The sequence below is a fragment of the Peromyscus eremicus genome, chromosome 4 (genome assembly GCF_949786415.1).
Source record: "Peromyscus eremicus chromosome 4, PerEre_H2_v1, whole genome shotgun sequence".
NCBI lineage: Eukaryota > Metazoa > Chordata > Mammalia > Rodentia > Cricetidae > Peromyscus > Peromyscus eremicus.
In genome coordinates this window covers 51023649-51095737 of record NC_081419.1, presented here as the reverse complement: position 1 = coordinate 51095737, position 72089 = coordinate 51023649, and the positions used below count along the sequence as shown (strand labels likewise).

At 44.3% G+C, this 72089-nt stretch overlaps 1 non-coding gene across 1 annotated transcript; it reads right to left on the bottom strand.

Annotated features, from left to right (window-relative positions):
* Positions 1-51496: 51496 nt before the first annotated feature.
* On the bottom strand, positions 51497-51687 carry LOC131910203 (U2 spliceosomal RNA). The gene has a single exon (XR_009379057.1). It is a non-coding gene; the product is annotated as a U2 spliceosomal RNA (small nuclear RNA).
* Positions 51688-72089: the final 20402 nt, after the last annotated feature.

Sequence of the window (72089 nt, the reverse complement as noted above, 5' to 3'; positions counted from 1 at the left end):
TTAAATTGGGTTCTTTTTATGAAAAGAGGTAGTAAGCTCTGAGTGTAAACGCTGGAAGTGGTGGGTACCTCACCCAAGTTAAACCAGTCAGTAGGCACACCCAGGCCAGATCAAAGGATCTGGAGGCTGGAGACCTCAGAAGTGAAGGATGTTCATGTGATGGCCATTCCCACCACGAGGATGAAGAAATAGAAGAAAAGAGATGTCGAGGCAATGATATGACTTTGAATCCTTTGCAATATTCCAGCTCTTGGTTCTTGCCCCTGGTAAAGCTTGATTTAAAAAAAAAAACAACCAAAAACTACTCAAATTCCCTAAAATACCCAAGAATTATTAGAATGCATCTTGTTTTTTTGCTTAAACTAGCTCAAATGAAGTTCTGTTTCTCATAACCAAAAAATACCCCAATAAAATGTGATTCTTCCTGGGGTAGTGGGGCTCTGGGGGCAGGGGGGGGGGAGTCAATTCATGATCGACTGTACTAGGTCTGGCATGGAGTTCTGATGTGCATTTTGAGGACGAGGAGAACAAGTTGAAATCCAGGGCTGAGTCTGGACAATGATGACATTTCCCTACTTCGGCCAATATAGCCTGGAGGCCTCCAGCTTGTAGCAAAGAAAGGGGATTTCTGAGAAATTGCAAACCCACCAACTCTTTCTCTGGGCAAACAGGCAAGTTCGTTCTGCATGCCAGATTGCGATCGTGTAGTTTCAAATCTTGAAGTTCCCAAGACTGGAATCCTGAGTGGAAAATTGGACCCCCCAAGGCCCATGGCTGTTGGCCTTGAGTTAAGTACCGCCCTTTGTTCTTACCATGGGAAGTTCAATTTAGAGCAATTTGGAATGATTCCCTCTAGTCTCAGGGCATCATTAGGTAGTTCAAGGCTGGTGGTTAGCTTGGTAAAAACCACTTCCCCATATTAGAAGATCACAGGGACTATTGAAAAGACATCACAGAGTGTATGATTTTAAGCAAGTCATAGTTTTCAGATTACCAGTATTTTCAGACAGTTTAAAAAGTGCTTGTATCTTGTATATAAACACAATCTATATAGTAAAGCTCACCTTGACCTTGGAAGACGTCTCTTCAGTGTAGCATGGAAATGTTGTGGTCTCCTTGGGTAGCTGGCACAGGATATTCACGAACTTTTTGTTTTACTTTGTTTTTCTTCTAGCCCAGATGTAAACCAATGACTGGGAACCTCGATGACAAATATGGACCACAGCTTAGGGCTGATAGCTCCCTTAAACCTCGGCCGGCAGACGCGGGCGTGCGGCAGACATGTTGTTTATTATTGGCAGGCTTCCTGTTGATTGGTTCTCCAGCACGACTCTCGTTTTAATCCCGTCAGATCAGTGTTCTTCAGGCAGATGACAGCAGTGTTGGTGGAGTGTGGGGGTGCTAAGCTCTCAATGTGGTGAATGGTGTACATATCCAGGGGTGTCAGCAGATTTACATAGAGAATAGTCCCCGACCCATGGGCTACATCAGCACCAAAATGCTGACTGGCACCGAGCTACGAAGACATGCACATTCTTCTTACTTTTGGTAGTGCTGGGAATGGAACCCAGGGCGTGACACATGCATGGCAGACTAGCACTTACCAGCTGAACTGCATCTCAAGCCTAATATTTGTTTTACAGACAAATATGTCTTTTAAAAGTGCGTCCATCCAAATGAACTTTTCCTCCCCTCCCCTCTTTTTTTTGTTGTTGTTGTTCTTTGTTGTTTTGTTTTTTTGAGACAGGGTTTCTTTGTGTAGCCTGGCTATCCTAGAACTTGCTCTGTAGACCAGGCTGGCCTTGAACTCACAGAGATCCGCCTGCTTCTGCCTCCTGAGTGCTGGGACTAAAGGCGTGGGTCACCATGCCCAGTATTCCTCCATTTTTCAAGATGTGTTTAGGTAATTAAGGCCACTTTTGAGAAAGCGCTACAGCGAAATCTGCTTAGAGATGCTTTTTCTTAGAGATAAGAATCTCCCGCTAGCTGGTGCTGGCCTGCTGCTGTTCCCCAGGCTAGCTGGGCCAAGAACTTTGGGAAGGTTCTCCAGATTTTGCCTTTCGTCTTGCTGTAGGATTGCTGGGGTTGAAGATGAGCCACCGAATCAGTTTTTTTATGCACACTCCAGAAACTGAACTCAAGTTTTCAGGCTTTTATGGTAAGTGGTTTTGCCAGCAGAGCCGTCACACTGGTGGACTGGGAATCCATCTTCACTGCGCTGTTCCACTACTTGCAGAGTGGTAACCCTTCCAGTGGCCTGCTTCTCTAATCTGTGCTGATGGACATGGCCTGCGTGGCAGGGGGCGGGGAGGTGTCATACTACAATGTAGATTCACCTTCTAGGTCTGAGCCAGAATCTTTGAGTTTCTCCTGAGCTCTGGGCATACTGAAGCTGCTCCTTCACAGTCCACACTTTTGATGCAGGATCTTAAGCCCCAGAAAATATTCTAAGGTCATTTTTATTCTGCTCTGTCTTTTTCTTTCTTTCTTTCTTTTCTTTCTTTCTTTCTTTCTTTCTTTCTTTCTTTCTTTCTTTCTTTCTTTCTTTCTTTCTTCCTTTTTCTTTCTTTCTTTTTTTTTCTTGAGGCAGGGTCTCCCCATGTAACCCAGGCTGGTCTTAAACATGTCATCATTTTGCCTCAAGTTCCTGAGTGGTGGAGTTACAGCCTATGCTCAGTATTAGTCCCCTTTTCAAAGGACATTTTTTTTGGACAAGGACTCACTCAATAGCTCAGGTTGTCCTGGAATTCATTATGTAGCCCAGGCTGGCCTTCAACTTATATTGATCCTCTTGCCTCGGCTTCTTGAGAGCTGGGATTATATGGGCTTGAGCCACACAACATCTGGTTTTCTTGTGAGAAGCATTTTAAAAGATTAAATAATAGTATTTAATTTCCAGAACTCTCTAAGTGACATATTATGTGTGATGGTTAATGAAATCAATGCAATATCATTTTTCCATCTGTGCATGACATTTCTAACCATTTAGAAACTCTTTAATGTTCATTTGACAACACATAGGAGCAGTTACTTCAGACCCATGCAAATGTAAGAAAAGAGTCTGGGTCCTATGGTTTTGAATTGCAATCAAGATCTTATAATTAACAAGTTGTAGAGTTGAAATGCTTAATATATGTCAGTGGCTGAAAAGGCATTCTCTCAAATCTGTGACAATGTTTTTAACTCAGTTTTTGATCTCATTTTGAGATCATAAAGCCAGGTCTGTAAGTGCTGGGTGAACTCACATCTGTGTATATAATTTTGGAGAGCTTTGTATTTAATGACAGACAGGTGAGCTTTCCTCCTCTCACAGTACAAAGTTCAATAAAGCTGATTAAACATTCATAGGTGTAGAAAAAATTTTTGTCTTGTGAACTCAGAAAGTTTTCTATTTCTTTTAGTATCTCACTTTTCTTTTCTTTAGACAATTGCTCATACGGAATCTTGATTACATTCCTAGGGGGATGAAAATGTAGGTTTGTATACGGGAAGAGTACCTTGGACAAGTGTGTTTGGTAGGACAGAAGTGGAATGAAGCCTGTTTTTGACTTCCATTGCTCTTTAGAATATATTCGGTGGTGGAGTTTTTGTTGGATAAAAGCTCTGACAGATGTCAAGAATGTTTAGTCACTTAAAAGAGGAGAAAGTCCCACCATTAACTTAAGCCAAAACACAGAGTCTTGACTTAGAAATAAAATTCCAGTGTAACATATAATTATTATTTCAATATATACTGAAAATCAAGACTCTTTTTTTCTGCCCTGGCCACAGGCTGTTCATCATGGGTCATCTACTACTGAGAAGGGATATAGCATCCTCTTCTTTCTCATTCTCCATTTTCTTTCAGGCTCCTTGAGGGCTAGAGCATCAGGAGGTGGAGAGAAAAGGGGCAGAGAGGACCTGGACCTGGCTCCCTGAGCAGAGACTTCAAGGCTAACCATTTCTTCCTCAGGGTGTTGGCTGGCTCTTTAGAGTTTCCTGTGCAAAGTCTATGGTGTCAAGCCTGGGAAGGGGGCCCCAACACAGTATTCCTCCTACAGATGTACACTTTGCATATCTTGTTTCCTAGAGTTTCCGCTCCACAAGGGATGTAGAGTCTTCCAACTCTCGAAGGTTCTCTGGGAGCAAAATGAAACATGGCAGCAGTAGATCTGTTTCCTGATGGGTGATGGAATCAGGAGTGTGCAGGGCAACAACTTAGGCCAGAAGAATACCTTCCCTAATTCCGTCCTCTGTGCTTTTAACTACTAGATAGCCTCATTGCAGACAGAGGGCTGGCTGCCCAGTTTTGGTAACTGTGAGTCTACCTGGTGGTGGGGTACCTTGGAAATTCTGAATTTGTAGAATCTTTGATGCTTCAATAGTAAGTTCAGCTTTAATATTGTTATCCTATTAACTTAAATTATGATTTGTCTTTGCAAATAGGGCACTTCCTAACCCACAGACCTCTATCAAAATACTCTCTTATGTTTTAGTGTTCTCATTTGGACCCAGTAATTCTTTGCTGTGGGTGGAGGCTCTCCTTGACACTACAGGATGCCTAGCAACATGCCTGACCAATATCAAGTACCACTCCTACCCATATTTCCTAGGCATAACAATAAAAATAGCTCCAGACTTGGACAAATGTCCCTAGGGGTGGAGGTGGGGGGCAAAAATCATTCCTGTCTGAGACCCACCACCATTAATACATGATCCCAGGGCTGAGAACTAACAGGCATCACACACCAGAATGAGGCCCCGAAGCAACCTTAGACCTCTACTTTACAAACCCGGGGACCATTCCGAGAGGTCAAGTGGATGACCTGGTGGCACACAGTCCCTGTCATAGGACTGGAAAGGACCTAGGTTTCCTGACCCACACTCAACTCTCATTGTGAGGATGGGGACACATGATTATTAATTTTCAATAGCACTACTAATTTTAAAGTACCTATGCTTGGAATTTTCTGTGCCAAAATTAGAACATGGAAAAACCTTATCTAATTAGTTAGTGAATAGCATTGAATTAAAATTGGACACTATAATTAATCAATGCTGAATTGTAGTCAAACCCATTACCCTTGAGTAGATTATCTGTGTGACCCACTGTCCCCTCCTGACACCTCGAGCCAGGGGCTGCAGATACTGATTGGAGACCTTGGGGAAGGGGAGGGACCGGGGGCCGAGGGGGCCCTGAGCAGCAGTAAATCATTGTGCTGTCTGGGGTTTGTTTCTGTCTGTGTCCCGGCTCCTGTGCTCGAACAAAGCTAATTGAGAACCGACTGCGGCAGACTTTCGTTAGAGGAGGCTGCAGACAGGAGAACACAGTCAGAACAAACAGAAATTATTCAATTGTCTAGTCTAACGCTGGCCAGCTTCAGGTTCGAGGGATCACATTTCCTGTTTTTTTTTTTTTTTTTTGTAGAAGTACAAAGTGTGTGTTGTGTGCACGTGTGCATTTGTGTAGTGTATATGCTCCGGCCACCGCACATATACATAAAGGTCAGAGGACAACTTGTGGGAGTCAGTTCTCTCCTTCATCAACCATGTGGGTCCTAGGTGGCGAGTACCGTTACCCACCAATCCATCTCTCTGGCCCAAGATTATTATTTTTTAAATCACTGAACAAAACAGATGCTTTTCACAGATTCCTTTCCAACAGTGTCTTATGAGAAAGAGTTTCAAGGCCAAATTTTGTGATTGGTCCTGCAGACCACATTTCATTTCTGAACTCTGCTCCAAAGAGTGGTGTCTTAATTGATTGAGGACCTCCACCTAGACGAATGGCCATCAGCCCACACTTACATGTCTGAGTTGGGTTCACTGTGACCTACCTGTGGTGACCCAGTCTCCTCTGCTAGAAATTGCCAGAAGACCTCTTTTTTAATACTAATTAGATAAACATAAATGATTTTTAAAAGTGCATTTACCAAGTCCATCCTTGGTGTGAGACCCTGCACTAATACATCTGTGTTTTTAATCCTGGCGACAGTCCCTCCTCCCTTTGAAGAAGTCACGTTTCCTTTCTGATCCGCCCAAGATCCTCCAGATGTTAAAAGGTGGTTGGGGGTGCCAAGGTCTCTTGACGGTCTGTGGAGACTCTCAATGAGGGATTGCCTGTGGGAATGTCTGTGAGGGATGGTCTTGGTTTCAATAATCACTGTGGGAAGCTCCAGCCCACAGTGGATGGCCCAGTTCTCTGGACTGTAGAAGAGAGGAGAGAGTGAGCTGGGTAAGTGAGCATTCATGCAGTTATGGCCCTCTGTCCTCGACTGTGGATGCGATGTGACTTCCTGGCGCTTTGGCCTCCCTACTGTGATGGGTTGTGAGCTAAAGTATGTACAGTTCCAGTTATATATTATAGTCATAAATTAACTTTGATGAGGCTAATACATGTATGCACATGGCTAAAAATAAAAGGGGGGGCACATACTAAATATGGGCAATCCTCTGCTTCCTCCTGTTTCTGCTCCATTTCTCCAGAGCCAGCCACATTCAAGTCTCTCTTGTTTCTTCTGTTATTTGTTCTTTTATTTTCCAAATAATATGTCTATACTGTTATTTCATGTTTTTGTCCTACCTATTAACTTTTGTATATATTAGGTAACAGTTAAACTTTCTTTCTCTTCTTCCTTCTCTGTCCACACCCCTTAAACTGATGTTGTCTATTCTAGCTGTTGTAACAACAGAGACATCTTTCTCAGATGGATAGGGTGGCACACGTTCAACCCTAGCACCTGGGAAACAGAGGCAGGAAGAGTAGGTGTTGAAGGTCATCCTCAGCTACGTAGTGAGTTCTAGCCTGGGCTGCATGAGCCCCTGTCTCAAAAAAGAAAAGTATTTCTCACAGTTTGGGAGGCTTGGAGTCTAAGATCAAAGTGCTGGTGTGTTCAGTGTCTGATGAGGTGTCTTCCTCAAAGATGGCAGACACCATGTAGGTATCCTAATCTTGTTAAAGAGGAGAACAAAGGAAAGGCCTAAGGTAGCTTTCTCTAGGGCTCCCGTAAGCCCAATCCATTCATGAAGATGCAGCTTCAAGACTAAGTCATTGCTTAGGGACTAATTTAGTGATCGATGGCAAAATGATTAATACACCTCATAATGGAGATTGGGTTTCAACATGACTTTTGGAGGTTAACACTTCCAAACCATAGAATATACCAGCATTATTATTTTAATTCAATTAATGATTAGTGTTTACATTGTCAGAACTGCATATAAGTTATTGTTTGTCTAATCAAGAAGATGTAACAGGAGCTGAGAGCTGGCTCAGTGGGTTAAGAGCTATCTTAACCTCTTGCTGCGTAAGAATGAGGACCTGAGCTTAAATCCCTAACACTCACCTAAAAAGCTAGGTATGGCTTTGTGTGCCTGCGACCTCTGTCCTGTGGGCGGGAGCAGGAGCCTTGCTGGGGCTTGCTGGCTGTCAGCCTAGCTCCAGGTTCATTGGAAAACCCTATCTCAAGGGAGAATGATAGAGCAGGACTCTTGACGTCTTTTGTGAGTGTGCACAGTACGTGCATACAGTGTGCACAGGTACCCCACACTTGCACACATACACACATGCACATAGACATAGTCACACACCAAACATTTTAAAAATAATATGTAATAGTGTCCCATAACTAATTTTTCTCAGGGAGTTTTTGTCAGTTCGGCACAAGCTAAAGTCACAGAGAAGAGAGGCTGTCTACTGAGGAACTGCCTCCATTAGATTGGCCCACATGCAAGTCTACATGGCACTTTTTTTTATTAATGGTTGGTGTGAGAGGCCCCCACCCACTGGGACCTTGGACAGGTAGTGTGGATAATATAAGAAAGCGTGCTGAGCAAGCCTTCCTCCGGGTTCTCTGTTTCAGTTCCTGCCTTCAGGTTCCTGCCCTGACTTCCTTTCCTGATGGATCACAACGGTAAGCTGAAACAAATCCTTTCGTTGGCTAGTTGCTTTTGGTCGTGGTGTTTATCACAGTCACTGAACGCATAGGACACTTGTCCTACTTGTTATTTTAATTAAATAATCATCCTTATTTTTCACTTGTTTAATTCTAAGGACATACCATCACTATATCTCCGACTCCGCTAACAGAGCTGTCAATCAGTGTCAATAAATAATCTGTCCAGTTCCCAAATGCTCTTTCTGTTTCTTTGCACAGACTCCTGTCACCAGCCTCCATCTTCCATCCAGGATGGACCGGATGCTCTCTGGGTGTGAGAATTCTTCTTTGTGGAATTCACCACCTCTTGAGGTTGGTTACCTTAGTCCATTGAGAACATCTTCCGTAAACAGGCACCTAAGGAAGGCTACATGGGAAACAACTATTTTCAGATGACTTGTACACTTAAAAAATTTGTGTCAACCCATATTTGATTGAATACTGGGTGAAGTATGGAATTCTAAATGCTGGATGACTGTTCTGGTGAACTTTGACTGTATTTGTCCGTGTCTCCTAGCCCCTAGAAGGAATTTTATATTTTGCTTAGTCACACTTGTTGTGTGTACTTTTTTCCCTTTCTAGAATCTCTGTCACAAGGGACACAGCTTAGTTCCACCCTGCCCTTCACTAGGACGTTTCTGCATTGCGGCAGGCCCGGAGCTCTGAGGCCAAGAGACGGAAACCTTTGAAATCATGACCCAAAAGAAGTCTTAAATGACCGTCTCTCAGACTTGTCACAGTGACGACTAGGCTTAGACACAGTGGTGACTTATAGTCATTGGTTTTCCGATGTTCTAAGACTTAAAATCATTATGCCTGTTAAAAATATCCTGAAAATGGCACAAAGTTTCCAGAACTTCTGAGGCATATATATATATACACATACATATACACACATATATTATATATACACATATATATTATATATATTTATATTATATGTATATAATTCTGTGGCTGGAGAGACAGCCCAGCAGTTAAGATCACTTGTTAGTCTTCCAGAGAACCTGAGCTCAGTCCCCAGCAGTAGCTCACAACCATCGATAACTCCAACTCCCTCTTTTGGCCTCTGAAGGCATCTGCACTCATGTGCACATTACCCCCACCCTACCCCCCACAAACTAAAGAAAGAGAGAGAGAGAGAGAGAGAGAGAGAGAGAGAGAGAGAGAGAGAAGAGAAGAGAAGAGAAGAGAAGAGAAGAGAAGAGAAATATTCTTTGGGGGACAGAAGGAAGAATGCTCATGGAAAAAGTATTCAAAAACAACATAAAACTTTTAAATGTGTTAAAAAATCCTCAAGATATTTTGGTTCATTCAGAGCCAAGGGCTGTTTTGCCAGGAAGGAATCTTCTGTCAGGACCTGGAGATGTCTGTGGTTGTCGTGACTGAACAGGGAGGGTGACTCTGGCATCTGGCAGGTAGAGATCAGGAGTCACGTTTGGATATGCCATGTCCCCCAAAAGGCTCATGTGTTAAAGGCTTGGTGGCCAGCTAATGGGGTCTGTGACTTTATTGGTGGATTATTCTGTTGATGGAGTCGTCATGGTTGGGAGGTGATGGGATGGGAGACCGGGCTGGTTGGAGCAGCCCTGGGGCGTCACGGGGAGTGTGCCTTTGAAGGATGCGCCTTTGCCTGTAGTTCCCTTGTTCTCTCTGCTTCCAGGCCACCTTGCAGTGAGCAACTTTGCTCCTCTCACACTCGGCCCTGCTGCCCTGCCCTGCCTCACCACAGGCTTACAGCAGCGGGGTCACATGATCGCGGATGAGAACCTCACAAGCTGTGAGCCCACACAGAGCTTCCTCCACTGCTTTGTGTTCTCAGGTGTTTTGTTGCAGCAGTGAAAGGCTATCCAACTGGGAACGCTGCTAGAAAGCCTCTTGATATATGCTGGGCGTGGTGGCACACACCTAGAACTGGTACACAGGCAGCTGAGGCAGGAGGATTGCTCGGAGTTCGAGGCCAGCCTGGACCACATAGCAAGATCCTGTCTCAAAAAAAAAAAAAAAAAAAATAATCCCGTGATGCATAGGAGACCCTTCTGTAGCCAACAAATATCAGATCTAAAACGTCAACAGAGCGGTGACTAAGATGTCCTGCTTTAAAGATTTCAAATTCCTTTGTTAGTACAAATGCCCCAAATCGTGAGGTCGGTTTCCTTTTACATTCCACTCTCCGTTCTCTTACATGTAGAATGCCTGGATGTTCTAGGTATCATACCCGCTCTCTCAGACATTGAAATCATTGAGCTTGCTTTTTATTTTTGATTCATGTAGAGATTCTACAAAATGTAGTATTTCCCTGTGCAGATTTAGAATTGCGCAAAGTTCTTAGCATTAAAACATGACCTCTGCAAGCTTTGCTACACGTGAGTCTTGATTCTCACACCAGTAGCCCTCGCCAGTGTCCTCGTGGTGTGAGGCAGGATGATGGCAAAGTTTAACAAAAGGACAGGAACCTCAAAGTTAGCTGCATGTGAGATCCTGGGCCCTGTGGAAGGTCTCTGTGTCTCTGTTCCAGAAGCAGATAGAATCCCAGGTGTAGACAGAGGCTCCTAAGCTCCGTGCAGATGAGAGGAACCCATGTATCTAGGAGGCGAAGGACACCGTACTGCGGCTTTCTTGCTTTTGGAGATGCTTGGGCTGAGCTCAGACTCAGCCCCTGGGCTTCACCTCCAGCCCCCAAACGACTCAGCACTGTAGTAAGATCCCCAGGGGAGACTTTACTCACCAACACCTGGGACTCTCTAGCCCGTGCCCTGTGGAGTTGTGAAAATGAGTATGATTATTTGGATTCAGGGGTTCCCTTATATTAGGAATAAAATGAAGCAGCACTGAGTTTAGATCAATTTGGCTTATAGGTTGATCCTTTATTAGCTGTATGACATTGATGTAATTAATAGTCCAGTGTCTTTGAGCCCTGATTTCCCTATTTTAAAACAGCGATAGCAACATCCATTGCATAGGATGTGTGTTGGGATCCATGTGAAATGCGTACACAGTCCGGCACATGGTCACTACCCAATATCACAGCTATAAAGAGACTCAACTCTTATGATCTCAAGAAGAAAAATTTTAATCTAACTTTCATGATTTCTCCAGCAAAAGAGTGTCTGCAGTTCCACACCCTGCTATCTTCTGTCGTTCTTCCTGAGAATAGCAAGTTCAGATTGCTGCTTACATTCCTGGAGCTCTGAAGCCCCAGACTTAATACACACATGCTCATGTATGATGCACATGTAGGCATACACACACACACACACACACACACACACACACACACACACACACACTCTGATTCTCACATTCTCACATTCAAATCCATATCCTCATATCTGTCTGCAACTCCCAAGCAGGTTTTCCCCATAGTGCTTGGCATGGTAGGACACTCTTTGTTCTGGACAAGCTGTGCATTCACACTCTCTCCCCAGATCTACTAAATTCAAGCAGTTAGCCTAGCATTTAGTCCCTTCTGGATGGTGCAGTTTTAACAGTGACAAGTGAGCGGAGTGGACGGCAGAGACGAAATTGTCAGTGTCTTTATTCTGGGTTGGCCAGAGCTGGAACACCCCCTCTTTCCTCACTGTGGCCTGTGGTGCTGGGTTTGGGGGTGAGGTGGGGATGAAGCATCCTCAAGTCTGAAGAAGCATGGAGTGTAATCAGAGCCAGGCACGGAGAGCCCTCCACGGGCTCTTCCAATCACAATGTTGTGATTAGTCACACTTCCTGCTTGGAAAACAGGCAGACATTAGAAAGGGAAATCCTACCGTGAGGTTTGGATGGGATTTCAAATAGGTCTTTTCTGCAAATAAGATTAAAAGCAGAAGGAGAAGGCAAACCAGCCAGAGCTACCTGGTAGACTAGGTCTTGTTGAGCCTTAGAGGAGAGGATGCTGGGAGACCCTAGGGCCCTGGCTCCCTTATTCGATGACCTTGACTAGCACTCTCAAATGGTGACCATTGAGTTGGGGGTAAAGACTTGAAAGGGCTTCGGAGGAAGGAGACTTCAGTTTTGCCACTGTGAATCAGCACCAGCTGCCCTTCCACGGAGAGAGCTAGGGAAATGAGTTGGGTAACCACCTTCGTCAGACTAGTCTTGGTTTCTTCCTGTGTAGATTGGGATGATCACAGGATTTATTTCACAGGATCATTGTAATGTGGGAGCATATGCCTAGAGAGGACCCAGACCAGGGCCTGACCTGTTGCTAGCCTCCAGGAAGCCTAGACTACAATTCTCCCGAGGACTCCATCAGGACTACAGGTCAAATGTTTGTGGTTTGGCTTGCACAAGTTCATGGCTTTCTATTACATTTTTGAGGTTTAAAAGAATGACTTCTTTATAGACTCAAAATTTCCTGGAAATACAAATGGACCTTTAGAAACTCAGTCCTGACAGGTAGCTGAGGTGTCCCGCTGTGACGGTGCTGATGACCCGCGCGTTGAAAGAGACCGCGTTGGCCTTTAATGCTGAGCTCACAAAGAGCCACCTTCACTTGAACTTTAAACTTTACAGAGGAACAATGAAACACGCTGGAGCAAAAGTTCCTCAGCTTTCCTGCCACCAACAGATGGGGTCAAAGGTCTGCTGGTTTCTCTTTGGAAGACATGGACTTTTGGACAACCTTTGTGAGGAGACTCCTCCATATGTTTTTGCCTGAGGGCTTTGGGGAACGAGAATCCAGCCATATGGACATGGTAAACCCAGAATGTGCAAACAGTTCTGGTGTTTTCTTCACCGGCTGCTGGTTGAAAAGTATGTGTGTGTATTTTATATCTATATCTATATGTCTGTGTTGCTATTAAAGAAGCAATGGGAACCATCAGAAGACAATGGAATGGTCAGACTGCAGGAAAGTTATTTGCTCTGATTAAAAGCACCAATAAAACGTGTCGTGGCTGTGTAACTGCTTCATTTAGCACTTGACGTATAATGGACTTTTTTCACAGCATAATATCTCCATTGAAATATAATTATTTTACAGATCGCTCAACTGAATACTCTTACACACATGCTGTTAGGGGACTCACCCCTGGTGATCATCAGGCTATCATGACAATGTGCACAGTTGATGGACACGTGAGGGACGTGGCAGCCACGCTTGGAGCAGAGAGAGGGGTTTGTGGCACAGCAATTACCCTAATGCATTTTTAAAAGCATAAAATAAAGAATCATTTCATTTGCTGAAAATATATTTTAGGTGCTTCAGTAAAGCAGTAACAGAATATTTTGATTGTCAGGTTTTTTTTTCCCCCTCTTTAAAGTTAGATAATTACATTTACTAGTTAAAGAATTGGCATTTAAAAATAATATTTTGTCTAAATGTTTAAAGATGTCTATTAAAAATGTATACTGAACATGACAGCAGTCTTTTTATGCTGTAATTCTAGTCAGTGGTCTGAAAAGAATTAGGATGGAAAAATGTACATTTATTCAGTGCCTGCTGGAGACTCGGGAGTCTGTGGTGTACATTGTGGTTTTCAAGATAGCTCGATTTTTGCTGATTTAGTGGCTCAGAGGAAGGGTCTGTGGTTACCTGTGTGCTGTGTTTAGTTTCTCTAACCATCTTTCTAGTGGAAAAACCCACCACGGTGGCCTGGGGTCCCGGACACTATCGCATACATAAGAATAGAGAGAAAAGTAGGTTAATAATAGGACTGCCGACTGTCCCGTCTGTCTAGGACCCTCTTTGTCTGCTGTACGCACAACCAGGTGGCTATGCAGGGTGTCGGAATTCTGAACTCTTTGCTCCCCTGCTGGCAAAGGTCCTTCCTTTGACACTGTGTAGGGCCCTAAATCTCTCCCTGAGGCCCTCCAGGTGGCTGGCAGGATCCGACAGTCCAAGGTTGTGGCCTTGGCCTGCCTTCCAGGCTGGCTTCCACTTCAGTGGGTGGCTGTCTGGGCCATTGCTTCTCACCCTCTCACCAGTTGAGAGTGATCTAAATTTAGCACAGGAACAACTGGGATATTGAAAATCACTTGCAGAAGTTGGCATGTGTGACCCAGCAGTCCCTGGTCCTCTGGCTCTAAGCCATGAGAGCACACCCAGACCCATATGGCCAAGGGTGACCTTCTAGAGAAGGGAGAAGTGAACCTACAGAGTCACAAAGCCGTGACTGGCTGGGGCGTCGCAATAAGGTTCATTTCTTAATTCTTCCACAAGTAGAGTGGCTTCAGTTGTAGGTCCCAGGGGAAAACGATGCCTCTGAAACAAGCCCAGCAGCCAGTGTTTGGAGAACCTTGGCTCTGCTGAGAGACTGCCTGTTCGCCAAAGGAGCATTTAGAGGCCCACACCTTCTTTCCTTGGTCTCCAGCGCTTCTCAACCTTCCTAATGCTACTGCAACCCTTTAATACAGTCCCTCATGTTGTGGTGACACCCCCCCCAACCATAAAATTATTTTGCTGCTGTTATGGATCGTAACATACATATCTGCATTTTCTGATGGTGTTAGGTGACCAACCCCTGTGAAAGGGTCTTTTGACCCCCTCCCCCAAGGGATCATGACCCACAGCTTGGGAACCACTAGACTCTAACACTTTTTCAACCTCTCATTGTCTGTGAAAACCTAGTAGTCCAGGCTGGGAATGTGAATCAGTGGTGCAGTATTCACCTGGCAGGAGAAGCCCTAGGCTCGATCCCTGTACCCCCAATCAACAGAACCCCCCAAAAAAAGATCTACCAGGTCTCCCTACCTCCCCACTTAACACTTCTCAATAACCAGCCACCGTCCTGCCTGGGACATCTGTCCACCTGTAAGTCCTGCCTGGGACATCTGTCCACCTGTAAATCCTGCCTGGGACGTCTGTCTACCTGTAAGTCCTGCCTGGGACGTCTGTCTACCTGTAAGTCTGTTCATGGCACTCCAGCCCAAGAGCCTTAGTGTCTTTCAGAGTGAGAGTCCTGGAGTGGAAACAGAACCCCAGTTCTGTGCTTACTTATATATTCTGCATTTACATTTACTTGTGTATATGATAAAAAAAGCCAGGTGTATTGACACACACCTGTGGTCCAGCACTGGAGAAGCAGAGGCAGGAGGATTGTTAGTTCTGGGCTAGGGTGGGCTGCACAGGAAGACTCTGTTTTCAAAAAAAAGAAAAGAAAAAAAGCTAAAGTTGATAACAATGGAGACTTGCACGTTTTCTGACTCTCGGTGAGATCAGCAATGCCCCATGTAACGTGCTAGGGATCACCCCAGATCAGGCTAGAAGGCACACTTTGATGAGACTCTGCTCTGACCGCCCCAGGTGGGGCTATGACTTCCGGTCATCACATGTTCTTCATAGTTATGCTCACAAGTGCTTTTCCTGGTCTTTTGAAAATTGAGTTGTATAAATAATCCTTTTTTTTTTTTTTTAAAGCACTTCAAACTTTGTGAGTAAATGCTGCCACGGCTAAGCTAAGTGGTAAATGTTTTCCTGTCACTCTTTAACTTCCCTAAGGACAATCACTTAGAATTTATAACAACCTTAATAAAGAATTAATTGAGTACATCGTTGTGACTAGGGAAATTTATTTCAAATTAGAATTTTTTAAGGAAAGTAATTTTTATTTGTACTCATGACAAAGTAATTAGTGATAGTTGTTTTGTGTAAAAGATGGGTTTGGGGAGCTTTGTAAAAAAGGTATCATTTATTACGGTGGTGCTTGTGAGAGGGACTCTTTGTCCTGGACAATAGTCTTTTAGCCTTGTTAGTGTCTTATTCTACACAAATGCGCCTAATTGTTACAGTTGCTAAACAGAACCCATCCCTGGAGTATGCTCATTTAGCTGTGAGGCGGCATAATGGGAGCTGCGTCTGAAATTTCCAGCAATTTCACATTTTCTTTCTGCAGACATTTCCCCCTTGTTGCCAGCGGCCCCGAGGAAGCGCTGCTATTCCTCCCATTGTCAGGGGCAGCTGTCTTTCTGTGTGGATGCTCTGCGCCCACGAACCAGGCAGATGGTGACTGGTAGCTGAGGCATGTCTTCTGCACACAGGACCCACTTTGTTGGCTTTGGGGAGCACAGCTGCCACGCTGTTAGGAGAGTGACGCCCAGGCGCTGCCTGCATTTCAGATGCGGGAGCCCTTGTAAAGAGCCATGTGTTTGGAAAGGGTGCTTGGGGTCTCTGGAGCATTGAATAGGCACTTGCATATTCAAACCGCCAGAGCTGTGTGGAAATATAGATTGCTATTAATTAGAATTTTGGATAGGAATCGGGCAGGAGGTGTGTTGTAAGGACTAGGGCGACTGTTCTGCCGGAGCGGCATGTTAATGGCGTCTTGGTGCTGGAGGCTAGCACAGTACCCTGCAGTCTGTCTCGGACCAGCTAAGGCCCCTTCCCTTCCACCTTCGCCTGTGTGGAGCCTTCTCTCTAATCAAACCTACTCTGCAGAAGCTTGGGTAAAGCACACAGTTACCTGGACTCGGGCTTATTCTGCTTCGGGTGGGGATCCTGATACTCAATGGCCAAACATTAGTTCCTTATTACCAATGTGAGCTTCCTTCCACGTTGTGGCTTCAGATCTGTTTTCATACCCTTTCATACCTGTTAATGTCCAAGGACCTCAAAAATGAATATTCATACTTAATCCAAATACATATATTATTATATGTATGCAAATCATTTCATAATTCAAATATCATGTAACTCACTGATGTGATGTATGGAAGTCAATGGTTTCCAACATATTTACAGATGTGTTCAGTCATCACAATTGGTTTTAGAGCATTTTTATTACCTCCTGTTCTTTCATTTTTTTCTTAGCTCTAAGTAACCATCAATGTACTCTCTATCTGTATAGACCCAGAGATTGTGTTGCAGGAAGTTTTAGGGTGTAATAGAGGGTCTGAGTGTGGGGGTATGTAAGTAGAGGGTCTGTGTATGTGAGTATGTAGGTAGAGGGTCTCTGTGTGTGTGTGGGTATGTAGGTAGAGGGTCTGTGTATGTGGGCATGTAGGTAGAGGGTCTGTGTGTGGGGGGGTATGTAGGTAGAGGGTCTGTGTATGTGGGCATGTAGGTAGAGGGTCTGTGTGTGTGGGGGTATGTAGGTAGAGGGTCTGTGTATGTGGGCATGTAGGTAGAGGGTCTGTGTATGTGGGTATGTAGGTAGAGGGTCTCTATGTGTGGGTATGTAGGTAGAGGGTCTGTGTATGTGGGCATGTAGGTAGAGGGTCTCTATGTGTGGGCATGTAGGTAGAGGGTCTCTATGTGTGGGTATGTAGGTAGAGGGTCTGTGTGTGAGTATGTAGGTAGATGGTCTCTGTGTCGATATGTAGGTAGAGGGTCTATGTGTGGATATGTAGGTAGGACAGAGGTGAAGAAAAATGGAAGGGGAGTGTTCTAGAACAAATGGGGATGCAGTCCTAGCATGGAAAGTCATTGAGCTCATTTTAAATACTAATAATTTTACAGAGCTAGCACAGCACCTTATCATCCCATCATTAATTCCCTGCCAATCTTAGTAGCTCCCTAAGCAGCCGGAAGTTGACATACATTTGGAAATGTGAGTGTATGTCATACCACGATGCAGTCTGTTTATGAGGTTTACTTATGTAAGAGCCCACTTAGTTTTCAGGACTGACGCTCCACAAGTTGCCCAGTGAGTCAGAAAGTTCACAAAGTGATAAATCGTCTTCAAACACACCAAAGTAAGATTTGATATTCTGAGGGCTTACCTGATAGTCTGCCTATCTTTTGAGAATTTTAATGTCTTGTTTTTATGCTATTTTTTCCTTTTTGAGACAAGCTTTTTCTATGTCTTCCTGGCTAGTTTGAACTCCCTGTAGACCAGGCTGGCCTCAAACTCACCGAACTTTACTTACAGCCCGAGTGCTTGGATTAAAGGTGTGTGCTACCACGCCTGGCTATCTTAGTCATTAGTTTTGACTGTTTGATTTAATAATTTCACTTCCTCCTCATTCACTGCCCAACATAGATTTTTATAAATTACTTATAGGTTCAAAGAATTTGGAATTGGAAAAGATTTTAGGGACAATGTCATCAAAGCTATTTGTGGACTTAGGTGAGAAAAGACTGTGTGGGTAAGCTCATAGCTTTCTCTCGTCTCTGTTCACATGGGTACTACTCTATCATGAGACTCCCATCCTCTGATCCGGTGGTGATCAACTCATGGCTCATGACACCTCTGGGGGAGTCAAACAACACATTCACAGGGGTCACATACCAGATATCCTGCATGCCAGATATTTACAATTCGTAGCTGCAGCAAAATTCAGTTATGAAGTAACATCAAAATAATTTTATGGTTGGGGGTCACCACAACATGAGGAACTGTACTAAAGGGCCACAGCATTAGGAAGGTTGAGAACCACTGTGAACAATCTCTCTGAAGTCCTGTTTCCAAGTGCTATCAAGCTGAGAATCGGAGCTTCCAAGAATGATTTTGTTTTGAGGGAAAGCACAGTTTAGTTCACAAGACAACTCATTAAAAATTTCCTTCTTGTTAACCTGCAATAAAAACCACCTGGTTTAGAGAATCCATTACATTTCTGCAGAGGATTTGGGAGCTGACAGGATATGAAAAAAATACACAACAATTTTGCTGTCTGCTTTGGAGCCTCGTGGTGAGTTTCAGCTGGTGGATATGGTGGAAGGTTCTCAGAAGGCATGCTGCAACATGGCTGTCACACAGAGACAACATAGTGATGGGACTCTGATGGGAAGGCTCTCCTGGTTTGCTTCTTGAAGGTGTGCTGGGATGGTGGAGGCAGGATTTGGCTGAGGATAACCTGAGCATGGCCGAAGGGGAGGAATGGTCTGGGAATGTCATTGTCCTTGGAAAACCCATCTTGCAGCCGAGTGTGAACACCTGGCTGAGCCGCCTCCTCCCACACCGTTTCCACTGCAGGAGGAAGTGGTGTCCTTGGTGTGGGCGTCCCCTGCCAACTGGAACTACAAGCTGGCTACTGTGTAAGTCAGCATTAGCTTGGGGGATGAGCAGGGAGAGAGACTCGGTGACTTGTAGCCTCTTTTAACACAGGTACTAATCCCATGAGAGTCTGCCCCTTATGACCACACCTAAATTTAATTACCTCTCTCCAAAGCCCTACTGCTAATGCCGTTGAATTAAGGGTTAGGACTTCTGCATATGAAGCTGCAAGTTAGTTATTTAGACACGAACAGAGACTGGCATCTCAATGGACTCCTTATCAGAAGGCTATTCATCCTTTCAAGTACAGGAATAATGTCCATAGAGGTTACACAGGTCCAGTCTTGTTGATCATGAAAGTTACCAGACTGGGACATTTGACCTGTGGTTTACTCTCTAAGCAAATCAGTCACAGCCAGAATCTGCAATGAATGTAATCTCAGATCCGATGCTTTGGGATTCAAATTTAGTGTCCTTCCTTCCTTCCTCCCTCTCTCCCTCCCTCCTCCCCCCTCTCTTTCTTTTCTGCTTGGGGATAATTTGATACTCTAAGTTTATATTGATATAAAAATATATTAGGCAAGCCGTGGGTATTCAACAAGGGTTGTGTTTAAAGTACAATGTCAAAATGTCAAGTTCTCATGATATTCTTAATATGAATTAACAAAGACTGGCTTAGCATACAGCCTTTTCAGTCCTGTAGCTAAAATCAGCAAGGTGGGCTTTCTGGGGTGAGCACCAGACAAGCTCTCCCCTGTGCTAACTGGGAGGAGATGGACGGGCATTTTCTTTTTTCTTTCTTTCTTTTATTTGGTTCAAACATGAAAGCACTGACCACTGAAGGCATGGTGTTTCCCTGTTGTTTCTTGGGTTTTTGCCGAGTTACATCTGTGCACACAATATTCCAAGAAACACATCATAAATATTGGGTTTTGGAAGAGTCTGCTTACATGATGCCATGGAACTGTCCCAAAGCGTAGAGCTTGTGGAGACCACATAATGATACTTTATGATCATGGACACAATGCTTAGGAGATATAACTTTGCTAGACGGTCCGAACAGATATTTGTGTAGACCGCAGACGTGTATGGGTAACATCCTTTAACTGTTGGCTTTGGTACTGAGTATGAAGGTTTTTTTACTTGTTAAGATCAGGACTGAACTATGCAGCTAACCGAGCCAGTAATTCAATTTCTGTTCGGCTCAGGAAAAGGCTGCTGCTCTTAAATGGCCACGTGCTTGTTTTGGAAGAGGTTGACTGTTTTCCTTGGACTCGCACTGGCCTAAACCATATGCTTCACACTGTCTTCTAGTTTCCTGTCAGATGAAAGTGTGTGTGTGTGGTGTTGTGAGTGTAACAAGCAGAAAGAAGAGAGACTAAGATGAAATGAATATCTCTCTGAGTGAGAAAGTTGTTTGTAGGAGATTTATGCATCATTTTCTCACTGTTTGCTTAAAAAAAAGTATGTGAGTGTGTGTGTGTGTGTGTGTGTGTGTGTGTGTGTGTGTGTGTGTGTGTGTGTTACAATGTTGGGATCAAACCAGGCACTGCATTATCGGTTTTGGATCAGTAGCACAGTTTTTACAAGCATGGTATATTATTGTTACTTGTTATATTTCTGCATGAGTAGTAAATGGATTTGAGGATGGAGTTTTGAGCTCTAATTGCTGTTGAAGTTTGCATTAGATAATGCACTTTTGTGGGTGGGTCATTGTTCAACAGTCCTGCTTCAGGATGTGAAGATTAATTTAAATAAATCAGTCAGAGTTGGGATTGTCAGTCCTCAACCTGGCACGTTTCAGTTCTTTGGTAGACATAAAGATCAAAGGTTGACAAATCCCAAGCTCAATTGTTATGCAAAACACCGTAAAAGACATACAAATTCATTCGTTTGATTACATTGGGATGAGACTTGGAATTTGTCAGTTCTAAGTTAATCATCGTGGTAAGACCCAAAGTGAAATGTGAACAGGTAATTTTTTTCAAACAGTAATTTATGAAGAGGTAATTCAAATACTCTTTATTGACTTAAAGAGGAAGCCGTGGCATTGCTGACCAACCCTAAAATCAACAGAAGTCTAGGTTAGTTAGCGTCTATTACTGTAACAAATACCTGAGGGAGGGAGTTAATTAATAACAAGAAAAGATTTGTTTGGCTCACAGTTTTGGAGTTTTCATCCTGACCAGTGGCCCCATTGCTTCTGAGGGGGGGGGGGAGGGCACCACACGTAATCTTACAGACCACTGGGTTCTGAAAAACTGCTCCTGTTGTAGTCAGGGGACAAAGACAGAGGATGAGGGGCAGCCTGGGCCCTACTATCTTTTAAAGACTTTCCATGAGTCCTCACCTCTGAGTCCTCACCTCTCCCCAGGATACCAGGTTAGAGGCTAAGCCTCCAACAGAGGGTTGGAGGGAAGGGGAGATTTCAGCTGGACACTACAGAAGAGTTGCCATAGCAATTTGCCTCATGGAGCTGTAAGTGCCCAACCCCCTTTGGCACAGTCCGACCTAATGACACTTCCCTGGGAACTCAGGTTGGCATAGTGTGTGTGGTCATACCCCTGTGGTTTCCTCGGTAACATCATCTGTACCATGTTCTGGAGTTGAGTCACCATATGTACTATCTTTATTGTGTCTCCTGTGACAACCACAGTCCATCAGATGGGTTTGTGGTGGAGGGTAACTTCATCAGGTAGAAGGGCCATTTTTGTTGTTGCCTCAGAGACATTGAGTGGCTGAAGTTCTATGGAATATAATTAGTGCTTATTAGCTACCCTGTGCAGTAAGTGCCTTGCTGGAACAACAGCAAGCAGTTTCAACAACATGGCCACAAGTCAATCAGGGCGAGTGGATTTGGGATTAACGGGGGCTTATCACGGGGTGTGCCCAGAAGACCTTTTGGTCCTGGGCTCACGTTTATGAAGAGTCTTGAAATTTACATTTTGACATTATCCTCAAATGAGGCTACCTGTAGTCACAGGGAGACACTGCCAAGAACATTGAAAAGAATTCTGTTGTTTTTGTAACCCTGCTCCGGCATGTATTTGCCTTTCAATATATTGAGGGCCTCAAAGTATGGAAGTGGTCCAGCAGTCTTACCTCTATTGAGAGGCCCAGGCAAGCTTTCCTGTGCACACGGAGGGCTTCCACTTTATGCTGTGGGGATGAAAGGACTCAAGTCACTGTTTTCACTTTTGAAGTCTTACTAGGGATAGAACAGCAAAGCCGAAGTGGGAATACAGGCGTTTTCTGGTGCTGCTGGTGATAAAACACTCTCCCAGAGGCAGCAGACGGAAGAATTTGTTTCGACTTTCAGGGATAGGGTCCATCAGGGATAGAGTCCATGCCACACCGTGTCAGAGAGAGCATAGAAAGGACCAGGATGCTGGTGGTCACATTTTCATCCCTATGCAGGGGGCAGAGAGGGAACAGGAACAGGCTCCATGACTCCTTGGCGCGCAGAAAGCAGAGAAGCTCCTTCTGGACTTTCGTTAGTGTCTGTAGTTTTGTGTGCTGTGAACGGCTCAGCTGGTTATGTTTTTGTTTTTGTTTTTTTGATTGTTGTTGTTGTTTGCTTGCTTGTCTTTTTGTTTGTTTATTTTTATTTTTGGTTTTGGTTTATTTTAGAGACAGGGTTTCTCTGTGTATCCTTGGCTGTCCTGGAACCCAATCTGTAGATCAGGCTGGCCTCGAACTCAGAGATTCGCCTGCCTCTGCCTCCCAAGTGCTGGGATTAAAGGTGTATGCCACCACCACCCGGCCTCAGCTGATTTTTTTATTTTTTTTTGGATCTGAAAGTGTCAGGGAAGTAGGCAGAGTGCTGAGCTGTTTGCGTGTGTCAACCAGTCGCCCTTCGGAGCATGGATGAATGTCCATTTTATCAGCCATGTGCTATAAGGAGTTTTGGTTATAGTGTATGTGTGTGTGTGTGTGTGTGTGTGTGTGTGTGTGTGTGTGTGTGTTCTGGAAATCTACTGAGAGACACTGAAGCAAAAGTTACAGTAAAATGAAGTCACTGACTTCTTTCCTGTGCTCATTATCTTACCCTTCTGAAAGCCTTCAGACACACGTGTCCGTGTGTTCTGTCTCCATGCAAACATGAGGATTGATGGCGAAGGCATTTCTAATATATAAGACCAGTGATGTAGTTGGTTTCTGTGTTTACTCTTTGCTCTTTGGGGGCCTGCCACCCAGCTCCCAAATAAATACACGGAGACCTGGCCTTAGCTTGGCTTATTTCTAGCCAGCTTTTCTTTCTCTCTCTCTCTCTCTCTCTCTCTCTCTCTCTCTCTCTCTCTCTCTCTCTCTCTCTCTCTCTCATTGTTTTTTTGAGACAGGTTTTCTCTGTGTAAAAGCTCTGGATGTCCTGGGACTCACCCTGTAGACTAACTAGGCTGGTTTCGAACTCACAGAGATCCGCCTGCCTCTGCCTCCCGAGTGCTGGGATTACAGGTGTGTGCCACCACTGCCTGACTCTAGCCAGCTTTTCTTAACTTAAATTATCCCATCTATCTTTTGCTTCTGGGCTTTTACCTTTCTCTATTCTATATTACCTTTCTTTCCTTCTTACTCTGTGGCTGGCTGTGTGGCTGTGTGGCTGTGTGGCTGTGTGGCTGGCCCCTGGTGTCCTCCTCTCCTTCTCCTTTTCTCCCTCCTCCCTCCTCTCTCTTCTTCTATTTTATTCCTTCTGTCTGGCAGCCCCACCTATCCCTCTCCTAATTAGCTATTGGCCTTTTGGCTCTTTATTAGACCAATCAGGTGTTTTAGACAGACAAAGTAACACAGCATCACAGACTTAAGCAAATGCAACATAAAAGAATGCAACACATCTTTGCATCATTAAACAAATATTCCACAGCATAAATGAATGTAGCACATCTTAAACTAATATTCCACAACACAGAGATATGGCTCATTATGTTTCCTCTGATGGGTTCTAGGCTTACCTAAAGATGTCAAGACTGTGTGTGTATGTGTGTGAGCATGCGTGTGTCTCTGTGTGTGCATGTGTATGTGTGTGTGATATAGTTAGATTTAGGTATTAGTTCTTCTAAATAAATGAAAAATACAATATGATCTTTATAAAACATGTACCTTGCTCTAAGAAAAAGTGTTTTGTAGCTTGGTAAAAATGCCAAAATAATAATTATTAAAAACATGTATCAGCCAGGCAGCGGTGGTACATGCCTTTAATCCCAGCACTTGGGAGGCAGAGCCAGGTGGATCTCTGAGATCATGGCCAGCCTGGTCTACAGAGCGAGATCCAGGACAGACACCAAAAACTACACAGAGAAACCCTGTCTCCTAAAAACAAAAACAAAACCAAACACAAACACAAACAAACAAACAAACAAAACATATATCATCAGCCTGGTCTATGGAGCGAGTTCCAGGACAGGCTTCAAAGCTATACAGAAAAACCCTGTCTCAAAAAACAAAACAAAACAAAACAAAAAAGGGAAAGAAACCCCCATATATCATAGGGATAGAGCAATGTCTCAGTGGTCAGGAGCATGGACTTGGGTTTGATGCCCAGCACTCACATGAGAGGTCTCACCGTCTGCAACTCTAGTTCCAAGGCATCTGACGCCCTCTTCTGGTCTCTTTGGGTACTAGGTATTCAAGTGATGCATAGACATACATGCAGGGAAAACATCCATACATACAGATAACAACAACAACAACAACAACAACAACACAAGCAAACAGAACATTGAATCAGCCTTGATGCAAAGCCCAGAGAGCATTACAAATAAAATGATGTTTCTCCTGCATCCTACCATTTCCTAATGGCTGTGAAACCCGCACACTGTTACATAGTTCTCCCTCCTAAGAGAACATGGAGAGTGGAGCCTTTCAAATCCACAGGGAGTCCTAGAAAATAAGCCCTCAGCCAATGGTTCCATTTTTAGGATATTTAAATAGAAATTTTATTCAAACATACAGTATATGCAGAGTTCCTGAAGGCATTTTTTTTGTATTGTTGAAGAGACTGTTCTCTCCTCCTCGTCTCCCATTCTTTCTCTTCCTCTTTTCTTTGAGTCAAAGTCTCACTAAACCCCAAAGTCACCTCTTCCAGTTAGTGCAGCCTGCCCAGGGCATGCTCTGTCTCTGTCTCCCAAGTGCTGGGATTTGCAGGCAGTTACTGTCCTTGTCCAGCTTCTTGTGGGCTGTGGGGATCCAGGCTCTTGTCCTCGCACCGGCATGGCAAGCATTTAACCAAACACCGAGCTGTCCCCTTAGCCCCATGCCCAGTCTCTCCAAGGCTTTTAAATAAAGCGTCCCACACTGACAAAATTATTGCGTCCTGCTCTGAAAGGTCATTCACTTTAAATTAGATTGTCCATCTATTTATCGATTAATTAATTCATTCACAAGTCTTTCTTGGAATGTCCTTCAGGCAAAACCAGAACATATCATTTAGTTGGGTGAAAATAATTTCTCTCAGAGCTAAATCAATGGCCTCAACTCTTTTTTCTTTTGTCTGTCCAATCCCAAGGTACTTGAGTGCCCTCCACAAAAGTGTAGCCTGAGGAGTCCTTTGATGGTCTCCTTTGCTATTGTTAGCCGTTAGATTGAATAGGCCTGGATAGAAAGCCAGACTGATGAAGACTCAGAATGCCAAAGCGCTGTGCTGAATATGAATGAAGAGCGGGACCTTTAGGGTTTGGCAGCTACGAGAATAGTTGGCAGTGAGCAGAGCCCATTTTAGCAGCAGAGTAGGTTGTAGGACACACACCTTTACAAGGAGTGGGCCCCACTGGACCCAGCCAGCAGGTTCTTTAGTAAGCAGCCTTGAGTTGGTTCTATCCCTGACGGCCAGCTGACTCCAGAGTGTCCCCCAACAGTGATTTTCAAACCCAACTCCAAATCAGGGGAGTTTTCTTTCAAATGAAATTGTATATAGCACACTTGTATATGAAATAGCCCCAAAGACTGCTGTTTGGTTGACTAGAGTAGAGAGCCCAGAAGAGGTTTGCAAATTGGAAGTTTCCTGTTTGATCCGCCTTCCACTCTCCATAGGCAAGAGACTGTGGTCCTGTCCTCACGGACGATGGTTCTGCTGTCCGCCTCTACAGCAAGTGCATTTCACCGTTTAGAGTCAGGAAACAGGAACGGAGCTGAATGAGTTATGAAAGTCTGTACGAGAATTTCACTTGTACTGTGCTTAAAGACTGTGGATGGCAGTACAGTGAGCTGACATCAGGCATGGCTTGAATAGATTCTTTCAGCTAAAAAACAAAAACACAAGCAAACAAAATTTAGAAAGAAACTTAAAGACTGTGTAAAATCTGTATTAAACGAACTATAAAGCTCAACCATTGAACAAAAAACTAAATCCCCCCCACCCCCGTGTGTGTGTGTGTGTGTGTGTGTGTGTGTGTGTGTGTGTGTGTGTGTGTATGAAGCTGAATCAATTTTTCTTTCCTGGAAAACAGAATGTACAGAACAGCCAATGTACCTGTCTTCATTTCCTCTCTCTCGCTGTGATAAATATCCTGACCAAAGACAACTCAAAGGAGAATGGGTTTGTTTTGGTTCACAGTTCTAGACCATAGTCCGTTGCTGAGGGGAAGTCAAGGCAGCCGGAACTGAAGCCTACATCCCACCTACAGGCTGAAGCAGAGAGGAACAGATGTGTGATCGCTCGCTTGTGCTCAGCGCAATCTCTATATTCATCAACGGTTCAGGGTCCTCTGCCTAGGGAATGGTGCTGTCCACCTTCAGGGCGAGTCATCCCACATCAGTTGACGCATTTAAGATGAGTCCCCACAGACAGGCCCACAGGGCAGCCTGGTGTAGGTAGCAATCACCTGGGAGGAGTCAGGGAAGGACTGCCAAGTTCAGCTGGCTTAGTCGGTGCTAGTTACCTAACAGACATTGAGACTTCAGTAGGTAAGATCAGTTCTAGCACATTCATAGACCAGTGGAAGAGAACATGGAGTTCTGAAAGTGAAGAAAAGGAGATTTAGCACATGTTTTGGATGGAAGTTAAAGTCAGGAGAGAAAAAACAAAGCTGTCATAATTGTAAACTAAGGACAACAAAGGAAACATACATTTAAAAGCATCCTTCAAATTCGCTGGTATTCAAAACAGTGAGGATCACACTAGGAAAGTGCTATTATCGTCTACTGGCTGTCCTGGAAAACCGCTAATGTCTGGTGGCGGTAAAGAGTGCGGAAATAGGCATGGCCCGCTCTAATTGGTGAAGGTGTGAATTGGTGAGGCCTTGGGGAATATAATTTTGCTCAAGCTGTTTTAATTTATAGCAATTCCACTTACAGGCATTTGTTCCAAAGAAAGATTTGGATAGGTTCCAAAAGTTTTACATACAAGGTTCATTACTGCTGTACTATTATGGTGATGGCAGGGGGGGGGGGGGAGCAGCAGCAGCAGCAGCAGCAGCAAAAGGAAGCAGTAGGGTAGTGAGTAAACAAGCTGTGTGTGATGCTGCAGCCTTGACGGTAGTTTGAATTAGGCAGCAGTCAGAGGAATGGGCTAGCTGAGGCTGCAGCTTGGTGGTACAGCATGTGCTGAGCATGTACAGGAGCCTGGGTTCACCACACACAAATGCTGTACGTACTGCCATTGAAAAACTTCCAGTGGGTCAGCCAGAGGCTCGTCAGGTGAAGGTGTGTGTTACACAAGTCTGATGAGCTGAGGCTGGCCCCTGGAAGCCACGGATGGGTGGGAGGAGGGAACTGACTCCACAGAGTTGTCCTCTGACCTTCACGCATTTGCCTGGACAAACACATGTGCGTGCATAAACACACACACACACACACCCTTCCAAGTTAGATTTGTAAGTGAATGAAACAGGTTAAAGGCCAGTATGTATAGTGGGGTACCATTTGTAGAAAATACATCACGATATAGTTAATATAGTTATATATCTATGGGTACATAAATATCTATTAAATATATTATAAAAGATATGTGGTAGATTGAGTACAAAGTTTGCCCTTAGGGAAGAAAGAAAACTGGAACTTTGGCGATGGTAGGAAGGGATGGGACTAACAGTTAGAGAAGACACCATGATTTTGGCATCATTATGTGTTATTTGGTATAGTAAGTACAGTGTAATTTTCAATAAAAGAAAAATCAGGTAAGTGGGACTGTATCAAATTAAGGACCTTTTTATCAGGAAAGGAAACAATCAATAAAATGAAAAGGTGACATGGAGAAGATGTTTGCAGACTGTTACATCTCATAATGGTTTGTTGATGCAAAAGCCAGAACTATCAACTCAAAGCAAATAAGAGATAGTTTATTTCTAGAGCAAGATATGAGTTACCACCCCCAAAGGACACAGAGGTAGCTACTCCAACTACCATGCTCCAACCTGTTAGCAGTTTCATGAACACTTTTTTTTTTAAATAGGAACAGAATCAAATCATTAAGAACTAAGGTATTTACCAAGCACATTAGTGGAAATATCAGATAGATAGATGCAGCGGCGGCGGAGTAGGGAGAATCTCCGCTATAGGCCTCAGATGCTGCCTGATGACATTCTCAGCCTTTGAGTAGAGGAGCTTTGGGTTGGGTTTATGCTATGTTCAGACTCTCCCACAATCATTAAAGTTTCAGTCAGTCGACCGGCCTTGCCAAGGGTTTAACATGGATATGACTTTTTTTTTTTGGTCTGGGAACTTCAATTCACAGATTAGTAGTCAAATTTAATAAGGAGCCTGAATGTAAGCACCCTCAATGACTCAATAGCAAAGCATAACAAACAACCCACTTGAATGTGGTCATAGGCTAGAGATGCAGTTGGAGAGCACTTGCCAACCGTACAAGAGGCCATCACAATAAATAGATACAAATTCACGGAACCTAGTATATATGCCTCAAAATAAGATACTCAGATAGCCAACAGATAAATGAAAGGTGTTCAGCATCACTGTGCTGGTTGGTTTATGTCAACTTGACACAAGGTACAGTCATCTGGGAAGGGCAACTTCAACTGAGAAAATGCTCCCATCAGACTGGCCAGTAGGCAAGTCTACAGGGGAATTGTCTTCATTAATGGTTGATGTGAGAGGGCCCAGCCCACTGTGAGTGGTGTCAGTCCTGGGCGGGTGATCTGGGATGAGTAAGAAAGGTAGCTGAACAGGAGCCGGGGAACAACCCAAGGAGCGGCAATCACTCCATGGTCTCTGCTTGAGTTCCTGCCTCCAGGTTCCTGCTGGAGCTCCTACCCTGACTTTCCCTTATGACAAACTGAGACATGTAAGTGTAAGCCAAATAAGCCCCTTTCTCTCAAGGTGCTTTTGGTTAGGATGTTTGTTACAGCAATAAACAGCAAAGGAGGGCAATCAGTGATTACCAGGGAAATGCAAATCAAAGCCATAACGGGATGCCACCTCCTACCGTTCAGAATGACTGCTACAGAACCGCAGGCAAGGATGTGGAGAAAAGGGTTCCGCAACACATTGTTGATGAGAATGCAAACTTACACATCATTTAGGAAAGTGGTAAGGAGATTCCACAAAACATTAGTAACAACCTGTCAATGCCACTTCTGGGTGTATATATAGAAAGGAATGAAATCGTTATGTTCAAGATAGAGCTACACCCCTGTGTTCATTGCAACACTGTTAATAGAGAGTAAAGATGTGGCTGTAAGCCCAATCTAAATGTCCATCAGAAGGTCAATGGAGAAAGGAAATACGATGTGGGTGCTTGACGGAATATTAGGTCATCTTAGAAAGAGAAGGGAATCCAGGGGGCTGAAATGATGGCTCAGAGGTGAAGAGTACTTTCTGGTCTTACGGAGGATCTAGTTTTGGTTCCGAGTACCCACACGGTGACTTACAAACATTTGTTAACTCCAGTTCAAGTGGATCTGCTGCCCTCTTCTGCTCTCTGCAGGTACTGCATGCTCCTGGGGCACAAACGTCCATAAGGGCAAAACAGTCATCTAAGTAAACAAAAACTTCTTTTAAAGAAGAGGGAGATCCTGCCTTTGTGATGTCATATGTGAACTAGAGAGCGCTGAATGAACTGAAGTAAGCCAGGCACAAAGAGACAAATCCCGAATGACCTCACTAATGTGGAATAATAAATGGTTGAGCTCACAGAGACACAGAGAAAGAAACAATGGTTGCCAAGGGTTGAGAGTGCTCCAAAGGGAAGACGTTGGTCCAAGTATTAATCTCCAGTTACGCATGCAGTTCTGGAGGTGCAGTGTGTAGTCTGGGATTCATAACCACACAGTGTTGCACATTTGGCAGATCTTAACTGTTCTTACTACATACATAAACAGATGTGTTAGCCATCTTGACTGTGTTCGTCATTTCTAAATTTATATATATTTTTCAACACATCAGGCTGCACATCTTAAAAATATACTGTTTGCATTTGTCAATTATATCCAGATAAAGACGAAAAAAGAATTCATTTTAAAAATCAAGGAAAATATAAACTGATATGATTAATTAGTCTAGAAAGTTACAAAACTGAGAAACAAAGCCAATTTTCTTTTAAAGTCTTAAAAGGCAGGCAGCTACACAGGATCCTGGAGCAGGTTGTGCCGTAGGGGAAGGTGGTTTTCTTTAACTGAGACAAGACAGAGATCCCATGGTTCTCCATTGTATGGATCATCTGTTGGGAACATCAGTGCAGGGCCTGAAAATGGATGTCTTGGCCTTGACCCTCAATGCCAAGACCTCCTGTCTCCTTTGGACTTCCTCCAATGTTTCCAGGACGGTGGGCTGTAGTGAGCTTGGACAAATGCAGACCCGGCCCTTATTAATCATTCTCTATTCACTCATTCTTCTTGACTTTGCTTCTGCATGTCCCACACTTCTACAGGAAGCAAGCACTGGAGAAGTATTCCGTGGAGCTATCCTGCAGTATTTCAGTGTATTCGTCTATGTGCCAGACCGTCATGCTGCACAACTGCAGGGGACCGAGACAACGGCTCATGTTCCTGGTGTGCAAATTGGGGATCTCTCTGTTCTATGATGTTCAACCATGACTCTAAGTGCGTCGGTTGTACATTCTCACACTGCCTGGGGCTCCTCCTCCAGCCCTTGCCTCCTCTTCCCTCTCTTTACAAACGGTTAACAGGGGATATTGCTTAGTCACATTTTCTTCTTTGATACTGACCTTGAGGATGCTGAGAGGGTGACTCCACAGAGGTCCCTGTAGCCTCCAGCATTTTATATGGTGTTCTGGCAGGCTAGAACACAGGGATGTCTGATTTCACTTCCCCATTTCTCAGTGAGGAGTCAGGCAGTGTGAGAAAGCAGGTGTTGGAATCACCTGTCTGCATTTAGAGCTCAGATGAACTAAGTGCCAGCTCTGGAATCGGGACAATTCCTACACTGTGGCTCTACCTGCCCCCCCTCCCCGTCCCCAGTAATTCCCTATCAAGGACTCGGGGATTCAGCTGATTTCCTTCCATTCCCCCGCCCCGTTTTTAAAAATTAAATTTGGTCCTCCCAGGGTTTTGGGTCTGGCCAGAAGATTTTCTTTTTTTTAATCTACTTTTACCCAGCTCATCACCAGAGATGTACTGTTCACTCAGTCCTCAAACTCTGCTGCCAGCTCTGATACTAAAGTCCTGGTGGAAGGTACTGTCTTGGTGGCCCGAGGCAAGTGCCCAGGAGGGAACCAGGTCTCCTGACTCCCTGCCAACACCTCTTCACTATGGCATGTAACTGCCGTGTGTAAATTTCCCGCAACCTAGTGCCTCTCATGGATCTGAACTCCTGGACAATAAATGAGTGTATACATTGTTCTGTCTTTCTGAGGAAATATAAATGTCCTTTGGGAAACTGTACTAGTTGAAGAAGGATTCTTGCTGATTAAATTAGAGAAATTGAAAAGCTGTTTCTTGTGACTTATTCATGGGCTCATTTAGCAGTGAGTACTTGTTTCTGATTTGTTTTCTATAGTCAAAACAATAATATATACTTTTAGGTCAGTAAAATTGCTACTTGAAAAATGGGGATTATATATTATTTTGAGTGATTATAAAAATAATATGCATCTCCATAAGGAAAATTGGAAACACAGGAAAATACAAAGAAGATAGTAAAAATTATCCTTATATGTCACACAGAGATAATCACTATTAATGATTTTTCATTTGCACATATATAACTCAATGTAAATGCTTTAAAAAAATTGGGATCATACTTTAATCGGGATATCACTTTGTGATTAGTTTTCCACAATATAGTATCAAATTTTCATATGTCAGGAATTATTCTCTGCGGCGTGATCTCTAGCAGCTGGATACAATCAAATGCCCTAACAATGATTATGCCATTGTCAATTTCCTTCATTAATTGTTGGCTTTTGCTCCCTTGGTTGTAAAACTAGGTTAGGTACACCATGATGCACTTCTTTTTATCATTATAAAATGTTCTTCTTTAGTTCCAGACTGGATCTGAAAATGGCGTCTATTCAGATCTCTCATACTGAAACCTAAGGCCTGTGTCCACCGGGTTTTCTAATGGAGAATACGCTGAGGCTGGTTTTCACATGGTTGTGATGGTAGGACTTGTCTGAGCCCTTGAGGAGTTGTTCATGACACAGCTCTGCCAGGCAGAGAAGAAAGCAAAACCTTCTTAGAGGTGGAAATGCAGTCAAGGGACCAAGTGTGCTCACTGATCACCAGGGCAGAGGCTGGTTTGGAAGAGTCCGATCTCTAACTCTACCTGGTGGAGATGGAACCCTATGGTGTGTGGGCTAACTGGATCAAAATTAATGGAAAGGGTTGCTCTGAGAAAGGGAAGCATGCTGTTGGATGTGGTCCTGTCCTTGCTTGCTAATTTTCCTTGCTTAATTAATTAATTCAGGAACCGTCTGATTGACTAATTGTATATCCTTAATTTTATAGCTGCCTTTGCTGATGAGATGATGTATGTTGAATTACTGTAAGCACAAAGTTGCTTTGCTCTTGATTCCGATTCATCCTAATGATACAGGCTCATGTTTTACTGGGCTTGAGCTAAATCATTACATTAGCGAAACTGCCATCAGAGATTGCTGTAAACATTTCCGTTACACTAATTGCCATGATTTAGTCCAATTCTGTGAAAAAAACGAAAGAGCAAAAATGACCCTCTTAGAGACATTCGTTTTTTTGTTTTTGTTTTTCTTAGAACACAAAAATGTACCCCTAATTGCCAGATAGACAGTGTTTAATCTACAAAAATGGAATCTTAAAATAAAATAATGACAGTAGTTTGATATGAAGGAGGCATGTTTGATTTTAAGAACCGGATCACTTATGCTCTGGAATCGCTGTGGTTGATTGTGGCTGCTCTTTAACCTATGGGACAGTGTGGAAAGCTTAAGTAAGACCCTCGGGCCAAACTGTATTTGGAAATGTACTAACAGTGTAGAAATACCGCCTCCCCCCCCCCCAGATAGCCAGAACCAGGGCGCCAAGCCCCCAAGAAACATAGCACAATGCTGGTTACTTACCTACTAAGCCTGCCTAGCTTAGCGTAAGTACCAGGAGTGGAGTGAGGTATTTGGAGTTGATTGCTCCTTGATGGGGTTTTTGTAGCCACCAGAGATTATCTATCCTTCGAATAGATGTGGTTGGATATGATGTGCAGAAATGATATTAGCTTCTTTGACTAAACAGAGAAGGACAAGAGGACCTGTTTGTGATCCTCAGAGCCTTTTTGCGCCCCCCCCCCCATCTTTCCTCATCTTCTTTCTTCCTCCCATCCTTTCCTGGGGCATTCTTTCCCTGTAGAGTTTGTTTTTCCCATGTTCCTTTGGTTTCATGCAATGACAAGAAGTCAGTTAGACAGGCTTTCAAGAGCATGGCCCCTGTGGGATTATTTAATCAACTAAACCAGACCTTATTACTGCACCACCATACCACACACATGGCTTTGAGGTTGGGGTGGAGAGCCACAGTACCTTAATTTCTTGGTGGTATCTTTGAGGGCTCCTAAGTCACATTATAGATGTGGTGCTGTTTCTCTGGCAGCTGCCTAAGCTGTTGCTGCCAGGGATTGGTAAAATGGGTCTTACTGAGCTAATGTCCAGAGTCTTTAGTCAGGGCCTCAGTCTCACGAGGTTGGGGCACTGGAGAGACAGCATGCTTCCCTACAATGGAAGCAAGCATCATGGACAGTGTGTGCCCTGTTCCGATAGTGTCACTGGGCTATGAAAATGCAGCGGGTCTACCACATGGTCCTAGATATCATCACTGTACACGTCCTTTTTGATACTCGTGTATTTCTGAGAGTAGGTTTAACATGCACAGAAACTGGACAACAGTAATGTACTTTGAGAAGATGTGGGGCTTTCATTAAATGCCCATAGCTTGGGAGTGGGGTACGGGGGTTGGTATAGTAGGTGTGTAACCTGTGTGCCTCATTCTGAAGAAGTTGTCTTTTCTCTAGGGTATTTTCTCTAGGTATATTGCAAGTCAATTCCAAAGCAGCCTTGACTCAGGGGTAAGAAGGGGCACTCTGGAGGACTTAGCTCATGACCAACAGAAAGGTCCAGAGTGTAGGGAAAGGCAGTTCCTGCTGGTGAACTAAGCTCTGTGGGTTTCACAGTGAGTTAAAGGCAGCTTTGGTGTCTTCGGCCTTTCTCTTCCTAACATCCTCCCTTTGTTGTGTTTTCGCTCTTTTATCCGCTGTTATTTTCTTTCTCTTCCACCATTAAAATTCTTCAGCCATGACATTACCCGATCCACTCCCAGTCTCAGACTGGGAAGTGGGAGAACCATCAAGTCATGTAGATGTTTAATGATTCTTCTGGGTCTAACCTGCGCGGTCTACATCTTTATGGTTGGTGAGGGCCATCCAGTCCAAGTGCATTGCTGCTTGCCTGCCCCCAGAGATACCAGCATTCTGCCAGCTGTCTGTGTAGGACAGTGGCCCTGAGAGTTGTCAGTCTTGCTGGCCGTTGCTAAGGACTTTAAGTTGGTGATGGTCACAGCTGCTTCTGTGAAGTCCACAGCTCTGACTGCAAGGAGAAGGCTTATCTGAGTTTGACTGCATCGGGGTCCCAGCTTGGTGGTGCCAGGACTCGAAGAGTTACAGTTCATCCACAAAGGCTGGAACTGCAAAAAGAATCAATCCACTTAGGGCTATTTTTAAACCAGGGTTAAAATAGGTCACCTAGTGGCTGAGACCCCTGGGGCAACGGAGATTCTCTGTGGTGCTAGGCACTGCTGGTCTTCTCTAGCTTAGGCCACCATGCAGACACTTCTGCTAATGATGAGTTGCTTATAGGGAACTGCTGTTTTCCTGCAGGGTGGCATTTCCACTCTCCAGCCCTGGTCTAGGTTGTCAGTTCTGGCAGTCACCAGAGATGCCACAGTCTCTCAGTTCTGATGTAATTTATTGGAAGCACAGACCTGTAGTGGAGGAAGCCAAAAATGCTGCCTGATTCATCCTTTGAGAAATAGGCAACCTCAATCCGTTCACTGATATTTGCATTTTATATCCGTTATCCAAGCTGCTCCCTTCCTTAGAGAGGGAACTTAAGAACAGATGGGGACCTACTTATGTGGCTAGATCTAAAACCACATTCCAAGGCCACGGAGAAAGTTTTATTAGTGCGCGTCTTTCCTCTAGGCTCCCTTCCTTGTCTTGCAGATTCCAGTGTGCCCGAGCACAGAGAGCAGGGCACATGAGACTTCCTTGTTTCTTCTATTTCAAGCCCAGCTGGGAGAAAAGCATCTCGCATACTCAGCTCACATTCTATTTTCTTGCTGAGATGCTCTCTGGAGGCAGAGCCAAAAGCTTGTAGTAAAAGTCAGTCCATTTATCCTGGCATATGCTTCGTGTAACTGGAGATGTTAAAAGGCCCTGCATAGCTGCCCTGAACTGAATACAATCAGCCAATCCCATGATCATCTAACATGTAATTTAGACAAGTGGATTAGTCAACCTGGGGCTAGGCACCTTCAGGCATGAACATGGGCGCGGGTTGCCAAGACACTCTCAAGAACGTCCTATGTATCTACTGAAGCAGGAATCCAAAATTAGAAAAATGCAAATAGCTGTCGAATATGCACAGCAAAAGGATGGGCCTTTGCCAGTTTAACCAGCTCCCCTCTCAAGCCCAAGTCTGTGTCTTCCATGGAGTAAGGAAGCTGTGGGGGCTGATGTTGGTTACGAGAGATAAAAGGGTTCCACATGTACCAAGATTCTTACCGTAAAACCCTGGAAAGAAACTGGTATACCAAGTGTAGCTTACAAACTGAGGCAAGGCAGTGTGTGGTACACACGAAAGAACAGTCCTAACATCACCCATGCCCTCCCGGGGTCAAGTCATTAGACATGGGGATGTTTCATTGACTTGAACCCTCTCCACATTACGATTTCACTCCTCTCTCTCTTGCAGCTTCCAAATCCACAGGGCCTGGGCACCCACTGGATTTTCAAAGGACATAAAATTCTATACCACTCCACCTATCCACGTGCTCCTGGCTGGAAGGAGAGTAGATTCAGCAAAAGCCACTGCATCTAACCCCAGGGCGGAGCTGTCTTCTGAAGGATGCTTCAGTTTCCTGTAACCCATGGAATGGGTAGATTGGATGGTCCCGGTCACCAACGTTCTGTGCTGTTCATCAGGCAGAAAACTCTGTATCACTGTTATGAGCCCTGATGTTCCAGCTCATTCTCTGTCTTTTCCATTCTACATCCCTGAGCAGGAACTATCTACAGACCATGATGCCATGTGTGGGCAGCTCTGATGGGAAGCTGTCGATACCATTATGCAGGACGCTCTAGTCAGCAAAGCACAGAAACGGAAGAGGGTAAGAAGTGATTCCTGTCAGAAATCTGTGTTCAGAAGATCATCTTTCAGGGGAGGGAGTGGACTTGTGGTCAAACTGTTCTATCGGCTGTCAGAATTTCAGAGTTGTTTGTCTTTCACTCTGCCTAAAAACACACAAGAAACTATAGGAGAAATCCTTCACAATTCTTAATGTCTTCTTTATGCTTATTTTTAATTGTGTGTGTATGTGAGTCTGTGTGCATCTCTCTCTCTCTCTCTTTGGGTGTGTGTGTGTGTGTGTGTGTGTGTGTGTGTGTGTGCATGTGCATGGAGAGACTAAAGACTGACATAAGATGCCTTCCTCAATTACTATTCACCTTATTCATCAATGTAGGATCTCTCAATCAAACCCTAAACTCACTGATTGTCTAGCTGGCCAGCCCGCTCCAGGGAGCTCCTGCTTCTGCATCCTGACCTCTGGAATCACACACAGGTGTGCCACCACTCCCATTTTATGTAGGTTCCGGGGTCCGAAGTCCAGAGCTCACAAGACTGGCTGGCATGGCAGGTGTTTTAGGCACTGAACCATCTCAGGAGCCTCATCACCTCTGAAGCTATTGTAAATGACAAGTTCATTATTAATAAATAAACTACTAATTTTTTCTATGCTGATTTCATATTTTTGCTTTCCTGTAAATTTATTGCAGCACCCTAAGAGAGCATTACTGTCAACATTTGATTATTTGCACGGGAGTGAAGTGGGTGACTGAAACACACTTAGGGCTGCCTGTGCAGGCCCGAGCTCCTCCTGTAAGGATCGCACTCACCCCATGAGGTAGGTCTGGATTCCTTCAACCCAGCACATTCCCTGGTACAGTCAACTAGATGAGGAACAGAGCCACCTGAGCTGGCTCATTCTCATGGTTTTCACTCTTCCTTTGGGAACTCGGAATTAGTCCTGAAAGAGCTACTTGGTTTATGCAATCTCTTCAATTAAAGATGTGCAAATTCAGAAGCTGTGGGAGTGGCCACGCTTGGCTCTGTGTGTAGAAGAATATCAGGCTGGCTGTGGTTGTGTACACCTTTAATTCCAGCACTCTGAAGGCAGATCTCTGAGTTCAAGGCCAGCTTGGTGTCCAGAGGAAGTTCTCTTTCAGGCTGGAGATTCTGTGGCATCAAGACATACAATCTGGCTGGGTACAGTGGCACACACTTTTAATCCCAACATTTAGGAGGCAGAGGCAGGCAGATCTGAGTTCAAGGCCAGCCTGGTCTACACAGTGAGCTCCAGGCTAGCCAAAGCTACACAGTGAGACCCTGGCTTAAAAAATATATATGCTCTTGCTCGCCGAGAAGGTTCTGTTTAGAGGAAAAGGATCCACCTGGGTTCTGGACAGGTGTTTTACTCTTACCCTTGGCCTATCCATTGTGAGGCCTGTCTCCATTTTCTGTCAGAGTGTTATCTAACTTGTTAGATAAACAAGTGGTTTATCTAATGTCTTGTGGTATACCCCCTCTCACCACTGGTTTATTTGAGTGTGTCTCGGTTACTTGTGCCAGAAGAATCATAATCAAACAGAAATTGTTGGGTTTACATTATTTCTGCCTCTGAGAGCCTGGTGTCAAACCTGAGCAGATGGTAGTGAGATTCTGGCCTTATGGTCCTCAGTGGCTACCATTGTGTGGGCGGTGATGGATTTCTACAGCCAGCATCAGTAGCCACTTTGACAAGTCAGTAGCAGAGCAGACTAATTATACTTGGGTTATCAGATACCACACATGGATTGACTTAAGAACTATTTGGTAAAGTGGCCAATTCCCCTATTTCGTAGTCTTATTTTCCTTTTATTTGTATAAAGATTTTCTTGCCAACAGTACAAAAGACACAGTCTATCACCCCCCTCTTCCAGACTTTGTGTTGTTTGTACAGAATATGGATCAGCCATTTTTGTTGTAATTTCAGGGAGCAAACTAGGAAATGATGGGTAATGGACAATTCTTGTTTAAGGCAGGGCCTCATTCTTTATATAACCCAGGCTAGCCTTCAACTCATAACCACCCTGCCTTAGCCTTCTGAGGTATGTGCCACTATATAGCCCTGGCTGGCCTCTAACTTTCATGACTTTGAACTCTTGAGTCTTTTGCCTCTTGAAGGTCAGGATTAGAGGTGTGTACCAGCACACCTAGTTGGATCTAGTTTCTTTTTAATGTGGATATCAAAACAATTCACCTCTGCCTAGGTCCAGAGAGGTCTATTTGCAATTACATACAGTTAAGCCCCACAACGAATGTTCATGGATCTGATGAGGTCAGAGCTGTTGCTCTGATGAATCACAGAGTGAACACATATTTCATAAAGACTTTTGCAACCCTTCCCATGCGTACCCTTTTAAACAGAGTATAAAAATGGAACTGATCAACCAGCTGACCCCTTATTCTTATCTCCAGTTAAAAATTTTTAGGTTACCATGGCCTATTTATAACTTTTAGTCCTTGATATGTGGGAAGCATTAAACACTCAGAGAACCTTATAGCTCATTTTTGGGGGGTGAGAACTGAATCTGATTTTAGATTTTTTTCTAATGGCCCAGTGAATGTGCATTTTTCGGTTTCCTGACGATCAGTTGGTCAGCTAGAGAGGACAGTGATTCTTTACAGAAACTCAGAGACAAAAAAAAAAGTATATACTCCAGGACTATCTATAAATTTTACAATTCCATTTTCGTAGTGTTCATATTACTAACAAACTTCAAAGGGAGAAAAGAGTCTTTGAAAGTGAAGTTTCAGGGTCAGCTCTAGGATGGCTTTCCTGGGATTTTAAAGGTTTTACTCTAATATCACTCAGTCTTCAATGCCAAGAAACCAAAGTGGAATTTAGTCCAATTTAAAAAACTCTTCATTTTAAAAGTTCAAATATTCATCCAAGAAGAGTGAAAAATGGCAAATCCTCACGTATTTATCACGTTGCTGGTTTTTTTTTTCTTCTTATTTTGCTATGTGTAATTTGCTGGTCTTGTCTTTTGCTGAAAGTTGAAAATGAATTTCAAACATTGACTTCACCCTGGAATTCTTCAGGTGGGACTCGACTCTACGAGGCATTTTCTGTGCTAGCCCGAGTGACAAATGCCCAAGTCAACTTCTGGCCCTGTGAGGAGACAGACCACAATGTGGGTGTGCTCACCTCTTAGTAGATGGGGAGGGGGAGGGGGAGGAAGAGGAGGTGGAGGAGATATCAAGAATAAGGCACAGTTCCCAAGAATATGGGAAGACCCCCTTCCTCCAGCCAAGCCCTACCTGTAGTTTCCCACCTGGTGACCAGACCTTCAACACATGAGCCTGTGGGGGACATTTCGTATTCAAACTGTCCCATATCCCAGTAACAATTCCTTAGTATCCTTGAAAATGCCCGGTCCACCTTGAACTTTCCAAATTCTCCTCCCAGTTTTTGTAGTTCTTTTGTTCAAATAGGAATCCCCAATCACCTTTGCTTGTATGCCTGTTAAGTCTCCAAATCCAGAGCCGTTCCAAGGGTGCAGAGAGAGCTGAGTTGGTAAAGGGCTCGCCACACGGGCTTGAGGACCTGAGTTCAGTCCCCAGGACTCATGTAAAAAGGCCAAAGCCAGTGGTAAACGTTTGTCCTCCTGGTGGCAGGGGAGGAGTGGTTACACAGGAGGAGCCGAGGCTCACTGAACATCCAGCTTGTCCTACTTGGAGAGCTCCAGGCCAGTGGGAACCTCTGCCTAAGACAAATAAGGTGGATGGCTCCTGAAAAACAATAGCTGAGGTTAACCTCTGACTTCTACATGAAGGGACACACACACACACACACACACACACACACACACACACACACACACCCCTACAGCTGTTCTCATCCATTTGCTTTTAATTCATGCTGTTCATTTAAAGAGTCTTTTGATCTTCAGATGGCCCAGGTTCTGGTTTTAGCTGGTGTTTAACACTCTATTTTTATGTTTTAATTCTGCAGGCTTTAATGTATCGGGGTGCAACATTTGATTTTTCTTCATGCTATATCACATCAGGAGGCAGGAAACGTAGGGGTCACCCAAGTTCGGTGATGCCGAGGCTTGTCACTGAGTCCAGTCAGAGACAGACGCTCCACTGCAGCACTGTGCCTTCTCTCTCAGTACTTCAAACAGTCTACTGAAAACACCGAATTCTTTATCGTTTCCTATCCTAGCACCCATGGGTGTTTACTGCCTTAGCCAACTGTCACAGTAGGGTTACATCAGGATATTTCTACAGTTTGTTCTTTCTTTTATTTTCATGATCTGGACCTCTACAGAAAAGTTTCCCTCATCAGTTGTCAATCGATTGTTCTGCAATATAGTCATGTAATAAAGACAGAATAAGCACTTCAGTTTTCCTAGCTCATCTATCTGATTTTGAAGCACTGGTCACTAAAGCCGCTTCAACAATCCAGCTAAGATGTCATTGGAAATATGGCGTTCAGCTAGTGAGATGGCTCAGCGGGTAAGACACGTGCTGCCAGGTCTAATGACCTGAGCTCCGTCCTTGGGGATTACAAGGTGGAAGAAGAGGACCCACTCCAGCAAGCTGCCCTCTGACCTCTGTACATTCGCTCTGTCACACATGCACACCTCCTCCCAAATAAGTAAATGTGATTATAAAAATAAAGGCCTCCTCCTCATCCTGTGGCTCAGAATCCAATAGGACAAGACTGGAATTCTCAAGATGGCTGTGTCTGTGCGGTAACAGGACAAAGGGACATTTATAGTACCTGTGCAGTGTGGTTTGTTTACTCTGAAAAGTTTTGAAGGAAAAATTCTATACCATCACCATTATGTTCAAAGTTATTTCTCAGTCATAAAAAAATAATAATTAAACCACATCAACTTGCTGTCCCTGGCATATGCACATAAAGGACAGACATGGAGGCTAAGGTGGAAAGCTGGGCATAAAAATGAAGACCCCTTGAACCTTGTCTGAGCTCCATGGGTTCACAACGTAAAAAAAGAAATTAAACAACAGGCATACAGCACCTGTCCCTGGGTGGTTTTACGTCAGCTTAACACAAGCTAGAGTCATCTGAAAGGAGGGAACCACAATTGAGAAAATGTCTCCATAAGACCTGGCTGTAAGGCATTTTCTTAATTAGTGATCAATGGGGGAGGGCCCAGCCCATTGTGAGTAGTTCCATCCCTGGGCTGGTGGTCTGGGTTCCATAAGACAGCAGGCTGAGCAAGCCATTAGGAGCAAGGCAGCATCCCTCCATGACTTCTATCTGCATCAGCTCCTGACTCCAGGTCTGTACTCTGCTTGAATTCCCGTCCTGACTTCCCTCAGTGATGGACTACAAAGTGGAAGTGGAAGCCAAAGAAACCCTTTCCTCCCCAACTTGCTTTTTGGTCATAGTGTTTCATTGAAGCAACAGAAACCCTAACTAAGAGAGAACCCCATTATTTCATGTTTTATTTTGAAAAACGTTTAAATTAGAACATTTCTTCATCCATTAATCACAGTGTTGTATTTTAAAAATGACGGGAAGGAGTCACACCATACAACAGGCCCACGTGGGAGGTCTATTGAGGGGAGGGGAGAGAAGGGGCAGAGACCAGTCCCGGGGGAGGAAAGCGAAGGAAGAGAAAGAGAAAGAGACAGGAGGTGGGCAAGGGCCGCCTTTTATAAGGAAACACAGCGAATGTGCATGGGGAGTGCTCTTAGTGGCTGCAGCTGAGGACATATACTGTCAGGACTCTAAGGGCGGGCCAGTACAGGTGCCTAAATGCTAACACACAGTGTCCATGTTATGTTTGTCTTAGTTAGGGTTTCTATTGCTGTGAAGAGACACCATGACCACAGCAACTCTTATAAAGGAAAACACTTAATTGGGTGGCTTGCAGTTCAGAGGTTTAGTCCATTGTCATCATGGTGGGACACGGCAGTGTGCAGGCAGACATGATATTGGAGAAGGAGCTGAGAGTCCTACATCTTGATCTGCAGGCAACAGGAAGTACACTGAGACATGGGAGTGGCTTGAGCATATATGAGACTTCAAAGCCCACCCCCACACTGACATGCTTCCTCCGACAAGGCCATACCTACTCCATCAAAGCCACGCCTCCTAATAGTGCCACTCCCTATGAGCTTATGGGAGCCAATTACATTCAAACTCCCACACGTACCCAAACTCTCTTATATAGCTGTTCCCGCATTCATAGCCTTCTCCAGAGCAGCCAGGGCTTGGTATTTCTTCTTACAAAGGCTCACTATGTTTTACCACATAGAAGTAACTTGATAGTGTTGGTGATTCCAGGAATTGACATTTCATGAGGAATTGCTGACAAGGAGTCTTTTGGTTTCTGGGATGTTTGCCAGAGAGTTTATCTGCATCTGTCTTCGTACTCTTTGTTGACAATCGCCTTTTTAGCAGGTGACAGGTGTGACCTTTTGTCCCCACCTTTCATCATATTTATTTAAAAACCCTTATCTTATCCATTACCCTGTAGCAAACTTCAAATGGGTCTGGTTGTGAGGAGTAAGATTTGGCTGGATCACAAAAGCTGGACTTACTGTAGGAGCGGCTGCTGCCTGTGCTCTGATTGCTGGCCCAGAAGCTCTGGGGAAATAGGCCCTGGTCTCCTCCTGAGTACAGGGATGTGAACAGGAAGTAAATCTCTCTCCTTGGGAACTGGAAAGAAGACCCACGTGTTCAGACTGGAAATACACTGCTTTCCCCTCGGCACACTCTTGGCAAGAGTTATGTGCAGTTGGCTGAGTGCCAGCAGGAACATAAACAGGTCCCTCTCTTTTTTTACTCTCTGCAAGTTTGAACCACACTCTCTACTCTGGTGTGAATCCTTTCTTTTTTAAAGGTAGAAGAGAAAGCCATCTTAGAGACCATGGTGACTCAAAGACTATAATCTCCACGTCAACGTGGAGAAAAAGAGTAAGCTGTCGTATAGCACATGTCCTGGTGTAGCATGACTCCCAGATGGAGTCCTCACTACAGCTACAAAGTGGAATCAGGCATGTTCAAATATTCTCAGTGTACCCCATCACCTCCCTGGGCACATGGCCCTCCACAGGCAAAGGCTACTTCCCACAGAGGTGGTGAGTCTGGGACCCAGAGGCAGAAGGCTTGTGTTGGGAAGCTGACTTCATCATTCAAGAACTTTGTAGCTTGGGCAATATTTAACTTTTTTCCATATCAGTTTCTTTACTTCTATTGAAAAGACTGCAATATGGCATGTGGTGGCATATACTAGTCCCAGCACTCGGGAGGCTGAAGGAGGGTTTTGAGTTTGAGGCCAGTCTGTGCTATATCATGAAACCCTGTCTCAACACAAACAACAACAAAACCCCATAAAACCAGATCTTGGGCATTAGCTACTAAGTGCTCAGAACAGAGCCTAATACTCACTGCACACTAAGCTGGTATTTCCTTTCCTTCCCCATGGTTGCTACTGCCTGGTGGGGTGGCGTGGTCAGGAGTGGATACGTACAAGGCTTACTTGACCTCAAAGTCTAGCTCTGTGAGTTCAGACAGGTCTTTGGTCTGTCCATGCCTTCCTTTCCTCCTCTGCCAAGTGGAGTTAAAAATAGAACTGATCTCATAGATTATGTTGGTGATTAATTGAGGAACAATGGGAGACACCCATAGCTGTTGCCCAACGTTACCAAGATTTGGGCGGTGTTAAGTTAGGTCATAGGGGAGGAGACTGGAAAGATGCCATCCCTTGAACCTCAGGGATGGATAGCACAGGCAGAGGACACAGGGATAGTTTTACTTTTGAGGCCAAGTGTCAGAGTATTGCACAAACTAGAGGGTTGGCCCCCGCTCGTTGTTGTAGGAACAAGGAGGAACTTCTGTGTCTTGATCTCACAGAGAAGGCTGGATTGGGGCGTAGGAACCTGCTGCTGATGGGATCCCCAGAGACAGAGAAGAGCATCTGGCATCTGGAAGAAGGGGCCTGAAGATGAGCAATGGACATGGGGACACAGAACGTGTAGAACCCTGCCCCGAGAAGAGCAAGGAAATGAAAATGACTGTCGGCTCACAGGGTGAACTTGGCCAGCATAGACACCGTCTGAAGTCCTCCAGACCTCCCCCTGGCTAGAGGGAGCCTCCAGGGTCTGAGGAAAGCACCTGTGAAATGTAGTCAGCTCTTCACTGTGGCTGTTCACTTGAGAATCTCTCCATTTTTTCACTCACTCAGTCACTCAGATCTTGAGCGAGGCCTGGTCTGTGTGTGTGAGCCATATCACGTATGGGCAAACTCAGAGGAGGAAACCTAAGTGTGGCTGATCTGACAGAGGCCTTCACTCACTCATAGCAAATATTTTTTGCGCACCTGCTGTATGCTAGCTACCATTCTAGGATTCAACTGTATACCTTCCTTTCAGGCACTTGTAGTTGATGAGAAATGGAGATTATAAAAACCAAATAAGATATAATGTGATATCCCTGGATCCCAGGGTATGGATTTGTTCAGCTTTAGCAAATGCTGCTAAGAAATTTTCTGAAGTAGCTATAAGGAGTTACACCCTCTACCAACAGCGTGTGAAGATCCGTGTCCTTGCCAACACTTGGTAGTTTCTTTTTCATTTTAGCCATTGTTTTGTATCATGGTTTAAATGAAGTCGTTTGTGACGTTGAGCACGTTTTCACAGACTTGTTTGTCTTCTCTTTGTATTCCTCTCCCTCCTCCCTTCTCTTCTTTCGCTTCCTTCCCCACCACCTCTCTCTCTCTCTTTCTGATCTGTGATAGGCTCACTCCAGTACACACCTCCTGAAGTGGCTGCCTGATTTACTGAAGACAGTCAGGGAAGAGCAGGAAGCCAGGACGCTGGAGTAGAGGGCAGGGGAACAGAGGTCAGAGGAACGTGGAGGAGCACACGTTCTGGTGAATCACAGTTAGCACAGGAGTGGAGAGTCTGGATCACAGAGTGTGTGAGCACCTACTTAACAGGACCATTCTGCTGGAAGACTCAAGGTTCCCAAAGATGTTTGTGCACTGCTCCCCAGACTCCTCTGACAGAGGGAATGAATGTTGCCTCTTGCTGGTCTTGAGCACCCTGGGCTGTCTTGATGGCTCCCATGTATCCACAAAGGTCCTTATAAGTGGAGGGCAGGCAGGTGACGAAGAGCGTGAGCCAGCTCTTCACATTGCCAGATGTGAACATGAGGAAGGGAAGGAGTCATGAGCTGTGATGGTTAGTGTCATCTGTCAACTTGGCAAGATCCAGACTCGCACGGGATTCTGAGCAAGCCTGTCAGGGATTATCTTGATGATGTTAATAGATGTGGTAAAGACCTATCTTAGTCCTGGGTGGGACCATTCTCTGGGGGAGGGATCCTGGACTATATAAGGAGAGAGAGAGAGAGAGAGAGAGAGAGTTGAACAGCAACATGTACGCATGCACCGCTCTCTTCTAACTGCAAGAGCACAGTGTGAGCTGCTCCAAGTGTCTGCCGCCTTTACACTGCTGCATTGACGGACAGTATCTTGAACTGTGAGTTAAAAGCCTTCCTTCCTTGAGTTGCTTCTTGTCATGATATTTTGTCACAGCAACAAAAGATTCTAGGGCAGAAGTGAAGAAGTGGGAAAGGTTAGGGAATGGGCTCTCAAGTGTGCAGAAGGAACTCACCTCGCCGACACCCCTGATTTTAGACTATTGAGATGCATTTGAGATCTGCAGCTCCAGAGCTCAACGGCATTGTTTTCAGTCACTGTCTCAGTTAAGGTTTCTATTGCTGCAATGGAACACCATGACCAATGTCTTAGTGAGGGTTTCTATTGCTGTGAAGAGACACCATGATCATGGCCACTCTTATCAAGGAAAACATGCAATTGGGGTGACTCACTTACAGTTCAGAGGTTCAGTCCATTGTCGTCCTGTCGGGAAGCAAGGCACCATGCAGGCAGACAGAACAGGGTAATGTTGTAACTGACGCTGACCAAGGAGCTAACCCAGGAATTTCTCTGTCTACAAGAAAATGAGTCCCGGGGCTCTTTCCCTGGGGAAATGTGAAACCATGCTTACTTAATTAAAGCTTATTCCTAGAGGCCCGTTCTTCAGGCTACTTTGGGGCCAAAGGACCAGGCTCCTGGTCCAGGCCATCCAGCTGACTCAGTGGCAGATCTTGCACACAAAGGTATGTATGGATGCTAGAACTGCTCAGCCCAGGAAGTTAGGATCAGGGATAAGTCTCACCTCAGTGTCAGGGAGCACATAGTTGTCCCAGCGGCTGGCTTATAAAGGTTACTTGGTGTTCTAGTTAGGGTTTCTGTTGCTGTGAAGAGATACCATGACCATGGCAACTCTAATAAAGGAAAACGTTTCATTGGGGCTGGTTTACAGTTCAGAGGTTTAGTCCATCGTCATCATGGTGGGAAACATGGTGGCATGGGGCATGGAGGCATAGACATGGTGCTGGAGAGGGAGTTGAAAGGTCTACATCTGGATCTGCAGGCAGCAGGAAGAGAAAATGACACTGGACCTGGCTGGAGCACCTGAAATCTCAAAACCCACCCCCAATGACACACTTCCTCCAATAAGGCCACACCTGTGGTGGCCATTTTTGTTCAAACCACCACATTTGGGGAAGTTGAGCTGGTTGCCCTGCTCTTCCCAGCTTCTGAGTCCACAGGGCAGGGAGAGCCAAAGGCCCTCAGTGGAATTTTCTAGGCCTTTTCTGGGTATACCAGATGTTAAAGCGAGGCCTGAGCCTGCTTCATTCTCTAATTTTTCTAGCATTCTTCCACTGCAGGTGGGTAGATAGCCCTTACAAAGTTTAGAGAATTCTCAGAAATCCTTACTTTCAACTTTGGATATGTTCAGAAAGAGCATTCATCACCATCTCATGAACACTGACTCCCATCGGGTTAGGTTCTTTCTAGAGCATTCTTAACCTTCGTAATGCTGTGGATCCTTTAATACAGTTCCTCATGTTGTGCTGACCCCCAACCATAAAATTAATTCGTTGCTACTTCATAACTGTAATTTTTGCTACTGTTATGAATTGTGATGTAAATATCTGATATGTAGGATGATATCAGATGGTGTTCAACCCCAAAGAGATCCTGACCCACAGGTTGAGAACCACTGCCTAGAGTGTGTTTTATTGGACTCAGTAGACAGTTGCTCACTGGTAGATCTTGGTATTTCCCCATTTCTATGGGTGAGGAAACTCACCTTCAGCTAAAGTGGAGGATCCGCTGAAGATCAGCGGTGGCCTTGGTAACGGAGGTCTCACCGGTCCTTCAAGTCACATCACTGATTCACAACACAAATAGCAAAGCTCTCTTTCTCCAGTAAACTGGTGCTGTTGTTTGACTGTGGAGTCCTATTAGATGGGACAAACACCTTCTCTGCCCCAGAAAAGGTGCACAGAAAGGACAGTTTTCTAGCGTTCTGCAATAGAGAGCTCAAAGTAGAGACAATGGAAAGGCCAGAACTGGGATGAGAAGGAGAGGATTTGTTCCAGAAGACACTGCTGTCTCTTAGGGGGAATGCAGGTGTTCTCAGAGCCATGAGTAGAAGGCCTACCTTGGATCTCACATGGGAGACTTAAACAGATACCAACTCATGAGCACATTATCATTTATACCTCATTTTCTCATTCACCAAATTAAGTCATTATATCCTTGGGTCGGGGGGATAAGCTGCAGCATTGGCTGTACAGTATGCAGTCAATATCCCTACAGGTAGCAGATTGAGTTTAACAAGCCATATGGGTTGTAATTGTCCAAGTATGATTAATTCGTAATGTTTGTTCATTTTATGTCTTATATTATGGTTTGTTATTATTTCACTTAATTACAGTGCAAGTCCCTTTTTTAGGTGTTGTTGGAAACCCGTAGGGATTTTAATATTCCCCAAGTGACAGCAAATGACCTCTCCGTGTCTACACTCTATCCGGGACTCCCTCCTATTGGCAGGAGAGCCACAAAAGAACGATGGGAAGTTGGAGCAGATGGTGCATCCGTCCGTTGCTGAACTCTGCTCGCAGCCCAAAGGAGGACTTGATACTGAAGGTGCTGTAATGGCTTTCTGCTCAGTGTGTTGTAAATCCTAAGTGGGGTGACTGAGGGCTGGATGAGCAGTGTTGTTGGGTGCCTCTGGCCGCAGCATCTGGTGAATGCCTTCACTTGCTGACAACCATTAGTCTTGGCCTTATGGTGTGCTCCCCAGACCTTTGGTTTTAAGTCGGTTGTAGATTAGGCTAGAAGCAAGTATCACTAGTTCATGTATCAATAAGAAGAAAAAAAATACCCCCATAACTTTGTTTTCAGGATTAACAACACATTTGGTAAAAACAGAGCCTTGTGTGTGCTGTTATGAAAGTACTTGAAAGCCAGGTTTTTAGTTTAGGAATTTAAATTGATATTCTGAGCCTTGTGTAGCCTCTCTCAGAGACAAATCCAAAGTGCTAACAGCACCAGGGAAATCTTGAAAAACTGGCCTCCTCTCCTGAATCAGTGAGGCCAACACAGGAGACGGAGGCAGTCTGCTTTCTGGGATATGGGCTCATGGGAGGAAAGTGTGGCCTTTTGCGTTGAAAGCTCCGTTAGCTGATAATTTAAAAGCACCACAATTTAAGAACTAAGAATAATAGAAATAAGATGTCTAGAGTAAGTGTTCCTGTCCCTAAGGTTACAATGAGGTCCTTTCAGACTAGTCTTGGGGTGATTAATACATTTAAAATGAGAATAAATATAAGACTCTGAAAAAAATTATCAAAAGTTAAAAGTTTTAAAAATAGTATTCTTTCTTATCAATTTTTGTAGTCATTAAAACATCTTTTTAAATTTCGTATCTATATTTATTTTCTTTGTCATTTAAAATATTATTACTAGTGGTCAATGGGGAGGACCCAGCCCATCATGGGTGGTGCCATCCCTGGGCTGGTGGTCCCGGGTTCTATAAGAAGGTGGGCTGAGCAAGCTAAGGGGAGCAAGCCAATAAACAGCACCCCTCCATGGCCTCTACATCCCCTCCTGCCTCCAGGTTCCTGCCCTGTTTGAATTCCTGTCCTGACTGACTTCCTTCATGATGGACTGTGATATGGAAGTATAACCCAAATAAAGCCTTTTCTCCCCATCTTTCTTTTGGTGATGGTGTTTGTCATAGCAATAGTAACCCTAACTAAGACAGCTTGTTTGTTTTGATTTCTTTGTGTTTCCTGGTGCTTTTTTTTTTTTTTTTTTTTTAGAGAGAAAGAGAGAGAAAGAACATAAAGTTGGGTGGGTAGGGAGGTGGATAGGATCTGAGAGGAGTTGAGGGAGGGAATAAAAATGATCAAAATATAGTGTATGAAAAAACTCTGTTCATTAAAACAACAAAAAATAAAAGATCATTACTGCTGGTGTGCATGTATGGGGTGTGGGGTGGTTTACATGTGTGTTTGTGTGTGGGGTACCGGCCTGTGACCCCAGCACTCTGGATCACCTGTGGAGGAAAGATGTAGTAGGTTAAGGTCAGCTTGGGCTACATATCAAGTTCAGGGCAATTGTGAGTTATATAAGGAGACCCTGTTGCAAACCAAACCAAACCAAACCAAAACCAAAAACACAAGGGCTGGGGAATGTACTTCTGTGGTAGAGTGCTTGCCTGGCTTTAATCTTCCAGGCAGCAATGTTAAAATAAAACATTGTTATTGGATTTAGGGGCTACTCAGTGTGGGCGCTCCCCCCCCCCCCATAGAAGCAAAAGCTGTTTCAGTGAGAAGTGAAAAGCGGAAGGGTGGGGGCGGGTAGTAGGGAGGACAGGTTTGGGTCTGCAGACTGAAAATCTGTTGCCTCCAGAATTAAGGCTGTTGGCATAGTTCTAGTCTGGGAAGATCCAGCCTGTGACTGCACACATTCTCCACGAAAATAAAGGGAAACATTTGGAAGTAGGGACAAAAACGTCCTGAGATTGTCAAGTGAGCGAGGGCTGCTTAAGGATTTAGCCTACTTGAAGAATAGGAGTACAGATTTTTTTTTCTAACGTCTGGAAATGCTTCCCCCTGGCCAACAGAAAACCCAAAGCTCAGTCCTCTTACTTTCAAAGTTCCTGCCATGTCTGCTACCATATATCACAGTTTTATGCTCTGCTCTGCAAAGATGCCAAGCCTTCCCATCAGTCCAGTACCGTAGCTGAATGCTGAGCTGGTGCTGAGACTCCAGCTGATGTTGCTGCTGAAGATGAGGAGGATGTTTAAGATGCTGCTGCTGCTGCTGCTGCTGAGGTTGAAGAGGTCACTAGTGATGTCAGAGAGGATAGCAAATCTTATCTGATGATGTCTTCTAAAGAGCCCAAGGTCTGAGAGGCCCTTATAAATGTTGATAACCCATGATAGGAACTCTGCCAGTAAACCTGATATTTCAAATCAGCCACCTCCAGAAATCAGCTTTGATAGTGCCCAGAATTTGTATCTAGGGAAAAATGGGTTCAGCTGCGTGTGTGCGCTAAAAACATGTGTGTGTGTGAGAGAGAGAAAGCATGTTTATCCCGTAAGATTAGAAATTCTTCTAAGATGAATACCCTCAGTGGTTCCTCTCACTTGGTCATTGTAACAAGGAAGACTGAGATTTAGAAAGATTAAGTGACTGGCCCCAGGTCCCCCAACTGTAAATGGTGGAAGCGGGGTTGGAAACCGTCCTCCTGATAAACTCATCAGTTCTCAACCATGAAGATTCCTTAGATGTCACTATTTTTCTTGCCTCTTTATTTACCAAACTGAGACTGAAACTTCCAGTCTCAGTCCTGGTCCCAGGCCACCTTTGGTGTCTCACAGGTGGGTCACAGCAAATGAAATATGGCTTTAATTATGAGTACAATATTATGAAGTCATAGTTCAGATATTACCACCTTCCTGGGCATGGATGATGGGTATAAAATGAATGTTAGGGCAGCATGAAGGAGAATAAAGAATGTCACCTATGACTCAGGACAACTCTGTTCACTCATGAGGGGTATGAGGTGGTCAAGTTGTAAGACTTCTTTTTTTTTTTTTTTATCCCCCGAGGGGGTGCACCGTTCCTGGAGGTACTGCAATACCAGGTCGATGCGTGGAGTGGACGGAGCAAGCTCCTATTCCAACTCCTAGTTCCAAAAATCCATTTAATATATTGTCCTCGGATAGAGGACGTATCAGATATTAAACTGATAAGAACAGATACTACACTTGATCTTAGCCAAAAGGCCGAGAAGCGATAAGTTGTAAGACTTCTATGAGACTCGTTTTTCCTCACTGTTTAAAGGAGAAAATTATAGTAAATGATGTCCAGGGTTCTCCATGGTACAAGGTCCAGAATTTTAAGATGATGGAAGCCACGGGCCATATGCGGAATAACCCTTACTGTTCTTGTGCCATTGTTTGTGTTAATGTGAAGACACAATGTCTTCATTTCAAGACAAACAAACAGTATTTTAATACAGTTTGAAAGTGGCATGAGGCAAATGGTGTGCCTGTGAAGTCTTCCTTCTCCAGGGCTAGGATTCATCCCCCTGGGAAGGGCCAGAGAGGCTAGCAACTGCCAGTTTCCCTGAAAAAAGGGTTGCAGTGTGCTTATGCCAAGAACTCTGTGTCGACCTGGCCCCAGTCCCGAGCCGCTTGTTCGTGCCTGCTCCTGCCAACTGCTGCTTTCTGCTCTAGCTGTTTGGAATCTGGGCCTGGCAATCTGGGTCTGCCTTGGCATGCCTCTTGTATGTCTCTTTCTATGTGTGCCTGTGTTTGTGTATGTGAACGTGTCCGCAGACTCAGCATGCCATCATGGAGAGGGATAAAAACAGTGCCCAGATGTGGGGCTTCATCTTTACCTGGATACTGCCAAGTCATACCTCAAATTTGACTCTCCCTCCTCACTTCCTTCCCCCCTCGATTCCTTTTACCGAGCCCGCAAGAGAAGCAGCACAGAGAAAGCAGGGACTATGCCACATTCTAAGCTAGCGGGTGGCCCAGCACCTGCACGAGCATTGAGCACATCTGGACAGCTGCATGGGCATCTCTTGCCTTCTGCTCCTTGGAATTTTGCCTGTACGGTGTATTACAGGGATTGAGGGGATTGAGGCATTCAGGTCTCAGCAGCAGCAGCTGCACCTGTAGCTCCATTGTGGGCTGGAGGCATCTTAGTGGGTTTGTGAGGGTGTCTGTCTGGACCTGGGAGACAGTGCTGGGTAAGAGGATGTGTGGGTGTGTGACACCCTTTTATAGTATAGCCTAGGTCTTGTAGCCAACAATGAGTGGTCTCTTTGTGCCTGGGCTTTTCAACTGTCAAGACAAATGAGCATTTCTTACAATTTTTAAGTCAGCCTCAGGTGACTTGGGAGGGAAAAAATAATTTAGACAACATTGCCTGTAAATTTGTGGGAATTGTGGAGTTGACAATTTTTTCTTATCTTTTTTTTTTTTTTTTTTTTTTTGGTAGTGTGTAGACTTGAACCCAGGGCTGTGAGCATGCCAGGCAAATGCTCTAACATTAAGTTATATCCTTAGCCTGATCATTTCCTGTCTTACTAGTATCTATTTGGTCCCTTTAATATATTTTAAAATCTTGTCTTTTTACTGTCCCTCACTCTTGGGTTAACTTTCGTTGTCCTTTTGCAGTACTGGCATCTATTTCAGGGTTTTGTGCATGGTAGGTAAGCACGGTACCGCTGAGCCATGTGCCTAATTTTCAAGATAGAGCTGTGTAGCCCTGGTTGGCCTTGAACTTACTGTGTAGTCCAAGCTGAGCTTGGACTCAAAATTGTCCTGTTCCAGTCTCCTGAGTACTGGGATGACAGACCCATGTCATCATGTCTGCCTCTTCATTTGGTGATTGGTGTGAGCAAGGTTTCAATAGCTGATTGTTCTTTCCACTGGTGCATGTGGGTGCACCTATCCTGAAGACAGAGACTGGCAAGAAACTGCCTGCCCTCTCAGAACTTAATTTCAACAGAGAACACACCGAGTGATGTCAAGATCAAAGCAGGAGATGCCAAGAAATACCTAAGAGAACGCCAAAGTAGAGTGTTCGTTCACCAAGCGCTACTGTTCCGTCCACATGTACCAGGCCTGAACAGGGAAGCCTGCTGCACGCAGGGGAGATCAGGTCCTGCCTCAGACATCCCAGTCTGGCTGAGGAGACCATTGAACATACAAGAAATGGAACCACTGTGAGGGATGACATCAGCACCCAGCTGGATTTCAGTGATGGTTATTTAGTATCAACCGTAGTCAATTTACAATCTCTAGGATTTATTTGGTCTGCTTTGCTTCCTAATTATAAGTTGGAACTGGCAGGTTATGTGGGTGACCTGGGGACTGTACTGTTATGTAACAGATCTGTACAGACATGTAGCTTTTCTTAAGTAGCACCTCAGTTCAGTGAGGGCAGCACCCATCCATGGCATTGCTACCCAGCCATTTGCTGCATCTATAATAGCCAATCAACAAACCTTTGTGAATTACGTGCAGGCAGGGCATCACGATTCCTTATTGTCATTCTGTGAAGAATCCTAGAGTATGGGAAGATGGGGGATGGTAGCTACCCAGGAGCTGCCAGTTCTAGACTCATCCTCTGTCCTCTCTGTGGCTGTTTTCCTCGCTAAAGCAACCGACGGACGCAGCCCCACATCTGGAGAGGGATGAGTGATTGTAATCCCTTCTGCCTGGAACAGTCCCAGCAGAGGGGCAACCTCGTAAGCATTTGAGGGGACAGAGAGTGACAGCAGACAGATGGGCCCATTGACAAGTCTGTCCCCTTGTGGTGTTCCTGTCACAACTGAATTATGCTGTCACTTGCCCTGTCACTAAGTCAGGCTGAGCCAAGAAAAGGAAAGACAAGTGTTTTTAGTGACTCTTAGTCACAGGGAAACGACTCTGGCGGGGGAGGAGTGTTCCCTGGCTCCAGAAAAGTTTTAGCACTTGCTAGGAGTCCAGAGAGAGGGCAGGGTCAAGAAGGCAGGATGTGAGCAGGTGACTGCTGCCGCCGGGATGACTTTCCACTGGGTGCTGGCTTGGTATCATTTGCTTAGCCAGGCTCCCTTCTGGGTCTTGCCTGCCTCGGTTGAAGGAACCTGGCTGGGGAGCTTAGCTGTGCTGAGCCTTCACTAGCAACCATGCTGCCTTCATAGTAAACGTAGTTTACTGTGCCTGTACCTGGGATCCCTCACCTGCTACCCTCCGATGCCCTCCTGAGCAGGACAGGATCCACTCAAGGACTTTTCCTTCCATGTTGCTGGGTCACTCTTCAGGGGCAGCTATCCCAGAGCTCTAGGACACTCTTGGAAGAAGGAAATAGTCACCATATCTGTGCCTCTCCTACAGTCTCTGGAACTGATTGATTTCGGTCCTAGCAAAGGTGGCAGCCATGGGGAATGTGGCCTGGAATAGACTAGAGCGCTTCAAAGTCCAGAAGGTGTTAACGTGCTAAACACATTTAGAGTCACATTTTAATCTGCCTGTCTTCTGTGTCTGTGTCAAACTATCATCTTTATATCTATCTGGGGAAATAATTTAAAAAAAAAATCATACTTGTTTTGTATGTGCGTGTGTACTTTCTTGAGGGTGCCAGGACACACATGTGACATTCAGGAGAAAACTTGTGGAAGTCAGTTCTCTCCTTCTACCATGTAAGGACCAGGAATCAAACTCAGGTCATCAGATTTGGTAGCCTGTGCCTTTACCCCTGAGCTGGCTTGCCAATCTCATAGTTACTTTTTGTGCTGTTCACTATATTCTATTTTATTAAACTTCTTTTTTTTTTCCAATTATCCCAATAGTTCCCCTTTGCTCATTTTCTATCCAGACTTTCTATGATCCATCAAGATGAAGTTTCTAATATGTAAAAGTCTTTTGGTTAATCGATCTAACAAACTAACCATTCTAGGAATACAGCAGTGACTAAATGCTCATCTTGACACCTGGGAATCCAGTGTCTAGCTAGGATGACCATGAAAGGCTGGTTGGCTGTTAAGGAGCTGCTCATTGTCCACATCATCTCAACACTGGGATGACGCTGGTGAATGAAGAAGTATGTGCGTCGGTGTGTGTGTGTGTGTGTGTGTGTGTGTGTGTGTGTGTGTGTGTGTGTATGAGAATCTAAATATCGTGTCGTAGAGCTCGGTTCTTCTGTACTTTAAATTCTGTTTGTAATTGCTATATAAAAATGGAACCTATCATGCTTCATGATCCTATTGGCTTTGGGACTTCCTCATTAATCACAGCCATGAGCTTATATTATTTGTCTTTCTTCTTGTGGTCTGATACAAAATATGGCAGCCATTTTGATGTGTGTGCATGTGTATGTTTTCAATTATTGAGGCTTAAAATGGGCAGCCTTATGCATCTACTCGGGTGCACTCAAGATGTTCTCTTTTACTTTTTATTTTTGGAAACACTGAAAGAGGAATGAGGGACATAGTAACAGAAAATCTACCTATTCACCACTGCTCTCAGGAAACGTCACCTGAGGTCAACCATGCTACATCTGTAACTCTGTTTTCTCTCTGCTTCCGGTCGTTTTGAGGCAAATGCAGGTGCGTCATTTTGTCTGTGAACATTTCTGCACTCACGGGCATTCACAGCGCCTGGTACCTCCTGGGCTCACTGCTGTTACCTGCCTAGCCGAGAAGCTTTGTGGTTTGTGACTCTGATGTCCTTTCTCCTGTCTGTCCTCCGAGTCCCTTCAGGTCTACCTCACCAATGCGTCATTTGAGTTGTAGCCCGTAAACTCCCTGGCCACACTGCATGATTCAGTCTTAGCGCTATCTTTATCTACCGAGTGAGCTAAGTTTTCTCTTCTGTGGGCATCCCTCCGTTTCTACACGTATTCGAACATGCTGCTTCACTTGGCTCTCTCCATGTGGCTTGATGAAAATGACTTTTAGGATTTACCTTGACATGAACGATGATCCATCAGTCATAACACTGCTTACTCCAGGGTTTGCAATTGTATGCCCAAACTTTGAAAGGCAAGTAAACCAAAATAATTATAATAATTTGAAGCAGATGTCTCAATCTAAAATGCCACTGTTACCATCTCCACTATTATTACCGAGGTCCAGGACGGTAAGTCCCACACATCAGCTGGAATGAAATCCTTTAGGATTAGTGTCTTTCCCAGCAGTTGCAGAGCATGGGGTCTGTTGGCCATTAGCAAGCCACCCTTCTAAGAAAGAGCCAAGACGTCTTAGTGGATCTTAGGCTGGAGAAGTGATGTTGCCAGCCACGTTGATGTTGGTCGTATAGTGTAACTGAATAACAAGAGAACATATAGAATGCACAACCACACATAAATCATACAGCATATATCTAGTATATTTAGCAGTATTATGTTATATATTATACTCACAATACTATGTAATTATATGAACTTGTTCTTGCAGAGGAACCAGGTTGGGTTCCCAACACCCACATGGACTGTAATTCCAGTTCCAGGGTATCAGACAGCCTTGCTTGGCCTCCTTGGGTACTAGGTATGCATGTAGTGCACTTACATACATATAGACAAATATTCATACACATAAAATTTTAAAAATCTTTAAAAATTTAAATTAATCTTTAAAAATATAGGACTGATAAGAGACTTATTACTGTTGTTGTTATTTTGAGCCAAGGTCTTACTCTGTAGATTAGGCTAGCTCAGACTTGAGCTCCTTCTGCCTCAGCCTTCCTCAGAGCTGGGGTTGTAAGTATGTGCCGCCATGCCTGGCAAGAGACTCTTTTTTAAGTAGTTTAATGTTTTGTTGCTTTGTGAGATGTTGACACAGTTTAGAACTATCATCAGTGTGGTTGATGTTTAATAATATTCCAGATCAGTTATATCCAGAGAGCAACTTCAGTGTGTTCAGAGTTGGGGTCTATTTGAATAATGGCCCTAATGATGCCAGTTCAATAAAAAGCAGACTTAACTTGGTGCACACCTAGAATCCTATCACTTGAGAAACTGAGGCAGGAGAATTTCCAGTTTGAAGTCAGCCAAGGCTACATAGAGAGATACTATATAGTCTTGGCAAAGCAACATAACAAAACAAAACACAGAAAAAAAAATCTGTCTACATTCCTTTGGTAAGTAAGAGGTTTGTGTTTAGATGTCAGGCTTGGCTCCTTCCAGAACGATGTGTTAACTTGTTCAAATGCTGCTTTTATTTCACTTTCCTGAAAGTGTAACACACTCCTGTTTTCATCTGTGTTTGGCCTGCTTCTGTGGCCTGCAACCTGGGCAGCATCCCAGGGGGAAGTGTTGTGACTTGGGATAGGTGTCTTTAGCTGTACTGACCGGGTAGAGGGTAGAAACACTAAGGTTTATGGATTTCCCTATCTTTAGCCAGAGATAAAATTTCTGACTCCTCAAGTTCCCTGGGAATGCATTGATGAGACATTTTGTGCACTACAGACAAAGATCCAAAACATACGGTGCCATTATTAATTTTGGAAACATCAGGGGCTTGGTGATGTGGGTGGGGGATTGGTGAGCTCCGTAGTTAAGGGCTCAGGACGTCTTCACTCTATGAGATCCCGGGTAAGCCACTTAGTCAACTTGGAGCCTTAGTAGCTTCTGTGAGTTGGGGGGTGGGGGGCATCTGACAGTATCATGGCCGTATGAGTACCTGGGGCAGTACCTGAGGTAACATACGCAGAAGTCTGAGTACTTGGCATTCACACCAGGCTAACAGATATTAACAGACTGGGTCTCTTGCTTCTCAACATGACCTCCACTTGCTTGTCATATTTGGCACTGAAAACCACAGTCCATGTAATAAGGAGACCGAAGGGGCTAAGTCCTTTTATTTTGGATTCCTGTTCAATCCCGTGAACAGGATTTTGCTCTTCCTCCACCATCATCATAAACTCACTGTGGAATCGGGGCGTCCTCCGGCTCCGGAGCTCGTGACCAGAGGGGTTTCCTGGTCCTGTCTATACTAACAGGCTTCCAAGCACAGCAGATTGCTTCTGTGCCTGACTTCAGTTTATGGATCCACGCCTCCAGGGTAGGGCTGAGTGTGTCTGCTTTACTTGAGTAGTCCTTCTCAAGTGCATATACATTCCACTGCTCTGTGATCATGCTTTTCCTGCTATGGGAGAGTGCGTTGAAGATTACTACCTAATCATAAAAAAAAAGTCCCCAAGTCCCCAAATCTCCTCTTGACTAATTTAACCATTTAAGATGCTATGCAAATGAAATAGAATGCTCACCTTTGTGATCTCTCCCATGGTCGGCTTTGCTTGATTTTAGGCAAGGTTAAGTCAACTGCTTTCCTGACCTCAACCTGGCTCTCCGGTATCCAAATTCTTTCATTTTTCAAGTGTAATCATGCTAAGAAGCCTTCATCATGGTGTCTGAACTGTAGATACATCCGAACAAAGGATAGCTTTTATAGTCTCCCATTTCAAAGATTACATCCTTGTAATACCTCAGACTGAGTTCAAACGCCGTTTATGCTGGTGGTTGTGTAAGTTGCTGGCTTCCAAAGACAGTTGGCAAAGTCAGAGTCATATTTCAGCACACAGACTGTGTAGGGACATCTCACAAGGCATGTTTTGATTGTGCAGCTTATATTCTGCTGGGAAATGGAAATTTTACAGCTCCATGGAAGTGTGTACTTTATGTCCTAATTGAACCTTTCTTTCTTTCTTCTTTCTTCCTTTTCCTTTTCTGTATGTGTCGTTTCAGGTATGAGCTCTTAAAGTTTGGGGTATTTTCTTATTTTGAAAATGTTCTTGGTTCAGGATTGGTCAGGGTCTAAGCACCTGGTAGCTGGTCTAAAGGCCTGATTCACAATAAAGACAATCTCAAGACACTATACCATCAGATCTAAGATCTGAAATAAATTGTTATACCATAATTTGACAGCTGGAAGAAAACTGAGTAATTAATGTCAAATGAATTAAGTAGTTTACAAACTTTTCTCCCACATGGTGGCATATCTTAGTGTCGTCTTGGTCCCAAAAGGACTGTATGTTTTAGGTGGACATTCACATAACATCTCCATTCTAAGTAATTTAGAGACTAGGTGGAGACACTTATTTTTATACCTCTCTTACATTAATCATTCATTTCATGTGTGTGTGTGGATGTGGGTGCATGACCAGAGGTCAATGGTCATGACCTGTGTAATCAGAGGAGGGTGGAGGGAGGTCATCAGATGACCTTTCTAGGTTTTGTGGGGAGAAGGTGTGCTTCACCTGCTTCCTCAAATTCCAGGGAGCTGAATTTGGAGGTTGTGCGTCCTGAGTGCCAACACTGCCAGGCAGGAGGCTGCTGTGGGTGTTGTGACACCCGGGAAGCTTTTTCGTCATCTGTGCTCTGTGGGTGGTAACTCTGACCCCAGCACTCCATTCTTTTATCCCGAGCATTTTACTGAGGGCACGTGGTAGGAGACAGGTGCTTGGACCAGAAAGTGGGAAATGTTAAGTCTTAGATGCTCTGGCTCAGTCTTAGATGCTCATGGCCCCAGGGTCAGCACTTCACTGTCTTCTATAGTTTGGGTCTGGAATAAGCTTCTTGAGTCCTTCCTATTTTAGAGGTCAGGGCCTGTTGGACTCCTGGGAGGTGGTGGGACCTTGAAGAAGTGGAGACTTGTAGAAACTCCTCAGGTTACTGAAGGTGTGTGTTGAAGAGGACTGCGATCCCAAGTGTCTCCCTTCTCTGCCTTTATGCACCCCTATGTGTTCCTGTCATGCCATGCTGTCCTGCCACAGGCCCAAATCCATCGCCCTGTTAGTGACAGACAGGAACATCCATAACTCAGACTATGAAAAGCCTTTTCTCTTTATAAGTTACTTTATCTCAGGAACTTTAATTATAGTTACAGAAAGCTGACTTATACACCACCCAAAACATGGTATTAACACTCTCTGTACTTGCCCAAAATTCCATTCATAGTCACACACAAAACAGAAAAAAAAAATATATATATATAATGCCCAATTATGAAACGAAGAGAAAGGAGTCACATGGAAGAAAAACTTCATTTTCCTGTACAAGCATTTGTGTGTAACTGCAGGAGATCTATTTATAGTCATTGTGTCTGTGACAGCTACGGAGGCAGGCTGACACAGGACTATCACGTCAGGGCACCGGGTACCTTTAGTAGCATGACAGGAGAGCCTCTCCTACCACAGAACGACATTCTGAACAGTGACAACTCTTGGTTAAAGTCTCGAAGGAAAGAATACTCTTTCTCCAACCAACTGGAAAATTCGGAACACAGAGCTACACAAGTTTTTATGTAACATGGAGGAAGGTTTGAGGCTCAACATACAAAATGGCATTCATTTTGATACATGAACATACAGTTGATCATTTAAATGCCAAGGACGTGGATGGATGTCGTGTGACAGACGTTTCCTGGGGAGACACAACACACATGTCTACTCACTTCAGAAATGGAACCCACCATAGACCAAAGTAACAATTGCACCCATGTCCAACTTGGTAACCGAACGAGGTTCTGATGGGGTTACTAACAAGAGTACCTATGACGGACTACGCACTGGAGCAGTGTCCTAGTTAAGGTTTCTAGTGGTGTGATGAAACACCATGACCAAAGCAACTTGGGGAGGAAAGGGTTTGTTTGTTTGTTTGTTTGTTGTTGTTGTTTTGCTTACACTTCCACATCACTGTGCATTATTGAAGGAAATTAGGACAGGAACTCAAACAGGGCAGGAACCTGGAGGCAGGAGCTGATGCAGAGGCCATGGAGGAGTGCTGCTTACTGACTTGCTCTCCATAGCTTGCTCAGTCTGCTTTCTTATAGAACCCAGGACCACCAGCCCAGGGATGGCCCCACCCACAAGGAGCTGGGCCCTCCTCCATCAATTGCTAATTAAGAAAACTACAGCCAGATCTTGTGAAGACATTTTCTTCATTGAGGTTCCTTCCTCTCTGATGATTCCAGTTCGTTTCAAGTTGACATAAAACCAGCCAGCACAAGCCGGGATGACTCAGAAGTTGCCACATCACCGAAAATCCCACCCCAACGTGGATAACAATTCACGAATGCCTGGAGCTCCCTGCACAGCCCACAGTCTGAGAATCTCTGAAGCCTGGCTGGTCAGAGTCTCTTCCCCAAGCAAGCAGTTGTTTACTCCATTTACAAAGGCAGGGACAGGCATTCTAGAGTCTTCCAAGTTTCTATTTCCCTTTGTTTACCTCAGAGTCTCATGAGCCTTCCCCTCCCTCCTGGAGGGAGTGTTTCAATTTGGAGGAAACTACTGTATAACAAAGGGAGACTCAGCTGTCACTTGAGAATGTCTGCACTAGAGAACATGCAAGGCCCAGGACCTTGACCACTAAAGGCATGTAGAAACTGCCTCCTCTAATTATTTTAGCAATGAAAAGCACCTCACACGAGTTCAAAACACCCCTGTGAGGCTACTCCAGACCCCACAAGAACCCCTTCAGTGTAGCCTGGGCACCCTGCCTTGACCAAAATACTCCAGGGAGGCCACTGTGGCCGCCACTCATCTCTTTCCTTTGTCCCGATTTGTCCCTTCAGGGAGCGCTTGCTCATTCTCTGTCTGCTTTTCCTTTCAAGCTGGGTGTGATTGTTGGATGTATTCAGGCAGAGCTTCTTTAGCTCGCCCCTTGGAGGTTTTCAACAAGAGCCCGACTTCCAGGACCAGCAGCGGCACTGGGTGTTTCTCACTGTAAGCTCCTGGAAGACTTTCTGTTCTCAAATTGCCCACGGTGAAGAACACTGAGTTGCTGTCTTCAAAGAGGAGCTCGATGTTTCAAACCCAGACATCTAGTTGCCTCTCTTCATTCTCTACCTCCGCACCAAATGAAAGATGTTCCCAGCTTTCCGTGGCTGCTGATACCCAGTGCTCTGAGGTGGCGTCTGCCCGCTTCCTTCTTGGATTTGCCTGTACTTTTGCTCACAGTGTGAGACTCACACAAGTTTTGTGTTTTGTTCTCAAGCCAAGGTCAGAGTGTTGAAAATGTGGCACCGAGGCCAGGGATGGACAGTTTCTGGGAGTCTGAGCCTTTGTGTCCATCCTGCCATTCCGATGAGTGACAAGACCAGGGTCTCTGCCTGCTCCCCTGCCAAAATCCATGAGCTTTGCAAAAGGCTAAAACATGAAAATCACCAATATAGTTAGTGCAAAGTGAGTGTTCACAGAAGCTGAACATTGCTTTGGCGATGCAGGGGTGTGAAATGACCGAGGAGACCAAGACTCCTTTTCTATAGTGAGACTCTGCTGCTAAGAGTCAGGGCGGGAGGGTGAGGGGAGGAACCCAGCCTCCTGCTTGGATCTCAACTTCCACAGATTCTGTTTGCCCAGCAGGGTCAACGTCAAAACTCACTAACCCAAGGCTTTCCCATTAATAGCCATAGTCCCAAGTCTGGCTGTCAAAAACAACTTTTGCTCACTTGTGTGTGTGTGTGGTTGGTATGTATGTACATGTTCAAGTGGGTGTGCATGTGGTGCCCAATACATGCACATATGGGGAAGCCATCAGGTGACTTTCTCAACTATTCTCCATCTTAGTTTTTGAGACAGGCTCTCTTGTTGAACTTGGAACTTATAGAAGCAACTAAGCTCCTTGGCCAATGAGTTCTAGAGATCGGCGATCTGTTCCTTCCCAGGACCGGGGTTGCAGAAGTATGCCACCTCACACAGCCTTTATGTGGGTGTTGGGGATCTGGAGTCAGGTCCTTATGCTTGTGTGGCAAACACTTTACCCATGTTCATGAGCCTTCCCCTCCCTCCTGGAGGGAATGTTTCAATTTGGAGGAAACTACTGTATAACAAAGGAGACTCAGCTGTCACTTGAGAATGTCTGCACTAGAGAACATGCAAGGCCCAGGACCTTGACCACTAAAGGCATGTAGAAACTGCCTCCTCTAATTATTTTAGCAATGAAAATCGCCTCACACGAGTTCAAAACACCCCTGTGAGGCTACTCCAGACCCCACAAGAACCCCTTCAGTGTAGCCTGGGCACCCTGCCTTGACCAAAATACTCCAGGGAGGCCACTGTGGCCGCCACTCATCTCTTTCCTTTGTCCCGATTTGCCCCTTCAGGGACAGATCCCACCAGGGCACAGGGATTTTTCAAAGCACTAAGAGCTCACTAGCTGACCCTTTAAGTTCTGGAATCTTATTTCCTGCTCTCCAGTACAATATGCTATTTATTTGTTTTAAAAAAAATGGAGTTTGGGGAAGGGCCCAGTATTGTGACCTGCACAGCTTTGGGGTTGATCTAACTGGGGTGATGAGGGATGAAGGTAGGACACACAGACATTTGTACAGAAAAGTTGGAGATCTGATGGAGATCTACCAAAGCCAAAAAACACAGTGCATTTATTTTATACATCTGCATGGAGGAGGCATGTAACACGAATCCTAACTGGTCCTAATAAAAACCCAGAGCTAGACATCAGGGTAAATGCTGAAAGATCAGAGAGACAAAGGAACAAGCCACAGCCACTTCTCACCTCACCAACATCTCAGCTGAAAAGACTGAGCTCCTATCTCCTCCTACCCTAGACTCCTTTTCTCTGCCCTGCCATACCACCTCATCTCTCAACCTCCGTAGTGCTGGGATTATAGGTGTGTGCCACCACTGCCTGGTCTCCATGGCTAACTAATGGCTGACTTTGCCCTCTGATCTTCAGGCAAGCTTTATTTGTTAGATCATACCCAAAATGTTACCACAGAGGCAGGTCTGTTGTTCTGTAAGGCTGGACAAGGAGGCATGTTTAGCTAATCTCAATAGGATGAAGTGTACATGGGGAAGCAGTTTCAGGTTCCACTTATGGTGCAGGAGGAAGTTGTGGTTGATACTTTCTGTATATACCATCAACATCTGCGCAGGGGTTGGGGGGAGATTTGCTTTGCTAAAATAGAAGGCTTTGCTATTTCTCTGAGCTGACCCAGGCAAGGCTTTGCCTTTCTCATGGGTCTGAAATGCTGGGGTCCTTGACATATGTCAATAATACACATTCACTCGGGACCTCATCTGTTCCCCCAGGTTAGCATCATTAATATCTCTTTTCCCTCCTTAAATGATTCATGTCCCTGACCTTCCTAACAATAAGCTAAGTTCAGGACATTGCAAAACGGAAAATATGAACATATTCTTCTTCTAGAGCTGCACAGTATGCTAGAAAACTCACTATCTGTTTTTGTGTCTCATGCATGACAACTTCAGCATGCAGCCTTCAAGGCAGACATGAAACTTCTTTATCCTGTGTAATGCTGAACTGGGAACACTTATTTATTCTATATCTTGTTTGTTTGTTTTTTGAGACAGGGTCTCACTGTCTTGGCTGTTCTGGAACTCGATATGTATGTAGACCAGGCTGGCCTCTGCCTCCTGAGTGCTGGGATTAAAGGCGTAAGCCACCACACCCAGCTATTGGTTTTATTTTTAAATTGCACTTTTGGCTTATAATTGTACTAATGATATTGTTTTGAGTACTTTTGGTTATCAGTCCCCAAACTCTCCTAGAAGTCCTTTTTATCATCTTGAAAGCCAGCTTCCTTCCATTATGTGGGTCATTTGGAAAGCCATGAATCAAAAGAAGTAACATTTTGGATAATTCTTACACTGATTTCTTATAGATACTATAATATTTTCATTATTACAACAGGAAATTGGGGCTAGGAAAAAATCCTTCTAAACTTCAGACATACCATTGTTTAAAATTAATACTCAGATCTTCATAGCAATGTCAATAATAGAGAAAATGAATGGGAATAGTGCTAACAGCAGATACAATTTCTTTGGGATAAAAAGTTTGACTTTCAAAGTGCTACATTAAGGTCATGGTCCAGTTATCTATTACCTTGCAATAAATCATTCCCCTGTTTAACACTGCAACACAATTAATGTAGTTCCTTTTTTGTTTTTGAAGGCTATCTTCAAAATGTGGGAATATCCTTAAGATAAGAATTAATCCATACCTCATGGATTTCTTAACCTAATCTTCTGAAGCATTACCTTAGGAAATGAAAATGATTGAATGAGTTTCCTGTTTAAATTTAAGAACCAGTTGACAGCAAGTGTCAAATTCTTTTTACTCCCTCTAGTTACAGACTGGCGGTCTACTACATGAGCTTGCCTCAGGCTGCTTTGTTTGGTTCCACACTGAGGGATTAGCCTGGGCCAGCAAGATGACCCAGAGGATAAAGGTACCTGCTGTCAAGTCTGATGATCTGAGTTCAATCCCTGGGACTCACACAGTGGAAGGCATGAGCTAACTATGGCAAGGTGACCTGTGACCTCCACACACACGCTGTGACACTTTCATTCCCACCACATATGAAATAAACAAATGAAGAAAAGTTATTTTAAAAGATGAGTCAATATCTTAGGTTTAGTACAAAACTCCAAATTTTTAACTTCGAACGGAGAATTTGTGTCATGTGGTTGGACCAGACCCGAGCAACAGCTGTCCCCACAGAAGACATCATCTCTGTACCACTTCCTAGTGCTAAATGCCATTTTCATATGCTTGCACCTGCCCCACCACCACTTATGGCGAAGAAATACACATCTGGACTCAAGCTTTGTTAAAAACAGAAAAATAACAAATAAGTGTGTGTATGTTTGGGGTGGGTAGAATATTGCTGCCCACATTGCTGAGATGAATTAGTGTCTGGCTTCTGCTCACACACACTTGGATCCTTCACTTAGATCTAGTCACTTCAGTGACTAGAAGGTATAGTTTTGTTCTGGATGCTACTATTTGTGGGGACAGGGATTGAAGTCAGGGCTTTACGAGTGTGAGACGAGTGCAATACCACTGAGACACAGCCCCGGTCCAAGGATTCCCTTAAAGGCTTAGCAGAGGCACCTCAGAGCTTAGTGAGAACCCAGGGACAGCTGTGGGAGCAAAAACATGGGGCCTAAGAACTCTGGCTGTCACTCTGGCAATGGTGGTGTTGTGAATCAATCCCTGAATGCGAAAAGAGAGAATGGTTTAAAGACAGGTAGACACTCTTTGTCACTCTGTCTAGAGAGGTGAACTTACTTCATCACTCCTTTGAGCCGTCTCTTTGGGGCTTTACTCCTCAGGAGATGGGGTTTAATCCCTTACATTTCAGATGAGTAGCATCATCCCTTTCTTTCTCTGGGAAGCCTGTCGTCATGTTATGAGGGAGCCCATGAGGCCACAAAGAGACACCTATGCAGGAGAATTGTGGCCTCAGCTGATGGTTTAGCATGTTCTTATCATTCCCATGAAGGAGCTGTCTTGGAAATGGACCCAGGAGTCCTCGTCATCAAGCCACTTAGCTGCCACCATGTGGAGTAAAGACAAACTGCTCCTGCTGAACTTGGACTAAATTGTAGAGTTGTGCACAAATAGATGGTGGTTGTTTTAAGCCACGAATTTAGAGGGATGAGTTAAATTGTTATAAATAGTTTGGAATCTGTGGGTGTCTAGTGTTTGTATTCCCCAAACCTGGTGTGGGTACCCCTAATTTCCTTACGTGTGCCATTTCTACTCACAGCTCCAGGAGTGAACCTGTCATTCAGCTTAGCTAAACCAGAAATGTTGACCACTGAGATATCTCTGGAACCAGGTGTGTGGTAGCTTATGGGACGCACCAGGTAAATAAGACCTCTGCTGTACTGGTGAGAGGGGTCTCTGTGTTTTCAAATGGATCTAAACCTGAGAAGATATTGAACCTAGAACTTCCAGGAGCCTCCACATAAGCACTGAGAATGACGCCAGCACAGTGGCGGCTGGGATAAAAAGAAAAGAGCCAAGACACAATGGCACTGGGACTGGCCAGCTGTGTCTTAGGTCAGCTCTACCCCAGACAGCATGGACCAACAGTAATTTCTGTTTCTCTTGTCTGGGCCAATTTGAATTAGATTTTTGATCACCTGACCAGGAATCCCAGGCACAGAGGCTCTGAATTTGAATAGTGATGCTGATTCCTTCTCCAGATATATAAAAAATGTATTTGACACAATTTCATATTACAGAAAAATTATTGAAAGAATGATACGAAAGATTCACATAACCTCCTTGTCCAGACCTCCCAAATATTAACAATTTTACATTTGCTTCTTTATTTTCTCATTCTGTATACAAACATACATGTTTATAATGTGTGTCTGTGTAACTTTTCTAAATGACTGGCAATAAGTTTAAAACTCAATATTCCTTTGCTCCTAAATAGGTTAATGTGTTTCTTTTCTTTTCTTTTGTTTTTTTGAGACAGGGTTTCTCTGTGTAGCTTTGCGCCTTCCCTGGAACTCACTTGGTAGCCCAGGCTGGCCTCGAACTCACAGAGATTCTCTTAGCTCTGCCTCCCGAGTGCTGGGATTAAAGGCATGTGCCATCACTGCCCGGCTTAATGTGTTTCTTAACTAGAAGAACTTCCTTCTACATAATCACAGTGTAACTATCAAAGTCGGGAAATTTTCATTGATAGAATGCTGTTATTTTGTCTATTAATCTTGCTTAGGGTTTTCCACTCGGTCCCAGGATCGCTCTTTACAGCAAAAAACGAAGATTTTGGGGCACACACCACAGTCAACTCGTGTCTCATTAGTCTGTCTTAAGCTGAAACAGTCACTTGATTTCTCATAACAGACACATTTTTAAGACTACAAGCAACTTGTTTTATGTCCCTTCATTTAGGTTTGTCTAAAGTTTCCTCGTGATTTGACTCAAACTATGGAATTTCAGCAAGAATGCAGCAGGAACTCTGCAGGGAATGGAAGGCACAGAAACCCCTTTGTCCATCACCGCTGATGTGAATTTTGAACCTTCGATTAAGGTGCTAATTGCCCGTTTCTCTAGTGTAAATACACTATGTTCTTTTTGTAATAAGTAGGTGTCTTGGCAGGATAGCTCACATGTGTGGACACACCTTGCCATTCCTCAAGCTTTTACCCACTAATTTATATGATTTTTCACTTCTAACAGTTGCTGCTGTGGTAGTTACCAAATGGCACTTCCCCAGTTCGCTTCTATTTCTTTATATTTGATTAGCTTTCTAATGTAACAAACAACATTCTCATCCAACAAACATCTGATTAATCAATCTAATCTCTCTCTCTCTCTCTCTCTCTCTCTCTCTCTCTCTCTCTCTCTCTCTCTCTCTCTCTCTCCTCTCCCCCCGCCCCACGCTCTCTCTCACATGGACTTGTAGAACTCAGTTCTATTCAGGGATTTATAATCTTTTACTATCACTGACTTTGATGCAATAGCCTGGATTTCACCATGTTGTGTAGCCCAGGCTGGTCTCTCACTCTTGGCAATCCTCCTGCCTCAGCTTCTCAAGTACTAGGATTCCAGGTCTGGGCCACCACACCTGGCTGTGATGTAATTTCTTAGATGCTGAATTGTTTCTGATTTTGACAGTGGGAGTCCCTTTCAATTGACTTCCATGTCTTACACTCTTGTACGAAGGAAATTAAAACCACAACAACAGCAACAAAACACCCCACGGGCTTTCAAACCAGACTGCTGAGGTTTGTCAAGCTTGAGCTCTTAGGCAACTTACTTAACCTCTGTCTTCCTCAGTTTTCCCCTATGGGAAATGGGTCCAGGAAAAAAGGCCACTTCATGGTCTTATTGAATCAGTGCATGACATAACATCAGAAAAGCAGTTAGAACCGTGCATACATTAAGTGCTCAATATTTTAGTTGTTATCGTTCTGGGTGTCTGGATTTATACTAGACCATTATGGGTTAATTTTTCTTCATGAAGAATTAAGAGGATACAGTGGGTCATGTTAGAGAAGTTCATGGAAGCTATGCCTAGCTGTCAGCCATTGTTCCCTTCTGCTCGCAAAGATTGACCAGACGATGTGTATCAGGGTGTCTTTTGGTACTTGCTTGTCGGAATCCTCTCCTGAGGTCTTGGCAGACATAATTCAACCATCAAGGAACTGACTATCAAATGAATGGAAAAGGCCTTGCTCTTCACCACAGGAAGTCCCCAAGGAGAAGAGGGGAAAGTGTCAGTGTACCCTTAAACCAGACCCATAGAAGTCTCCATGGACCATGAGACATGGGTCTTCAGTCATTTGTAGGAGAACGTGGGTGTAGGCTTTAACCCAAAACTCCAGTTGAATTGGATATTTTTATATACTTTACCTGGAACAATGAAAATATTGGCTGTGGTGTTTATGATACATGTATCTATTTTTGTGGGTATGTATGCATATTTAGGTATTAGTATTTGTCTGTGATTTAACATTACTTCAAGTCACTATGAATGTTTTTGCAAATTGGATAATACATGATTTCAACAACATGCTAAACTTAAAAAAACAAAAATTTTAAAGATTCAGTCAATGAGAATTCAATAGTATTCTAGATTTATTATTTATTTGTGCATTTATAGTATTTATTATTATATATTCTAGATTTATTATTTAATATTTATATTTATTTATTTGAGGCAGTCTTATTATGTGACCCTGGCTGGCATAGAACTTTATATGTAGATGAGGCTAGCTTTGAACTCATAGAGATCAGCCTGCCTCTGCCTCCCAAGTGCTAGGCTTAGTATCCTAAATTTTTAAAGTTTAGAACTGATTGTATCTCTCAGAACTTGGAGACTAAACTGTAGTAATTCATATGGCTTTTTATGTGACATAACACAAGTTAAGAAGTACATTGCTCACAGAGGTTAATTAATCATAAAGCAGTGTTGAGCCATCATGAAAATGGGTCTAAACAGAAAAGGACATGACCGGCACAGAAGTCTGAATTAATCTGGCAGGAAGACAAATGTGAATAACTTCAGAAAAATGAGATTTGCTTCATCTTTAGCCTTGTCCTTCCGCATCTCCGGCTTGGATTTGCCGCTATTTAGTGACAGTGAAATTTTAGCACATCTCAGTCCAGCCTCACAAGGGCTAGTGTCTTACCAGCTGTTCCTCCCTCGGCGCTAATGGACGCTCAGACCAGCCAGTCACCAATGATGAGGGCTGAATTCATTCCACAGACATGCCAACCACTCTCTGGAACCCCTCATCAACTGGTCCTTTTCCATCCTTCTAGATTTAGCCTGTCTCTCCCTTAGTATGCTTATATCAGTTAGAAATGCTTCCCACTGCAAATAACAACAGAATCAGGCTTATTTTCCACACACATTGTTGAACTTGGGATTTGGTACCCTCAAGCATGAATCCGGGGATCCAGCGATTCTGGGAGCATTGTCCTGTCCTGGCGTCTCCTGAAAGCGGACTCTGAGATGACAGCTGGTGTGTTGGTTAATTTGAGGAATGACCTGGGGATTAAGAGTAATGAACTGGAGAGAGTAAACAATGGGAAACCCCAAAGCACGTGTGCTCTTGTGACGGTCAACCGTGCAGGGATGGACACTTGATTCCCAGTGCCTTCTGGGTAAGGTAGAAAACACATTTCAGGCTGCTCTGCCCAACATCTGTCAGCTTCTGCCCCCACTGGTTGTAAGTTACTGATTTCCATTCACTCTCCTGATCCCCTTCAGTGGCCTCATGTGTGGTCATGGGAGCTCTCACAGACACCCTATGCGCAGATGGAGAAGCCCTAGGGTAGGAAGTGAGAGACTTGGGTACCATTTGAAAAAAGATGTCAGTTGGAACTTGCTTGAGCTTCATAGCCATTCACATAGTTGCAGCTGCCTCCTTAATGTGACAGCAAATGACAGGCTTGTTATGGGAAGCCAGCAGCACATCAACTCTGTCCTGAGGTGTATGGGAAGCAATTTCCGAATGAATACACCATTCTAGCAAGCAAGGATCCTCTGAGTATACCCGTTTATATTGTGTTGACTTTTGACAGCATGTGTTTAAACAGCTTACCTTGCTGAGCTGACCGGAAGAGGCTGCCTTCCTCACTGGGCATGATGAGGCTGCCTTCCTCACTGGGCATGATGACTCCAGTCACCATCTAATGAGGAAAACAGGGCACATGGAGGTCTTCTTGGGGGGCTATTATTCTTGACCCCCAGCCCAGGCTAAATTCTAAGCTAGTGGCCAGCTCCAACCTGCAAATGGACGACCTGGGAACTGGGTTCTCTGACTCCCTTCTGCCCTGACAAGTTGCCTTAGCTGTGTCTGCTGGAAAGAGGTGAGTGTCCCCTGCTCAGCCTTTCCTCTGCAGAAGATTCTGAAGCACTAATAAATTATTACTGTCATTTTAAACCACGGAGTTTAGCCTATCTACTTATCTACCAGTGAACAGCTGGGCCTGGTTTTGGTAATTAGAAGAGACATGGCGCTATCATCAAGCCTAAAATGTACCCTGGTATCTTTGGAACTGGAGGAGGGCAGAATTTGGAAGAACCTCGAAGAAGTGCTCAGTTGGAGCTTGGTGACCTTTGAGGACACTGAGTGAGGATTTAAGAGAAAGTGAGGTGCAAAGAAGACTACCATGACATAAAAAACAGAACACACAAGATGAACTAGTGAACAGGACAAAGAGGACATTTGGGAAGAACTTTGGAAGTGCCAGTTGGAGCAGTGTGCAGGATTTTCCATCAGCACTTAGCACACTCAGCCTTTTAATTTTAGACATCACAGTGTGCTTGTAGTAGAGACCACTAAGTTCCATGGTGATTTGTTATGCAGCCACTGTTAACTGGTGCGTGATAAAAAAGACTAAATTCTCCGACTGAACACAAACACAAACTGTGTTTAGGTGTGTTGATAGTTGTATTTGTTGA